Source organism: Arachis ipaensis, chromosome B9 (assembly GCF_059453495.1).
Source record: "Arachis ipaensis isolate K30076 ecotype BB chromosome B9, ASM5945349v1, whole genome shotgun sequence".
Taxonomy (NCBI): Eukaryota; Viridiplantae; Streptophyta; class Magnoliopsida; order Fabales; family Fabaceae; genus Arachis; species Arachis ipaensis.
Window position 1 is genome coordinate 13,294,666 of NC_142444.1, and position 72,089 is coordinate 13,366,754.

The following is a 72,089-nucleotide window of genomic DNA, read 5'->3' on the forward strand; positions in this document are numbered from 1 at the left end:
TTCCCACCTCTAAACATATACGGCTTCCTCGGCATCTCCACTGTTCTTTCCTTCACTACTTCACCGACATACGCATAAGGTACGTACTGTAACGACCCACATTTTTTAAAATATAAATATAAATAAGTTATAATTTATTTTATAATTTGGAGTTCCTTATTTTTAGATATTATTTTATTATAAATAATTAAATTGATTTTATAACTATTTGAATTCAATCAAATTCATATTCCTATATATATATTTTTTATGATAAAATATTTTACATAACTAAAACTATAATTCTAGTAATTTATAAGTGATGAAAATTATATGTATATTTTAATTTGATTAAATGATATTTTTAATTTAAAAATAGAGTTTAGTTAATAATATTATTATCAAGCTCGATATCCGTTGATATGAGTAAATATCGGTACTCTTAGATGAACTTAGCTTTGCTAATGCTTCATCGTATATCTTTTATCATTATGTTACTAATATCATTTATATTAGTAATTCACTTATATTATTACTTGTGTTTTAATATATCCAACTTTCATAATTATCCGTTTAAGATATTTATAACTTGAACTGCTGACCCAGCAGCTTATATATTTGAGACCCAACCCCGTACGTTTCACAAAACCATTCAAAATCATCATTCTCCCATTAAACATCATCAAACACGCATGGCTGGTTCATTTTTAAGAAAGAAAAAGAAAGAAAGGCCGTGAGAGAGAAAGAAAGAAAACCATGCAACCTCAACCCTTTTGGAGCTTGATTTCTTGAGATCCGTAACTCCAATAAAAAATCTAATTCGATAAAAGTATTCGTATCTCCCTCCTCTACACATTGGCATCATTTTTGTTCGGTAGAATTTAATGGTGACGTAACTCTCCTTCTTCTTGAGTTTGATCAAAAAGCTTTTCCGGAATTTTCATTATTTTAATTTCGCAGCGAGATAGGATTTGGTAATTTTATAATAATTAAATATGAATTTGATAAGTGAATGTTGGTTTGATTGATTATTATTTGAAGTTGATTAAGTTTATGTTGAACTCTTGTTGAAGTATTGTTATTGCTTGTGATTTGTTGGTTCGACTATGAGGAACAGCTAAACTGGGATTATTTTGATGATTTTGGGATTATTATGATGTGGTATTTTGAGAAAATTAATGAAATTTGGTGGTTGGAAGATTGAATGAAAAATTGTAAAAAATCGATAACTGTAAAACTCAAAAACGGACTTAAAAATCAAGTAGAAAACTTGAAGAATTTTAGGAATGGGTTCAGTCCTTTAATAAAGGTATAATCATGGAAACAAAATTTATATTTGAGATTGAAATAGTAATTTAATAAAAACTTAAAGTTAGCTTTATAATTATATACGTTTTAGGATATTTTAGGTAATAATTAAGAAATTTAGGAGTAAAATAGATATTTTATAAAAGATGCAATGTTATTTTGGTAATTATATTATATGTAAGAATATTTTAATAAATTATACAATTTGTTGAGATAAAAATATAAATATTTTAGAAAGCTCAAAGATACAGAATAATTTATAAAAAATTAATAATAAAGTTCAAGTTAATAAGTTTTGGGTAATAAAAAATTATTATTATTGTTATTAATTTATTAAAATTATTATCAATGTATTTTGAAATATATTATATATTATCATTTTACTTAAAAGATATTATTTTATTTATGATATACTAAAAAGATAAGCAGAGAACTGTCCTAAAAGTTTTAGAAAGACAAATCTAAATTAAGAATCTTTAATTCTCTTTCCATAAGATAATTAGGAAAAGACGAGGGAATAATACAAAGATAATTTATATTGTGGAATGATAAGAAAGAGAAGAAAGAAAGAACAAAAAGAAAATGAGATAAGCAGAGATATGGTGGTGAGTCCACCAAGATTATTTTCTTTCCAGAGATACATCGGCCAATTCAGGAGATGATCGCACCTGTAAGACAGAGGTTACTTACAGAGGTTATCAATACATATATTGGCTAGAGAGAGAGAGAGAGAGCGCTTCACTTGTAAGACCGAGGTTTCTTACCGAAGTTATGTTTGCATACATTGGCTCAAGAGAGTCGCATCTGTAAGATAGAGGTCACATACAGAGGTTATGACACTGGAAGTCAAACTTAGACAAAGGTTGCTGAGTTAGTCGGAATATAATTATGTTATTTATTAGATAAAAGATAGCAGATTGATAAAAAAAATTCATTACAACGGGTATATTCATTTTAATAAATATTTTTCTATCAAATATTATAAAAAATACACTGACTATTCTAAATTACTACAGATCCAACTTCTATTGGCAGTAGTGAAAGGCCTGAATTGAGACATTTCTGGACAATAATATTTATCAATCAAATAATCAATCAAACACTTATCTATGCCTTCTCATCTTGAGTATATTTATACATAAAAGAAACTACACATAAAAAAAATTAAAATAGTAAAAGCGATAAAAATTATGATTCTTATAATTTTGTTTTGCCATCTATACATGAAAGATCAGAAGACCATGATTATCTAATCAAATTAATTTGTATTTATTACATTTAATTTGAATAAATAAGAAATTATCTTATTTTAGTTTAGTCCTTAATTCACATTATTAGATTAGATTTGGTTCAATATATTTAATTTGATTTGATTTGATTATTAGTTAAAAAAATCTTAGTTGTCTATTTTATTTGTAGATTTATTATTTTAATATCTAATGAATTAATCAAATCAATTAATTAATACACATAATTAGTATAATTGATTTAATTTAATAAATTTAAAAAAATAAATTAAAAAATACTACCAAAATATTAAAAAAATAAATAAAAAATACTATCAAAATAAATTGATATAAATTAGACGATATTTGAATATCTATTCAAAATAATTAATTGATATTATTAATTAGTTCTTATTGATTTAATTTAATGAGTTAAAAGAAATAAATTAAAAAATACTTTTAGAAATATGTCACGTCTACTCTATCATTAAATGTAGAAATTTAATATTTATATAATAAAATAGATTTCTAAAACTAAGATATATTTTAGTATATTTACTAACTATAAATGAAAAAAAATACATACCTGTATGAATCCTTGTCCATATTTAGTGATATGAATTCTTTATTTGTAATTTTGTATTATTCCTACTCGACTCCTTTGTGGTCGTCCTCAAAGTTAAAAAAGGGAAAAAAGATTAACATTTTTTTTTTCTCATATCTGATTTCTTTTTGTTATTTGTTTTAAATTATTTAAAATTTAAAATCTAAAATTAAAGTTAATTTGAGTTTAACATTTGTTAAATCTAAATTGGTAGTGTTTGTCAAAATAAAAGAATAAGGATGTTTAAGTATTTTTTTTAGGGCAATTCACCTAAATAAATTGTTTCACCTTTAAAATTACGCAAATACATTGTTTCCAAAACAAAGACGCAAATGCATTATTTTACATATCTAGCGGTTTACACAAACACAGAATCCGCTGCTGCCAGCCGCGGATTACGTTGAGTTGTGGCAGCATAGAAACCGTTGTTGTCTATCGCGGTTTCTGCATGATTATGGTTGGTCATAAATCGTTACTACCAGTAGCGATTTATGTGCATTAGGACACGTGTATAAACCGCCAGAGACAGCAGCGGTTTACGTTGAGTATGAAAACAAATAGTAAAACTAATCTTTATCTAAAAATATAATTACGAAACAAATAATTAATGGTATATACTATTTAAATAATATCATAAATAAAAAAATTTAATTTATCATTTCACAATATAATTTAAAAAATATAAATATGCATGTAATAAATTTTTTATTTGTATTTATTATTAAAAGTGAGACCAAATTACAAATAAAATAAGACCAAATAAATTTTTTATTTGTAAATCGCTACTACCAATAGCGATTTTCATAGATATATAAAATAATACCTTTGCGTCTTCGTTTTAAAAACAATGCATTTACGTAATTTTAAAGGTGAAACAATTTATTTAGGTAAATTACCCCTTTTTTTATAAATAATTAAATCATTATTTTTTTCTTTCTCTTTTTAATTAATTACAAGGAAATTTTAGTATAAAAATAATAAACATATATATTTTTTAAAAAGTTAAATACTGATGTAGATAATATAGTTTACATATATATAAATAAATACCAATATAAATACCGATCATCATCTTAATTATTCATACATTTATTATTATTTTACATTTTTAATAATATAAAAGTACTTAATTCACTAGTAACAATAACAAACTTGTTTTAATTATTTAATATTACGATAAGATGATAAATATATAACATTTAAATTTGTACATGTGAATAATTTATCGCCAATTGAAGCTAATTGTCACGGTCTTGGACACACTCCAACGCTACCGTGCCGACACTCGGATTTACTCAACCTCTTGAGTTAAGACCAAGTCAGCCTAACCCTCAATACTTAGCAAGAAAGCTAAGAACACAAGAGAACACAAGAGAAAGAAAGCTTTGGTGAAAGAACACTTTATTGCTCAAGTGTGGTTACAAATGATTCACACACTCACACTAACTCTCATCTCCTATTTATAGCCATCCACCTCCTCAATGGATGGTTAGGATTAAATTTAATCAATGGCCTAGATTAATCATCTAGAACCTTCTTTAAAAATATCTATCTTACCACAACTTTCTAAATGTTTCTAGATTATTCCATACCACTCTTTATACTTCTATATACATCTACACTCTTCTAGAATACTCTATGACCTTCAAGGACATTCTAGAACGTTCCGGAACCATCTAGAGCATTCTCAAACACTCCAGAAAACTATACAAACGCTGTTAAATTTAACCTTCTAAAATTTACCGTGACATTCTCCCCCACCTAATGCGCAGACGTCCTCGTCGCGTTCTGTTCATGATAGCGCTCTAGGTGTTCTTGGAATTGCCACAGATCTTCGCGAGTTTCCCAGCTAGCTTCGGTTATCGGGAGCCCTTTCCACTTGATCAAGTATTGGATACTTGGTGGCACCCCTCTTCGTCGCACGATGCGATTAGCTAAGATCTCTTCGATTTCTTTGTCAAAGGATCTAATCACCACAGGTGGAGCACGACTCGAGTTACCTCTACTCGGTTCGTCTTGGTCCTCATGATATGGTTTAAGCATACTCACATGGAAGACCGGGTGGATCTTCATAGAGGGAGGGAGTTGTACTTTGTAAGCAACCTCCCCAACACGTCCAATGATCTCAAATGGTCCTTCGTATTTGCGGATTAAACCCTTATGAACCTTGCGAAAGACTTTGAATTGTTGTGGCAGAAGTTTAATCATTACCTTATCTCCCACTTGATAGCTTGCATGCCTCCTCTTCTTATCTGCCCATTTCTTCATCCTCTTTGCAGCTTTGTCGAGGTAAGAACGAGTAACATCTGCTTGTTCTTCCCAAGACTTAATCATATGATAGGCTCCAGGGCTCTTTCCTGAGTAAGAGGAAGAAAGAGAGTGAGGCGTAAGCGGCTGTTGTCCAGTCACAATCTCGAACGGACTCTTCCCTGTAGACTCACTCCTTTGCAAATTGTATGAGAATTGAGCAATGTCGAGGAGTTTTGTCTAATCCTTCTGATTAGCACTTACAAAATGCCTTAAGTAACACTCAAGTAAGGCATTCACTCTCTCAGTCTGCCCATCGGTTTGAGGATGGAAGCTTGTTGAAAAATGAAGCTCCGACCCAAGGAGTTTGAACAACTCTGTCCATAGTCGTCCTGTGAAGCGTGGATCTCGATCACTAATGATGCTCTTAGGCAATCCCCAATATTTCACCACATTCTTGAAGAATAGTCGTGCTGCCTCCTCTGTAGTGCAGTCAATAGGGGCGGGTATAAAGGTAGCATATTTCGAAAATCGATCCACTACCACGAGAATAGATCCAAACCCCTCGGATTTCGGTAAGGCAGAGATGAAATCTAGAGAGACACTTTCCCACGGTCGCTCTGATAGAGGCAGAGGTTTGACAAACCCCATTTGTAGGGTTTATCTTGTATTGATTTTTGGGGATTTTATCAACTTTTACCCACATTTATTCAATGAAATAGCATGGTTTTATAACTTCTCCCTTAATTGTGCTTAAGAGTGAAAACATGCTTTTTAGGACTTAAAATAGCTAAATTTAATTCACCTTGATTCTATTAGATGCCTTGATATGTTTGTTAAGTGATTTCAGATTTAGGAGGCAAAGATTGGATTAAGGGAATGAAGAAAAGCATGTAAAGTTTGAGAACTCATGAAGAAATGATGGAACCAAAAAGCTGTCAAGCCTGACCTCTCCGCACTTAATTGACCATAACTTGAGCTACAGAGGTCCAAATGATGCGGTTCCAGTTGGGTTGGAAAGCTAACATCCGCGGCTTCAAAACGATATAAGATTTGCCATAGTTGCATCGCGCATAGGGGCGCGCACGTGCACGGTACGCGGGCGCGCCGTTGGTGGCACATGACTCACTTAATGCAACACGTGGCCAGCAATTTTAGAAGCCTTGTGGGCCCAATCCAACTCATTTCTGATGCTATTTAAGCCAAGGATTGAAGAGGAATGGAGATACTTTAATCATTAGTCATAGTTTAGTTTTAGAAGTAGTTAGAGTTAGAGAGAGAAGCTCTCTCTTCTCTCTAGAATTAGGATTAGGAATTAGGGTTAGATTAGGATCTCATAGTTCTAGGTTTAATTCAAGTCTCCTTCTACTTCTACCTTCAATTGATGATTGCTACACTTTGGTTCTTCTCTCTATCCCTATTCTCTTGTTGTAATTTCTCTTATTTTGTTTCTAGGTTTTGTAATTGAGATACTCTTGTTCTCTTTATTTTCTTTCAATAATGCAATTTGAGGTAATTCATGATAATTGTGATTTCCTTGATTGTTGTTGTTAATTCTTTACATTCAATTGTAGTTAGAATTCATTCTTGTTGTGATTGACTATACTTTTCTTTTGTGCCTTCCAAGTGTTTGATTAAATGCTTGGAAGAATGTTAGACTAGAATTTTATGTTCTTGGCTTGAGAAGGTAACTTAGGATTTATTGAGTCACTAGTGTCCAATTGATTGATAGTTGATAGCCATTAACTCTAGCCTTCATTAATCCAATTAGTGGAAAGCTAGGACTTATGGACTAGGATTGATATAACTCACTTGACTTTCCTTTGTTAATCGATTTAAGGATGACTAAGTGGGATTAATCCTTGCAACTACCATACTTGTGGCTAGTGATAATGATGAAGACCCTTGACAACCAAACCTTGCCAAGACCATTTTGTGAATAAAGTTTTCCTACCATTTACTATTCACATTCCTCATCCAAAACCCCAAAATAAACAAGTCCATAACCAATAACAAGAACACTACCCTGCAAGTCCTTTGAGAGACGACCCGAGGTTTAAATACTTCGGTTTATAGATTTTAGGGGTTTGTACTTGTGACAAACAAATTTTTGCATGAAAGGATTATTGTTGGTTTAGAGACTATACTTCAACGAGATTTTATTTGTGAAATTCTAAACCGTCAAAAATTCATTCGTCAAAATGGCGCCGTTGCCGGGGATTTGCAATGGTGTTGTGTTATTGGTTATTGTACATATGTGAATATTGTGAATAGGTTTATCTTTTGTTGTTTCTTAATTTTTGTTAGTTTTATTTTGTTCTCTCATTATGAATTCTCACCACTTTGGCTTTGAGTTTGGTTCTAAGTGTGTTGTAGGAAATGTGGACTTTAATGGCAACATGTACCATGGATGGAACCAACAAAGATGGGAAGAGCCTCAAGGAATTGATCACTCCTATTGGCAACAACCTCCGGATACTTATAGGTATAATTTCCATCCTAATGCATGCCAACTTAGCGGCTATGATGATTCTTTTTGTGACACTCAACAACCACCATCATATGCCTATGAATCTCATCCTCAACATGAACCTCAACCATTCTCACAAGCCTTTCATCACCAAGCACCACCCTATGATCCATATCCATCATATAACCAATCATCCATACCATATTTTTATGGCCATTATGAGCAAGAACCTCTAGAATCACCACAACCATATCAAGATTACTCCCAAGAACCACCTCAATACTCATCATCTCCATACCTTTACCAAGAAGAACCACCTTCCTACCATGAACCCTCCCTCCAAAATAATGAACCTTCCTATTCACCCCAAGCCCCAATAGACGATCCTCTCACTTTGTTACTCCAAGGACAAGAAGCCATGAAGCGGGATACACTTGAGTTTGTGACCAATTTGACCAAGGTGGTGCACACTTTAGCCCACCAATGCTTGAATACTCAAGGTACTTCCGTGACCACATGTGAAAAGTCAAAAGAAGAGCAAAGTATGAAGGTGAAATTGGAAAATTCGGTGGAGAAAGAGGAGTCAAATTTTGTATTGGAGCAACTAGAGGAACCTATAATCATTGAAGAAAAGGAAGAAGTGGTTGAAGATTTAGGAGATGTTGAAAGTCCAAGGGAATGTAGTCTCATGGAGCACTCTTCCAAGGAGCTTGATATTGAAGTTGAAGAAGGTGCGCAACCCCCAAGGCATATCATCGTTGGAGACTTGGAAGAGGCTTATCAAGAGATGGATTCAATCATGGATGAATTTCTCTCTACAATGGAATCCTCTCCCATTGGACATGGAGTTGAAAGTATAAAAGAGTGTGCACAACCTCCCATACCCTTGGTGAGCAATGAGAAAGAGAGCTACCAAGAGAAAAACATTGACATGGTGTATATCGAAATTGAAGAATATGAAGAGGTTGACCAAGAAATGGATTTATTCATCAATGAATTTCTATCCAAAATTGAACCACCTCCCATTAGGCAAGAAATCAAAGTTCTTGAAGACAACACCAAGCTATGTGATAAAAGGGGAAAGGTTGAAATCAAGGAAGCTCGCAAAGAGGTGGAAATACACAAAGAAGAGCACAAGGAAGTAGACCTTGCATTGTCTAAGTGTGGGGAGGTCTCCCTTCCCGAGTCACCATCCAACACAACATTCAAGTGGGTAAAATTCTTATCCATAAGCTTTACTTTCTCGCTTGAATATGGTTTGATTGAAATAGATGGACAACTTAGAGCTCTTTGTGGAATTAAAAGCAAGAATGAGTTGTGTAGTGGTTGCGAGTTGGGAATTAGGCTCATTAAGGTCAAAGCTTCAAGGTATAGGAACGATGATTGGAAGAATACCACTTTGCATGGGTCTCGACGGAAGGCTAGGTGTGCTAAAGAGAATTCTATATGTCAACCACCCGGAAAGAAAAAGTATGAAGATCAAATTGAAGAGGGGTGCGAAGATAAGATATGGGACCCCGGCTCGCTGAATGAAGACCAACTATGGGGACTCATATCTTGGGTTGAACTTTGCCCAAGCTTGGTGAAGACGGTTGGATATTCTGTCAACCAATTGAGAGGCAAAGATCCTTGGAGATTCAAGGATGAGTACAAACATAAGCCACCATGACAATGAGCCCCTCAAAATGTCCAACTTAAGGACTTAAACTAAAAGTGCTAGGTGGGAGACACCCCACCATGGTAACCTCTTTCCATTCTCTTTTGGTTTTGTATAATAAGTGATTTGAGTTGCCATTGTAGGTAGATTTTCATTTCATATTGATTTGTTTGTAAAGATTGGTTGTTAGTATGTTGTATTCATTAGTAGTAGATGAATAAATCCTAAAATCAATTTGCATTTTTGTGAATTGTTTGATATTTGATTGAATAAAGAAGAGTTTTGGACATTATAGGGAGCTCTGGGGCATTTTTTCTGCTTTTTGGGCAAAAAAAAAAAAAAAAGGGCCATCGGCGCGCTAGCACGCTGTGCGCGCGCGCGCACATTGCACTTCCGCAACTTCTGGTACAAAAACCAGAGAGTTGTGCGCACGTTGTGCCAGCATTGTGCTGGGAGCACAAGCTCATCCACGCGTAAGCGCGCTGTGCGCGCGCGTGCGGATCGTCCCTGCTGCATCCACGCGTGAGCGCGCTGTGCGCGCGCGCGGATTTGCACCCTGCTTTTCTCCTTCCTCATTTCTCCTTCTTTCCTCTTCTCTTCTTCTTTCTTTCTCATTTTTTTCCTCTCTTGAAAGATTTTTTTTTCTTTTCTCTTTTAATATAAATAAAAAAAATTTTTTTTAATAATAATAAAAAAAATATAATAATAAATAAATAAATAAATAAATAAAATACTAAAAAAATTAAAAATATGAAAAAAAATTTTTTTTTCTCTTCTTCCATTTCCTTTTGTCTATTACATTTGTACACTTTTATTCTTTGCATTTTAATTCTATTTGTTCTCATTTTATTTTCTAAATTTCTCATTTTAATAATGGTGTTGAATTCTCTCACTCAATTGTTGAGAATTTCTTGCATTTGTTTTGGTGCTTCATGACTTGTTACATTAATTGTAATATTTGTCAACACACAAGATTAGTGCTTTAGCCCTTCCTAATTCATTACCCTTTGTTTTTTTTCTTGTACCGCTTCATCATTGAGTTAGGATAGAATCACATGCTTTCATGCGTATCACTAATCTTGTTTGTGTCAATTCTTATTTGATCTTGATGCTCAATATACTTTCCATGCCTTAACTTTACTCTTGCATCAAGTATCAGTTGATATGCTTTTTGCTTATATTGATTTCTCACTCACATGTTGTAGCTACCATGTAGTAGAGAATCATACTCTTATCTGGCATTAGCCCCCGCCTCTGTTCTATTTACTTTGATATCTTTGTTGTAGGCTTAATTTTCTTTCTTTTTCTCTCCTTTTAGGCTGGCCACCAAGAAAGGAGAAAACGAAAAAGCTTTTAAATGGGGCAACGAACAAGTCATCCGCACAACCTTTCGAAGAAGCTCATCAATTGTAGCAACCCATCCACCTTGCTCTCCTTTGCATGCACCGAGGGCGGTGCAATCTTCAAGTGTGGGGAGGTCATTCGACCGATCTCCATGGGTAACAATTTCCTTTTCAACACCAAATTTTTTTATTTTTCTTTGTTGGAGTAGCTATTGCATTGCATGATAGGTTGCATGTCAGTTAGAATTTGTACATATTCTTACCACTTCTTTCATATTAGGACTACTTGGTTATGGTGATGATTTCTTTTCCAAAAAAAAAAAAAAAAAAAAAACTATGTTTTTAGGGCACCCCACCAATTTGAAAATTTTTGTTGAACTTGCTTGAAAGAATTTATTTTGGAACATGGTTTTGAGCTAAGAACACAAGCTTGTGAGATTTGAGCCTAATGGTGTGGTTACATCTTATAACCACTTATTTTCCTTCTTGCGTGTAATTGTTCTCTTTCTATGATTGTGATCTTTGATTTGTTTGAATCTATATGTCCCATTATTCCTTGTATTCATGCATTTATATGATTGAGGCCATCATTTCATTAGCTCACTTATCCAAATAGCCTTACCTTTTACTCTCCTTTGTTAGCCGATTTTGAGCCTACGCTTAACCCACTTGTTCTTATTTTAGCACATTACAAGCCTTAAAGCGGAAAACAATGAATGTCCTTTATTTGGATCTTCGATTAGCTTAGGCTAGTGAGTGTGAGTGTCATCCAAGAGTGGGAAAACTTTGGGACATTGGTTCGGATAAAAGGGTGCTTGTGTTTTGTATTTTTATATTGGGGAATTGGTACATACTCATGTATTGATTAAATGTATAGACCTTATGCATTGATGTTCTTGTGTATAGTTTGAAAGAAAAAGAAAAAAATGAAAAGAAAAAGAAATAAAAGTGAAAAAGAAAAAAAGAAAAGAAAAGAAAAAAATGTATATAGAAAAAGAAAGAAAAAAAAGAAGAGCAATAAAGGGGACAAAATGCCCCAAAATGGAGCTCAATAAGAATCAATGCATAAGTGTTGTGAAATGAAAAGAAAATGCATGAGTATGTGAAAAAGTGAGGAATGGGTAGTTAGATTAGTACTTAATTGTATAGGTCATTATATAGGTTATGTGGGAAAGTTTAAGTTAATCAAAGATTCAAATCCTAAGTCCATTAGCCATATATGATCCTACCTTGACCCTAACCCCATTACAACCTAAAGAAAAGACCTCATGATACATGTATGCATGCATTGAATAATTGTTGATTGTTAGAAGAAAAACAAATCTTGGAAAGCATGGTTAGGGGAGAACTGAGAGAATCAACCCCAAACACCGAGCGACTAGAGTGCAAACACTTCCGGTGAGGGTTCGATGCTCAATTCCTTGATTTCCGGCTTTCATGAGCGTTCTTCTCGCAAGTCTACTTGAACTTCATTTTGATATTCGAATTGGTAGGATTCATGAATCGTTATATGATCTTGGCCCTACTTGTGCACGTATGACTTGGATGATTGATTTATTTTTAACCAAGTAGGTAAAACCATTTTGCATTTAGTTGCATATAGTTTAGGTTTCATGTAGTTCATTTACATGGAATAAATGTTGATACCCTTTGTTTCTCTCTTGGCTTAAGCATGAGGACATGCTTGGATTAAGTGTGGGGAGGTTGACAAACCCCATTTGTAGGGTTTATCTTGTATTGATTTTTGGGGATTTTATCAACTTTTACCCACATTTATTCAATGAAATAGCATGGTTTTATAACTTCTCCCTTAATTGTGCTTAAGAGTGAAAACATGCTTTTTAGGACTTAAAATAGCTAAATTTAATTCACCTTGATTCTATTAGATACCTTGATATGTTTGTTAAGTGATTTCAGATTTAGGAGGCAAAGATTGGATTAAGGGAATGAAGAAAAGCATGTAAAGTTTGAGAACTCATGAAGAAATGATGGAACCAAAAAGCTGTCAAGCCTGACCTCTTCGCACTTAATTGACCATAACTTGAGCTACAGAGGTCCAAATGATGCGGTTCTAGTTGGGTTGGAAAGCTAACATCTGCGGCTTCGAAACGATATAAGATTTGCCATAGTTACATCGCGCATAGGGGTGCGCACGCGCACGGTACGCGGGTGCGCCGTTGGTGGCACATGACTCACTTAATGCAACACGTGGCCAGCAATTTTAGAAGCCTTGTGGGCCCAATCCAACTCATTTCTGATGCTATTTAAGCCAAGGATTGAAGAGGAATGGAGATACTTTAATCATTAGTCATAGTTTAGTTTTAGAAGTAGTTAGAGTTAGAGAGAGAAGCTCTCTCTTCTCTCTAGAATTAGGATTAGGAATTAGGGTTGGATTAGGATCTCATAGTTCTAGGTTTAATTCAAGTCTCCTTCTACTTCTACCTTCAATTGATGATTGCTACACTTTGGTTCTTCTCTCTATCCCTATTCTCTTGTTGTAATTTCTCTTATTTTGTTTCTAGGTTTTGTAATTGAGATACTCTTGTTCTCTTTATTTTCTTTCAATAATGCAATTTGAGGTAATTCATGATAATTGTGATTTCCTTGATTGTTGTTGTTAATTCTTTACATTCAATTGTAGTTAGAATTCATTCTTGTTGTGATTGACTATACTTTTCTTTTGTGCCTTCCAAGTGTTTGATTAAATGCTTGGAAGAATGTTAGACTAGAATTTTATGTTCTTGGCTTGAGAAGGTAACTTAGGATTTATTGAGTCACTAGTGTCCAATTGATTGATAGTTGATAGCCATTAACTCTAGCCTTCATTAATCCAATTAGTGGAAAGCTAGGACTTATGGACTAGGATTGATATAACTCACTTGACTTTCCTTTGTTAATCGATTTAAGGATGACTAAGTGGGATTAATCCTTGCAACTACCATACTTGTGGCTAGTGATAATGATGAAGACCCTTGACAACCAAACCTTGCCAAGACCATTTTGTGAATAAAGTTTTCCTACCATTTACTATTCACATTCCTCATCCAAAACCCCAAAATAAACAAGTCCATAACCAATAACAAGAACACTACCCTGCAAGTCCTTTGAGAGACGACCCGAGGTTTAAATACTTCGGTTTATAGATTTTAGGGGTTTGTACTTGTGACAAACAAATTTTTGCATGAAAGGATTATTGTTGGTTTAGAGACTATACTTCAACGAGATTTTATTTGTGAAATTCTAAACCGTCAAAAATTCATTCGTCAAGGTTCCAACAACCCACTTGGTGTCTTGTTTTCAATCTTATCTTGTTGGCACACAAGACAAGTATTCACATAGCTCTCCACTTCATCTCTCATTTGAGGCCAATAATAAGAAGATTCAATAGGTGCTAAGGTCCTTCGCTGACCTTGGTGACCAGCCCACTTGGTGTCGTGGCATTCTCTTACCAACTTCCTTCTCAGATTGTCCCATTTAGGAACGTATAGTCTTCTCCCTCTTGTGTAGAGAAGGTCGTTTTCTAACCAAAATCTTTTGCTCTTACCTTCTCTAGCCAACTCCACCAACTTCTTGGCTAATGGATCGTGATGCAACCCTTCCTTGATGATATGCATAATATCTCCTTCCACCATAGAAATAGCCGCTAACTCAGCCTTGCGACTCAGCGCATCTGCTACCACATTAGTCTTGCCTGACTTGTATTCGAATTCGAAATCAAACTCAGCCAAGAAGTCTTGCCACCTAGCTTGTTTGGGGCTTAACTTCTTTTGAGTTTGGAAGTAGCTTGTAGCCACATTGTCTGTCTTGACGATGAAGTGTGAACCAAGCAAGTAGTGACACCAAGTTCTCAGACAATGCACCACCGCGGTCATCTCCTTCTCTTGGACAGTGTATCGCCTCTCTGTATCATTCAACTTGCGACTCTCAAAGGCAATATGATGTCCTTCTTGCATTAGAACTCCTCCAATAGCGTAGTCAGAAGCATCAGTGTGGACTTCAAATACCTTTGAGTAGTCGGGTAGTGCTAGTACTGGTCCTTCTGTGATAGCAGCCTTCAACTCATCAAAGGCCTTTTGACACTCCTTTGACCATTCCCAAGAGTGATTCTTCTTGAGAAGATCAGTTAATGGTGCATCCTTAGCGGAGTATCCCTTGATAAACCTCCGATAGTAATTAGCCAACCCAAGGAATGACCTCAATTCAGATACCTTGTTTGGAGGTTCCCACTCTTTGATAGCCTTCACTTTTCCTTGATCCATGCAGAGAGTTCCATCTTTAATGATGTGTCCCAAGAAGTGGACTTCGTCCCTTGCAAAGGAACACTTTTCCTTCTTCACATATAGGTTATTCTCTCGCAAGATCTTGAACACGGTTCGTAAGTGTTCTACATGTTCCTCCAAAGTATTGCTATAGACAACAATGTCATCCAAGTAGACCACTACAAACCGATCAAGGTAAGGTAAAAAAATCTCGTTCATCAAGGTACAGAAGGTCGCAGGAGCATTGGTCAAGCCAAAAGGCATCATCAACCACTCATACGATCCATACCTTGTGACACACGTGGTCTTAGGTTCATCACCATCGGCAATTCTCACTTGGTGATATCCTGACCTCAAATCTAGCTTTGAGAACCACTTGGCTCTACCAAGTTGATGAAACAAATCGGCTATCAAAGGAATGGGGTATTTGTTCTTGATGGTTACCTTGTTAAGTGCTCGATAGTCGATGCATAGTCTCAATGAACCATCATGCTTCTTTTGGAACAAGACTGGTGCGCCATAAGGTGCCTTCGACGGACGGATGAACCCAGCATCTAGCAAATCCTTGAGTTGCTTCTTCAACTCATCGAGTTCTGGCGGTGCCATCCTATAAGGTGTTGAGGCAGGCGGCTTTGCTCCTAACTCCAATTCAATCTTGTGGTCCACTTTCCTCCTAGGTGGTAGTTGTTTTGGCAACTCGGGAGGCATCACATCCTTATTTTCTTCAAGGACTTCCTTGATTTTGGGAGGAACGTCTTTTCTTTTGGATGTTGACTCCTCTTGTAATAGAGCCAAATATGTAGTCTCTCCCTTCTTGAACCCTTTCTTGAGTTGCATGGCAGACAGTATCGATTGTCTGCCAACTTTAGAGACTGTAGGGACCATGCATGGAGACCCTTTCTCCATGACGCATACTACGTTGTAGTATGACATAGGTATTATATTTGCCTTCCTTTGCAAATCGAGCCCGATGACTATTTTAAAATCGTCCATGGGTGCTACTGAGAAATCCACAAGGCCCTTCCAAGAACCAAGAGTCATCTCAACCCCTTTTGCTACTCTCTTAAGGGGTTCACCCTTGGTATTCATGGATTTGAACCAACCATTCTTTTCGGTGATCTTCAACCCAAGCCTCCTTGCTTCATCAGGCGTGATGAAGTTGTGTGTAGCACCAGTGTCGATCATAGCCATGACGGGTTTTTCATTGATAAAGGCTTTGACATACATCAAGCCTTTCTTTTCTGTAGTGCTTGCCTCTTTGCCCTTCACAGCATTCATGTGTTGGATAGATCCAACACACTCAGTTACTTGAGTTTGAGCTTCTCGTTCCTCGGCGATAGATGCCAAAGTCCCTAGCTTGGGACAATCCTTTATTTGGTGTGGTCCCTTGCACATGAAGCATCCTCCTTTGGGCATGAAAGCCTTTTTCTTTTCTTTGTACTCTTTCTTTGAAGAGTATTTTCCTTCCTTCTTGGTTGAGAAACTCTTTCCCTTGTCTCCCCCCCCTTTAGTAGAACTAGGCTTGGAGGATGACTTGGGTTTAGAGTCTCCCCTATGATACTCAATGAGTGATTCGGCCACCACGATGGCCTCATCGACATCCTTAACATTCCTTCTTTGTAGTTCTTGCTTTGCCCAAGGTTGGAGTCCATCAATGAAGAAGAACAATGCATCCTCTGATGCTAAGTTGGGGATTTGAAGCGTGAGAGTAGTGAACTCCTTTACGTAGTCGCTAATCGTACTCTTGTGCTTCAACTCCCTCAACTTCTTCCTTGCTTCATAAACCACATTCTCAGGGAAGAATTGTCTTTTCAATTCCCTTTTGAAATCTTCCCATGTGGCTATGTTGCAAGTACCCTTTTTCCATATCTACGCACTTTCTCCTCCACCACAAAGTAGCATTATCAGAAAGGTAGAGAGCTGCAGTGCGTACCTTTATTGCTTCTTCGACCACCCCTTGGCCTTCGAAGTACCTCTCCATTTGCCATAGGAAGTTCTCCACCTCGCGAGCGTCCCTTACGCCCTTGAACTCCTTTAGCTTGGGGAGATCAATCTTTGTCGTCTCCCTTATAATGGTTGGTCGAGATTTTGCCTCCTCGAACCAAACTCGAACTTCCTCAAATATCTTTAAGGAATTCTCAAGCTTCTCTTTGATTTGGAGCATGCTTTCTTTGAAAGCATCTAGTTCTCCTAACACGTGAGCCTCGAGGGTCTCCTTGTCATGTTCTATCCTTTGGAAGCGCTCATCCATAGAGGATAGAACATTTTCCAACATAGAAACTCTTTCTTCTAAGAAGTTAGAGTCCTTACCTCTAGGCTCACTTGAAGAACGGACCTTCTTGCCTCCCCATTGAGAAAGAATAGTATCACTTCCCCTTTGAGACTCAACATGCTCCATGGTGATACTAGAAGCCATTCCCACAAGCGACTTGTGCTCCCTCTCGAACCTTGCTCGGATACCAAATTGTCACGGCCTTGGACACACTCCAACGCTACCGTGATGGCACTCGGTCTTAGCTCAAGAGGTTGAGTAAGTCCGAGTACCATCACGGTAGCGTTGGAGTGTGTCCAAGGCCGTGACATAATGGACTCAAAATAAACATTGTGGGCAGAATTCAAAGCACAAATTTTGGCTACTTGATGGCTCATGATTCTTGGCCCACAAACATCACTGAAAATCTTTTCCTTTGCAGTCATACCGAATTTATCCAACATTATCATGAACAACCAAACAGTACTCCTAATAAGAATAAATTATTATTTTTATTTTTAACATTTTGGATAAATTTTAAAATTATTTTTAATATTTTAATTATCTTATTTAAATTTTTAATATTATAAAATAATTTTAATATTGTCATGTCATTAATGATCTTGTTCTTGTGTGAATAACCTGGACGTAACCTCGGCTACAGGAGTCGACGTCGAGCTTTAGCCTTTAGTGCCGAGCTGTAAGCTGGGATTATGCAAGCTCTTCATCCAGAGGGGTGTCACGTCACGGAGAGGATGAACAAAGGGGGGAGTGTACCTGCAAAAGGCACTCCGATGATTAAGTTAGTACTGTGAATTCAGTGTGTCTGTTAAGGATAAGATATAATACCTTTATAGGTGGAGTATAAAAGGTCGGTTATATTACTGTTGATCATCTGAATTGAATGGTAGTTATTAGGTTTTAATAAGTGATAACGTCTGGTCGGACATTTTTATTCCAGGATGTAACGTATAACGCCGAGTTATAGCGTAAAGTGCCGAGTTATGGTGCATAAATCCGAGTTATGACATCGGATTTGTAACAGCCATATCATAGCCCTCTAAGCTTAGCCTGGAAATACGTTTTAATGAAGCAGGTTGAGCTTTTAATGAATCATTCGGCCGTTAAGTGAGTTTATAACTCGGCCGTTGAGTGTGCCCTTGGAGCCCCTATTTCAAGGTGCTTTATTAAAAAGTTAATTTATTTAGAAAATAATTGTATTAGTAGGAGAGAGAAGGAGTTAAACACGCATTAAAGAAGGTGCGTGTTCCTAATGGATATTATTGCTTGTGAGATAACTGATGTGATTGCTTAGTGGAGCCCAAAACAATTTTAGTAGTGGGAAGTTAAAGGTTTTGGAATCCAAAACGTTTTGTTGATTGCTCAAGGTTTTGTTATCAGAGTCATTTCTGAAGAGTGATGAGTAAAAGAGGTATGCTGTCTTTCTTCTCTAGTTTCTTTAATTTTTTCCCCTTTTTCGTCTTCTACTTAGTCGTTGTAATGGGTTTCGAAAGAGATAGTAAGGGAAAAATTGATTGGTCATACGACTGGGTTAACGGTGACGTTAGGAGGTGCTCGTCTCTGTTTTTGGATGAGGAAGATGTTAAGGAAATAGATAAGAGGAAGATTGTGGTGGTTCTGGGTTTGGTTGGAGTTGCTACCATGTTCTGATAGTGACCGGATGTTTCACAAGGAGAAGGGCTTTGATTTTTTTTACATGTACAGTTGTGTGTTGGAATAGTTGAGGGTGAAACTGCCTTTTACGATTTTTCAATGTCAGGTGCTTAAGCAGTTGAACTGTGCACCATCTCAACTTCACCCTAATGGCTGGGCGTTTCTTCATGGTTTTGAGATTCTGATGGAGTTCTTGGAAGAGACATCTTCAGTGGAGTTGTTTTTCTCTCTGTTTCAAGCTAAAGGTGTTTGGAAGGGTGGTTGGGTGAACTTGAATAGTTTGCCCAAGTTTGCTATTTTTAAACTGTATAAGTCATTGTTTAAAAACTTTAAGGAGATGTATTTGAAGGTTATTAATGCTGAGGGAGACTTCCCATTTTATATGGACGAGCACTTAGGTGAAAAGTTTCCGATTTGGTGGTTTTCGGAACCTCAGAATATTCTGGGGGCAGAAACAATTGGTGCAAGGAATGAATGCATCATTGAGTATTTGGTGGAAGTCGTTGATTGGAAAGAGTTGATTTCGGTATTTGACCTGCTTCAATGGGAGGATAATAGGTAGGCTGTTATAGAATATCTAGGTGAGGATTCGGAGTATTGAGATAATTGTGTTTTAACTAACGTTTTAAGTGACTTGTCTTTGTTTTGTTTTTTGCAAGAGGGAAGTATCCTAGGGTGTCTGCTGCAACTCTCAGAGCTCGGTAAAAAGTAAAAATCTGGATAAGGAGGGCTCTTCTTTAAAAGCAGAGAAGGTTATTGGTGCTGGTGAGGTGGACCAGCGTAAGCCGAGGAGGAGAAATATGATTATGAAGAAGAGGAAACAAGATATGGTTGATTTATCAGAGGAATCCGAGGATGTTAGGGATGAGGTACCAATGGAAGAAATTCAAGGGTTTTTTGAAAACCAAAAGAAATTGCATGATGTTGCCGATCATAATGTTGGCTCGTCACTGTGGGGGAAGGATTTTTCCTACATGGCTGTTGCCGACGAGGTATGTCAGACGTCGGCGGATGTGACTCTGGCGGGTGAGGTTGGTGACGTCGCCATTGATCAGTATATGCAGGTATTGGTGTGTGTTATTGTGTGATTATATTTTTTGTTGATATACATATGTATATGTCTGTTATGGTTTGTGTTTTGAAGGTGGTTGGTCTTCGGCTGGCGAGCTTAGGGCGCAGCCAAGAGAAAAAATATCGGAAGGTGGTTAAGGAAAAACAAGACCCAACATTGAAAGAAGTGTTGGAGGTAAAAAATGGTAAGGTTACTGAACTAGAAACCAGGCTGTCTGAGATTGAAAAAGAATTGAAGCTGACTAAGGAAAATTATGCAAAGGAGGTAGAGGACTTGAAGAAGAAAGAAGCCGACCTCTCCAGTATGAGTGCTCGGATGATTGAGGCTACGACAAAATTAAAAGAGATGAAAAAGAGCAAAGAGACAATTATTCTTGACTCGTTTGTTGAAGGATTTGAACGAGCTTCTCTTCAGGCTAAGTTCCTGGCTCTTGAGGTGGATTTTTCCCAGATGGATCCAGGGAAGATCATTCGAGATGGAGTTATGTTGGACGATGATGGAGCGGCCAAGGAAGAGGATGAGAATGTTGAACAGTAATGTTTGGTTGAGTTTATATATTTGATTTGACCATACTAAGTTTTTTTTAGGACATTTAATAGTAGTTGTTGGTAAACTGATTTGCTCCTTGGTAAGCTTTTGACTGTTTTTTTTTTCTATGCTTCACCGAAAAAGAAAAAGCAATCTATTTGATGATAGTTAGATAAAATTGCGTTTGAGCTTGTATGGATTGTTTTTGGTAGTTATTTCGTACGACGGTGATGTTTGTGTAGTTAGTCATCTCTACAGAGATGCTTTTGAAACTGTAGGTGTGGAATCTAAGTTGAACCTTTAGGATGGATTGATAATTCACAGATTGTGAATTATGGTGCAGAAAGATAAGTGATGGTTTTGTTGTTTTGCAAAAATTGGAAGTAATGCAGATAGGAGATGTATTTGTATACTATTGATTGACTTGAGTCATTAGTTGTTTGATGGTTGTATATGATAAAGATATAATTGGAAGGATAGGATTGTCTGATATAGATAGGCAATTTGTTTGTTTGATCGGTGATGTCCGATTTGTTTGATTCCGGATATAGATCGGCAACTTGTTTATCCGATTTGTTTGATAGATCAGTAAATTGTTATTTGATCGGTAAGGACCAATTTGTTTGATAGATCGGTAATTTGGTATTTGATAAGTGGAATCGGATGAGTTCAACTCTGAATAGAGGTCAGCAGAATGACAGCTTAACCTCAAAAAGAGATTAAAATGCTCAATGAAAGATAGAGTAAAGTAGATCATATAGGATGTTAGATGTATTGATGGACCTTTGATTACAAAGGTGCAGGTAGGCAAGCCTCGTTAAACCTCTACAAGCAAAACCCTTTTTGGAAAAAATCTTGGCAGTAGGAAAAAGAGAGTACTCGCCTGGCCCTGGCTTTTAAATGTAATACAACTTTAAAGATGAAACATTCCAAGTGTTAGGCACAGTATTACCATCTAAGGTTTGTAATCGATATGCACCGTTCCTGACGACTTTGATAACTCAGAAAGGGCCTTCCCAGTTAGCTGCTAGTTTGCCATGGTTAGGTGGTTTTCTAGCTTGTTCGGTTCATCTCAGCAACAAGTCATTTACATTGAAGGACCTTGGGTGGAGCTTCTGGTTGTACCACCGAGCTATATGCTGCTGCATAGCTCGGTGTGTGATTGCTGTTGAGGACTGGTGCACGAATTCTCACACTTCATACAACTGTACCAGCAACTGCACTGGGTCGTCCAAGTAATACCTGAGCGAGTCAGGATCGATCCCACAAGGATTGTGGTTTGAATCAAGCTATGGTTATCTTGTAGATCTTAGTCAGGCGGATAGAAAAGTTGTTGGATTTGAATGCATAAAAATGTATAAAATACTTTGTGAATTTAAATGGAACCAATGATAAGAAGATGGTTAAGGCTTGGAGATGCTTTGTCTTTCGGGATTAACTCTGGTCTTACTGTCTTCTTCAATTGTGAATGATTTTCTCTATGGCAGGCTGTATGTGATTGACGTTGGTTTGAGCAGCCGCCAATACTCCTCCAGATCTGAACCCCAGGATTAGTGCAGATCCATTCTGATTGAGGGTGAAGCTCCTGCAGTCCATTCTCTTTAGTGATCCTACTCAAAACACCACAGACAAGGTCGGATCTTCCGGATCAGAGGATGCTGCGTCTTTGGTTCTAGCATCTATCACAGAGACCCTAATCTCCCCATACTTCGGCTAAAACTGGTGTCTCGAGAAGTCCCCAACGAAGTCGTGGATTAGCCGTCTAAGAGATGTATAATCAAGCTGGTGGTTCATCATTATCCGATGAAAGACTCACTCTAAACCCATGTAGAATGTGATAACCTTATGCTAGTTCAACGCATTTATATTGATGAAGAACCAAGATACATCTTAGAATAGAAAATCAAACACGGATTAAAGAGAAACAGTAATACTTTTATTAATCCATAAAACTCAGCAGGGCTCCTCCCCTTAACCTAGGAGGTTTAGAAACTCATACTGATAGAAAATATAATGTGAAAAACGAAATATGGCAGATCCCCCTTATGAGAGATGTAAAAAGTCTTTAAATACTAAACTAATAACTAAGGATTACATTAAGGAGGGTAAAATAGTCTTTTAGTGCTAAAATCCACTTCTGGGACCCACTTAGTGAGTGTTTGGGCTGAGCTTTGATGAGATCCACGTGCTAGGAGTCCTCTAGGGTGTTGAATGCTGGCTAGGAGGTCCTCTTTGGGCGTTTGGACACTGGTCTCCTTCTTTGGGCGCTGGACGCATGGAATAGGGCAGGAGGCTGGCGTTGGATGCCAGTTTTTGGCCTTCTAATCTGAAGCAAAGTATGGACTATTATATATTGCTGGAAATCTCTGGAAGTCAGCTTTCCGTTTCCATTAAGAACACTGCATTTAGACTTTTGTAGCTCCAGAAAAGCTCTTCCGAGTACAAGGAGGTCAGATCCGGACAACATCTGCAGTGCTTTCTCTGTCTCTGAATCAGACTTTTGCTCCAGCTCCTCAATTTTAGCCAGAAAATACCTGAAATTGCACAGAAACACAAAAACTCATAGTAGAATCCAAAAATGTGAAGTTAATACTAAAACCTATAAAAATTAATAGAAATTAAACAAAACATGCTAAAAACTATATGAAAAAGATGCCAAAAAGCGTATAAAATATCCACTCATCAAGGACCGGATTTTCTCAATGGTGTCCAGGTCATTTTGCCAAGCTGTATCTGCCGTACTATAGTCGGCTAATTGAGTTCGCAGGGAGACTTGGGAGATCTCCACAGGTATCATTGCGTCCGACCCATATATCAGGCGGAAAGGCGTTTCCTTTGTGGTTGAGTAGATGGTGGTGTTGTATCCCCATATGACTTCAGGTATTAATTTGGCCCAGAGACCTTTGGAAACATCAAGTTTCTTTCTTAACGCATGTAAGATAACTTTGTTTGCAGCATCAGCCAAGCCATTGGTCTGCGGGTGTTTTACTGATGAAAAATATTGTCTGATCTGTAAATCCTACAAAAAGGAGGTGAATTTATGATCGGAAAACTAGCGACAATTATCAGTGATAATGTGCTGAGGTATGCCGACTCTACAGATAATATATTTCCATACAAAGGAAACCATTTTTTGTGAGGTGATTTTTTCTAGAGGTTGTGCCTCTATCCATTTGGAAAAGTAATCAATTGCTTCTATTAAAAAATTTACCTACCTTGCCGCTAAAGGGAAGGGATCGAGGATGTCGAGCCCCATTGATTGAAGGGCCAACTTACCTCGGAACTGTGAAGGAGTTCGGCTGGAAGGTGTGTAATTGGACTGTGCTTCTAGCAATTGTCATAGCTTTTCACTTTTGTTTCACAGTCTTGTTACAGTGTTGGCCAAAAGAAGCCAGCTCGGAGTATCTTCAAAGATAAACTTCGAGCTTCGAGGTGTGTGCCACAGATTCCCTCGTGTGCTTCGGCTAGCGCAAGTTCAACTTCTGACCTGGAGAGACATTTAAGCAGAGGACGAGAAAATCCTCGTCTGTATAGGCAATTGTTATATATCGTAAAAAATGAAGCTTGTCGGCAAAAGTGCCGAGTATTTTCGATATCCTCTGGTAGTATCTCTGTCCTGAGATAGTTTATATAGGGTGCTCTCCAATCTGTATCATGTTCCAGACTTAAAATTGCTGTTAGATCTATACTTGGGTTAAGTAGTGTGGATTGGTAAAGAGATGATGTGGTTGTTTGAGTATTGGCGAGTTTAGATAGGATATCAGCTCGGTTGTTGTTCTCCCGAGGTATATGTTGAATTTCACATTTAGAGAATTTTGAAATTAAGTTTTGAACGACAGTAAGGCATTGGATAATAAAGGATCTTTTACTTGGTACAAGTTGTTTACCTGTTATACAATGAGCAAGGAATCACAGTATACCTTAAGTTCGGTGATATTTAGATCGACGACGAGTTTGAGGCCAGCGATGAGAGCTTCGTATTCAACTTGATTGTTACTTGCTTTGAAGGAAAGGTGTAGAGATTTCTCTATGATGTTACCGTTTTTGTCTTCAAGTAAAAATCCAGCTCCATACCCTTGTGGATTAGAGGAACCATCGATGTACAAAGACCATTGGGTTGAGTCTTCGGTGGAGATTGGGACTGTGAATTCGGCGATGAAATTGGCTAGATATTGAGATTTTACAGGACCTCGTCCCTGATATCTAATGTCGAACTCAGAGAGCTCAACCGACCATTTGACTAGTCGGCCAGCTAATTATGGTTTTTGTAGAACTTGTCTTAAGGATTGATCTGTGTGAACATGGATGATATGGCTTTAAAAATATGGCCGAAGTCTTCAGGCCAAGAGCACCAAGGCTAAAGCAAGCTTCTCGATCTTCAGATATCGAAGTTCGGCATGTTGTAGCGTCTTGCTAGTAAAATAGATCGGCAGTTGCTGCTTTTGTCTTTCAGCAATAAGAACAGAGCTTATAGCCCAGTCGGTGATAGATAAATACAAATAGAGTTGTTCCCTTTGAAGGGGTGTTTGTAAAATAGGTGATTTTGAAAGAATTTCTTTTATAGTCGTGAAAACTTGTTCACATTCATCAGTCCAATGAAAAGTTTTTTTTTTCTTTTTTAATGTTTGAAAAAAACATAAAGATTTTGAAGCTAGGCAAGGTAGGAATCTAGAGAGTGCAGCAAGTCTCCCTGTTAATTGTTGGACTTCTTTGATAGTTTGTGGGCTCGTCATATCCAACACAGCTCAGCATTTTTTTGGATTGGCCTCAATTCCTCGGTTTGTGAGCATGAAGCCGAGAAATTTGCCCCCTTGTACACCAAAGGCACACTTCCTGAGGTTTAGCCACATGTTATATTTTCGGATTTGATTGAATATTTCTGCAAGATCGTCAAGATGGTTGTGATCGAGCTTTGTTTTAGCTACCATATCGTCGATATAAACTTCGAAGTTTTTGCCAATCTGTGCGGCAAATACCTTGTCCATAAGTTGTTGATATATTGCACCTGCATTCTTGAGACCAAATGGCATAACTTTATAACAGTAATTTCTGTATTCAGTAATAAAAGCAATCTTACTTTGATCGGATGGATGCATTAAAATCTGGTTATAACCAGAATATGCATCCATGAAACTCAGTGTTTTATAACCTGAAGCATTATCTACTAAGCAATCAATAGATGGTAAGGGATAAGAGTCTTTTGGGCATGCTTTGTTGAGATCGGTGAAATCAACATACATGCGCCATTTACCGTTATGTTTCTTAACCATGACAACATTTGCCAACCATGTCGTGAATCTGATCTCTTGTATGAAGCCGGCGTTGATTGGATTCTTGGTTTCCTCCAAAGAGGCTTGCTTTCGTTCAAGGCCGAGGTTTCTCTTCTTCTGAGCTATAGGTCGGACCGACGGGTTCAGTGCCAACTTATGAGAAATTACAGATGGGTCAATGCCTGGCATATCTGTAGGGGTCCAAGTAAATAAATCGGCATTCTGTTGTAGAAATGTTTGAAAGGAGGTTTTCTCTTTCGAGCTTAATGTGGACCCGACGTAAGTGAATATTTTTGGGTTATCTGCAAAATAGATTTTGTGTAAGTCCTCCGTAGGGGTTGGTCGGTCAAGAATGTCTACCCTTGGAACAAGGTCGGCCAAGAATGGGAGTTCATCTTGATTGTTGATGGTGTGTACATGTGCATGCATATTTCGGTTAGGTCTTTTGAAGCTATTGTTGTAACATTGTCTGGCTTCATGAGTATCACTGTGAATGGTTGCAATAGTATCATCCTGTAAAGGAAACTTAACACAAAGATGAACTGTAGAAATAATAGCACCGAACTTATTCAAAAAAGGTCGGCCAAGTATCATATTGTAAGGGCTAAAATGGTCAACTACTAAATATTGAACATCTGAAGTTTTTGATAAGGGAACCTCACCTAGTGTGGTTTGTAACCACACGGATCCCGATACGGGACTATTTCACCTGAAAAGCCGACCAGGTCTCCAGTGGAAGGTTGGAGCGTGTTGTTGCTTAATTTCATCTTCTGAAAAGTGGAATAGAAGAGAACATCGGTGCTGCTCCCCGGGTCAAGTAGTACCTTTTTTACCAGGAGATCTCCAAGTTGGATGGAGATTACCACAGGATCATCTAGATTTGTTGTAGCTGTATTGAAGTCGGAAGCTTGAAATGTCATCTGAGGGAAGTGTGAAGGCGTCTGAGGATTGTGTGGACTGGCTTCTATTGATAACATAGCTCGGTAAGAGCGTTTCCTTGCCCAGCTTGTAGCGCCTCCACCTGCAAAACCTCCAGAAATATAGTTAATAACTCCTCTTGGTTGTTCAGGGTGACTTATGCTCGTCCTTTCTTTGTCTCGGCCATGCTGTCCTGCCGAGTTATAGTCGACAGTAGAAGGGTACGACGTTGAATAAAGCCACCGATGTATTTATCGAGATGGCCTTGTCGAGCTAGTCGCTCTAGGAGGTCTTTCGCGATGACACACTCATCAGTGGTATGGTCGTGCTTCTGGTGAAAAGTGCAATACTTCGATTTGTCTGCACCTTTCGAATCTGGATAGTTGCCGGCCTTCCGTGGAGGTTTGATCAATTTGGAATTTAGGATCTCCTTAATGATGTCGCCGCGTTTTGTATTGAACTGAGTATAGGATTCATAACGGGGGGATGGCTTGAAGCTTTTTTTGTTATCCCGCGGTTTATATTCTTCTTTGTACTGGGGCCTTTCTATTTTCCGAGCTTGTCGGAGTTCTTCAATGTCAATCTGGCCTTTCACTTTTTCACGGAACTCGGCCATAGTTTTAGGTTTGGCGATAGCAATAGCTTCCTGGAATTTTCCTGGTCGGAGTTTGCTTTTGATGGCGTGCAATTGCACTTCAGGGTGGAGATCTGGTATACTCATAGCCACCTTTGTGAAACGTGTCATGTAATCTTTGAGGCTTTCATTCTGACCTTGTTTGATTGTGTTCAGATAGTCAGAATCGTGTAGGTAGATAGCTGATCCAGCAAAATGCTCCTTGAACAGCTTTGACAGGTATCAAAAATGAGAAATAGAATCTGCAGGCAAAGAACAAAACCAATCAAGTGCAGGATTGTCTAAATAAGATGGAAAACAACGGCATAAAACTTTATTAGATGCACCGTTTACTATCATTATGGATGTAAACTTTTTTATGTATTTTTTTGGGATCGCCTAACCCGTCATATGGGGTTAAGGTGGTTGGTAGGGTAAACCTTCTGGGCAGCACGAAGTTCATCACCTCGGCCGTTAATGCCCCAAGAGAGTCATCTGGCTTGCCATCCTAGTTTTTTGGCCGAGCTTTTTCGTTATGCACGGGTTGGGCTCCTTCGTTCCAAACTTCTTCGTTTCGACCTTCTTCATTCCAAGCAATTTCTGAGACATGCGTTGGATCAGACTAATGCTCAGCTTCTTCAGTTCGTTCTTGACGTCCGTCATTATTTTCGATCCGAGCATTAGTTAATCCGGCTATCTGGTTCGCTATTTTTTGATTTTCTTCCGCCATACGCTGGTTGGCTTGTTGCAACTCAGTCGCCATTCGGAGAATCTCGGATGGTATGGGTGGGGGAAGATCAGCCATGGGCAAACGCAAAAATACTGAGGCTGATAAAAAGGAAAAGATCTATATTTTCGGCCCACGGTGGGCGCCAATTGTTCTTGTGTGAATAACCTAGACGTAACCTCGGCTACGGGAGTCGATGCCGAGCTTTAACCTTTAACGCCAAGCTTTAGCCTTCAGCGTCGAGCTGTAAGCTTGGATTATGCAAGCTCTTCGTCCAGAGGGGTGTCATGTCATGGAGAGTATGAACAAAAGGGGAGTGTACCTGCAAAAGGCACTCCAATGCTTAAGTTAGTACTGTGAATTCAGTGTGTCTGTTAAGGATAAGATATCATACCTTTATAGGTGGAGTATAAAAGGTCGGTTATATTACTGTTGATCATCTGAATTGAAGGGTAGTTATTAGGTTTTAATAAGTGATAACGTCTGGTCAGACATTTTTATTCCAGGATGTAATGTATAACGCCGAGTTATAGCGTAAAGTGCCGAGTTATGGTGCATAAATCCGAGTTATGACATCGGATTTGTAACAACCATATCAGATCTGTTAATAGAATTGACAGTAGAACAATATTGATACAATTTTAAAAGATTAGAGACTTAAATATGATGAAAAAATAAATAATATATTATTACTCTTAAAATAATTACTAAATCAAGTAAAATAAAAGTGAATTTCAACAGAATAAAATGCATTACGAATTCAATATTTTTACTCATCATAAAATACTTATAGAATGATTAATAAATAAACTTATAAAAACGAAAAAATAAGACATAATACATATACAATAAAGTATAAATTATATCTTTTTATCACCAATGTACCGAACTTTTTAAATATTTAATTTAAATAAAAATTTATTTTTAAATTTAAAATAAATTTTAATTTTATTCTTCAATAATATCAATATTTTTTTCGTAAATTATTCAATTATTTTTTAATTACATCTAAATAAACTATTTTTAATCACATTACTTTTATTTTAAATAAATTTATTTTTTAAATTTTACTCTTAATCACATTATTTTCATTCTAAATAAATTTATTTTTGACTAAGAGTAAAGTTTAAAAATAAATAAATAATTATCTATCATAAAAAAATTAATATTATTAAAAAATAAAAATAAAATTTATTTTAAAGTTAAAGATAAGATTAATTAAATTAAAAATGAAAGAAGTTTGGCATGTTAGAAACAAAAAAAAATATAATTTATATTTCATTGTGTATATAGTATATACCCTGCTCATTTTTCTCTTTATATGGAAGTTTATCTATTAGCCATTCTATAAACATGAGTAAAAATTTTGAATTCGTATAGCATTCATTCCATTAAAATTCACTTTTATTTTACTTGATTATTAATTCTTCTAAGAGTAATGTATCATTTTTATCTCTAATATTTTTATCCTATTTAAGTCCCCAAAATGATTTCAATGTTATCGTACCATTAGTGATCTGTTAACAGAATTGACGATAAAATAATATTGGGACAATTTTAAAATATTAAGAATTTAAATATGATGATTTAAACGTTAATAACAACTTTAAAATTTACCTTTTTCTCATATTATAACAAATAGACTTCAATAGTTAGAAATTATAATTAGTAGTAGAATAAGTATCTAAATAGTCATATCAATTATATTATGTTTTTATAATTATTTACGTAATAAGTATATTTTTTTACATGGTAATACATAATTGAATGGATTCATAAAAATCTTTAACGAGTAAAATATATTTATTATTCTTAAAATTTGTTAAAAATTTTAAAAATATTTTTAAATTTTATTTTTTAAATTTTTAATTTGTATCAAATATATTCTTGAGAGTTAAAATTTTAAAAAAATTTAAAACCAATTCAGTAATAATGCAAAATAATTATTTCTGATATACTTATTTTAAAAGTTATTCTTATGAAATTGTTTTAATCATAATTTTTTTTAAAAATTAATCGTAAAAAATATATTTAATGTAAATAAAAAATTTTTAAAACAAAATTAATTTTTTTTATTTTTAATAAACTTTAAAAATATATTTTATCCCATCAAAATAAGAAGAGAAAAATTATAAAAAGATGGAGACGATGTTACGAGGTGGATCGACGAGCTAACTAGAAGGTAGAAACTACTAGATTCGACACAAACACCAGAAAGAGAAGGATATTATAGTTTCACTGTGTCCCTAATACGTATGAGGAGGGGTCCGATTCATGATGATGATGATGATCATCATGATGCTGCTGTTGCGAGGAAGGGGAGGGTGGTCACAGCCACCGGGGGTTGGCCGGAACTGATCCGCTGTACCACGACAACACCACCGCCTTCACGGCTTCCGCCTATCCTTCTGGACGAGCTTATAGAGGAAATACTGCTGAGGATTCCGGCGAGGTCTCTTGTTCGATTGAGGGACAGAATCTGCAGTTCATGGAGAACCCTAATTTCCAGTTCCCAATTCGCCAAGCAGCACCTTCGACGTTCAACGACGGTGGATCCAACCTTGACCCCCCCACTTATTGCCTACTATTGCATTGGCTACGCATGCCCGACAATAGGAGTTTTCTCCGTGCCATCTCCGGTGGAGAACCCTCCCCATGAACCCACTAAAGTAGTTCCCTATAAGGGACGACGCCCCCGCTCCATCATTGACTCTTGCAATGGATTACTTTGCTTGTATAATGTAGAGCGTGACGACGGAGGATTGCGCCATGGTGCCATGCTGTGGAACCCCTGCATCGGATCCACATCTCAGCCGGTTGAAATCGGAGGTCCCTTATCCGTTAGCGGATTTGGTTATGATCATGTGAATGACAAGTACAAGCTTTTCGGGAGAGTATATAAGAAATCAGGCGAATATGTCAGCAGAATTATCACATTCGGCCCAAATATTACCTGGAGAACAATTGAGGATTTCTCATGTAGCATGCCTAGCCCACACGGGACGTTTTCTCTGGTATCGTCTGTTGGGATTTTTGTGAATGGCACTGGCACTCTTAATTGGATTTTTCACGATTGTTTTAGGTATGTCGTGGTTCGTTCCCTTGACTTGGTGAAAGAGACTTATAATCAGTTTCCCCTTCCCGATAGGGATTTAGATGATGATTGCTTTATGAGTCCCCATTTGTGTATCTTGAGGGGCTGCCTTGCTGCTTGTTATGAGAATAAGAGAACTCATTGGACTGTCTGGCTGATGAAGGAGTATGGAGTCCCTCAATCTTGGACTAAATTGGTCGTAATCCCCCACCACCCGCTACTCGTTAATCCACTGGCAGGCTCTCCATTACAGCCAATCTACATATTCAAAAATAATGTTCTTCTGGCAAAAGCTCCCAATCACAAGTTTGTTTTGTTGAACTTGAATGATGGCAGCATAGATTTTCCTAATATTGACAGCTCAAATGATGGCATGCCCAAACTTCGTCCTTTGTCGAAGGGTTTAAGTTCAAGGAACTTTCAACTATGTCATGAAAGCTTAGTTTCACCCTCACACCTTGGTCTTCAAAGTTGCTCATCTGAAATGCGCTTGGTTAAGCCAAGCCTATAATCTCTTTAACAAGGTTTGCTTTTCGGCTACTCTTTTAACATCCTTTTGGTGAAGGATTTCCTACACTTAACTGTTGAATCCATAACTTGATTATCATTATTGTATTGCCCTGTTTTTTGTGAAATGGGCCTATTTTATAGGCTCTGTCCTCTTTAGGATTAGCAAGTTGGCATCACAGTATTTAATAATGTTTTGTGATCAGGTGCATTGTGAATCTGGTTACACGATGTATTTTGCTTTATTAGAATATGTATTTATCATGAGATGCCTGTCTAGTTAAGGTTTGTATCAGTTTGTTTTCACAAACTGGGAATCTGCAGAGGTTCACGAGCAAGTGCTATGTAATGCCATATTTAACATGGTAATATCCCATCTTTGCTGAAATTAATTTATTAGAGAACTAATTCGAATGTAAGAATGGTTTTACAAGCGTTTTTGGTGATAACTCAACTAAGTTGGCTCAAATCCTGCAACAATCACTCACATAACATGTATCTTTTTCGCGTTTTCTCCTTGTATTGTTGATACTTGATACGTTTTTCTTTTAGGCAAATTCTACAGGTGTAGATTTGTGGTGGCAAATGGAGATGAAGACGGTGTAAAATATTTAGGGGCTCATTGGTTTGTGTCGATTTCTGTTTTTATTTGTTGAAAATAATTTTTATTTTCAATTTTTTATATTTTAGAAAACGCAATTGGTTTGTGAAAAGAGAAAAGAGAAGTCAGTCCCAAACGTTGAAAAGAATGAAAATATGTTTGGTTAGTCTATTTTTAAAATGTATTTTTAATATTTTATATTTTAAGATTATAATTTTTATTCAATTATAATTTTAGTTATTTAATTTTTATTAAGTTAACACTAATTTTTATACAATATTAAATATGAAATAAGTTGTTATTTTAAATTAATTAATTGTATTCATAATAAAAAGAGATTATTTATTAAAAATAACGATAACAAGTCTAGATTATATTATTTTTTAATATATAGACAAAGTAAAATCACTACTAAAACTAAAAAATAACGTATAAAAGAACAAGATATAATCATGGCATTTGAAAATATAATGTGAAAGGAATATTTTAAAATGAAAATATTTAAAATTAATATTTTTAAATACAAAAATAAATTATATTAATATTAAAAATAAATATAAGGTATAAGTATAAAATAAATAAAGCATACAAAATAAAAATACGTTTGAATTTGATCTTGAAAGGGGAGCGTAGATAAATTTACATTGACATCTTTACTCCTGTTGTCAATTTCACTTGGTGTTTTTTTCTTTTTCGTGATCAATGTATAAAAATTTTAGAAAAATACTAAAGTAAAATTTAAAAGACATTGAAGATTGAAAGAAGTTTGACATAAATAAAATAGTTGAATGTAACAAACAAAAAATAGAAATCAAATTTCATATGATTTTGTATTCTAATTTAATTTATAAAAATGGTAAAAATTTGTAAGTCAAACAAAATTGTATGGTATGGACCTCTTCTACCTTTGTAATACTCTTAATTTAGTTCCAAATACTTTCTTACTTTTCTCTGCATCAATTCTATTTTTGCATTCTCTAAAGAACATATTTCTTGTTCTTCAATCAATCAGATTTTCACTTTTCCTTTATATCCAAAGCCAAGGTTCTTGTTGATCCATAGCATCTCCATCTTTAGCAAGCATGGCTGCCAATTCGAACAACAGCATTAACAATTTGTTTCAACACAATTTCTCACTCAAATAAAGGTCACTCAACCCGATTCAAATAAACTCGGAGAGAACAATCACAAAGACATGGGAGCAACAAGCTCTTGCTACCATAAGAGGATAATGTCTACAAGATCATTTGCACAAAGAAAAGATTCCACAGCAGTTTGAAAATTAAAAAAAAAAAAAAAACAAAGAGCAGGTACTGAATCTGATCAATATACTCAATAGATTTAGGATGATTAGAATCTTATATCATGGTTATTGGCTTGGATGGATTTTGTCTTCAAATAAAAAATGGTAGGGTGCACTTATAGTTATCAGATCTGGGAAAAGATACAAGCTTATTTTTAAGAATCAACAAAATTGAACAATTGAAGAATCAGCTGAAAGGATCAAGGAATAAGGACTCAGCATCAGATTATATTTCCAAGATCAAAACTATTGCAGATTCTCTAGCAGGTCTTGGAAAACCTCTCAAAGATAAAAAGCAGATACAAGCTAGCTTAGAAGGATGAAATGAAAATTATCAAATGCTTTTTACAACAATCAACTCAAAACCAGAAACATATACTCCTTGTGAGGTTGAAACTCTCTTGTTAACACATGAAGATATATGCTGGAGAAGTTTAGAAAACAGAAACTACAATGAGTTTAAGCCAGTCTTGCTTAGTCATCATATCCTATCATTCCAAATTTCAATTGTGGCAATGGAGGGCGTATAGGAGGAAGAAATGGTGGTAGATCATTCTACCAATCTCCAAAACTATAGTGTCAAGTGTGCAAAAGAATTGGCCATATTGCTTGACACTACTCTCACATATTCAACCAAGAAATACCACCACCTTCTCAGCCTCAACAATCAAGATTTGACACCTTTGACACTAACTCATCATCCTCTTCATTATCACAAGGCAGTGCTACACCATCTATTCCACCACCACTAGCACCATCCTTTCACAATCCATCAGCATATGTTGTTGTGCTTTCTTCTATCACTGACCCTTCATGATATCTCGATTGATTTAGGAGCTTCAAATCACATAACATCTAATCCTTTAAATTTGCTATCTGGATCAGAATACAATAGTCTTGATCAGGTGCAAATTGGCAATAGAACAGATATCCCTATTGCACATGTTAGTCATGCATTGTTATAGCTGATGTGGCTGAAAAAAGGTAGCTATATTGGTAGTGTTCTAAATCATGTACACGCCATCTTACAGGGTCATCGTAGAACCTATGTTGGTTCTATGTTAGGAAAGATATGGTACAATGCCTTAGGAATGTGGGGACACCCAACCCTCTTGTTTTGATTGATGAGATTGACAAAGTAATACATTGGTAGTTGGTTCAATTTATTTAAATTGAGTATTCTATTCTCCCTTAGTATGAAATAAATATGCTGCATGATTTTTGTTTTATGGAGCTTTCTTCCATGAGAAAAGTATAATATGGTCCTTTATGATTCAAGATTCTTTATAAATCATAGCCATTGGATTTTTGAATGGATGACTAAGATTTAAAGCTTTTATTAATAATATAATAATTATATTTATATTTAAATATTTTTATAAATAACTCTATTTTAAAATTTTATTTTTGTCCTTTATCCTCTCTTTTCATTTTTTTCTCCGTCACTTCCTTCGCCGTGGCTGCTGTAGTCGCTGAAAGGAGGAGCGCGACTGCCACGAGAAGCCGCCGCCGTCGTCATCTTCGCGGGTTGCCTCTGCGTGCGCTGTTTTTGCCGACATTCATCCGCGTCTTGCCGTCGCCATCTGTGGAATCGCTAGGCCGTCGCCGTTCGCCACTTCCAGTGTCACCACCAAGTCAAGAATGAGCTAGAGGGAGAGAAATCCGTTGCAGTCGATGCTATTCAGTGGGGGAGGAAGAGCTGCGACAACGAAGGGGAGCAGGAGCCGTTGCGGTGGTCACCATCACCGCTGTTGGGTAACAGTGGTCAGAGCTGCCGCTAATAAAATCCGTCGGAATTTCTGTCTGAAAAAATAATAATTAGTTCTAATATATGTTGGTGGTGCGGTGGTAAGTGTAATGATAGTAATAATAGTTGTTGGAAGAAGATGTGAAAAAAGAAAGATGGTTGTTAAAAAAAAATGTGAGAAGAGGAAGACGAAGATATTTACATAATTTATTATTTTATTTTATAATTTTTTTTATTTAGACCACCAAAAAACTAAATATACTTTTCTCATCTAAGACAACTTCTTATTTTATTTCCTAAATGTTCTTTTAGAATTTAGAAGGATAATTTTGGTATTTATATTTGTTTTATTCAATTGACAGTTAAGCAAAGGACATGCTGGTGATCTAGCAAGTGTCTTGCTAGAGCTCTTGGATCCGGAGAAGAATGCTAATTTTCTGGACCATTTTCTTGATGTTCCATTGATTTATCAAAGGTAAAATATTTGGTAGCTCGAATGGCCCCTTTGTATTATTATTTTATTCAAATTTTGTTAATACTTAAAAGAAAATAGGCATTTTAATGTCGCATCGTCAATAAAAATTAAAAAGAATTGAAAGTAACAAATAAATAAAGAAATGTAAGATACTGGAGGCAAAATAAATTGTAAAAATTAAAATAAATAAAAAATTAAAGAGAAGATGAAGAAAAAAATGTAAAAGAGAAAAATAAGTAAAAACAGAGAAATTTTATTAATAAAAACAGGAAAGAAACAAATTACAAATGTTTGAGTTCAGAGGAATTACTTAAGATTTCCAATTTTACTCTGTGATGCCAATGGACTGAGAGCGTTTTGAGTTTTTAAGTGTTTTCGAGAAAAATTGAACTCCCTACAAAATGTGCCTAAAGCTTTATTTATAGACTAACGTGAAAATTTGAATGACATCCGTAACTGTCCCCACTCCTCGTTTGATGCCAATTCAAAAAATTAAAATAAATAACCAAACTGTTAAATGACCTAATTTAATTAAAATAAACATAAATATTATATACAGAAACATCATTATAGGACTAATTTTTTTTCATAATTTTTTATAAAAATAATATTTTTTGTTTAACATAATGCCCCAAGATTTTTCACTTGAAGTCATATAGTGATTGAAAGTGAAAAAACCTTGTTATTTATAGCAATAAAAGTATATATAAGCATGTATTTATTTATTCTTTTAAATTTATTACTATTTTTTATTTTATATATATATATATATTATTTATTCTTGTTAGTTCCATTTTTATCTATCTCTTTTCTATTGTTGATTTAGAGAAACCCTAACCCCTCCAAAAATGGTGTGAATAATATCTCTTGTATTATCTATGAGTACTAGAATCTTACTCTTATTCTGAAGAGCATTCTCTTTTTTTCTTTTATATTTCTTGACTCAAATTAAGATTTGACTTTCAAACCCTTATTCTTCAATTCTACTATTTTTTTTTTATGTTTGTTTTCTTAATTTGATTATGAGCTAATTATATTATTTGATATATTGCTGATATTTATAATTATAGATGGATATTTTTTTTTTAATTATGATCTTGTTCAATATGTTCTCTGTTCTTTAAATTACATATATGCTCTACTGTATTAAATTTTATGAAGCAAAAATTACAGATTACTTTTTTGGGTATGTTCATGTGGGCTGGAATTCAAATACTTTTTATCTTAGTCTTTTTGAATTGAAAAAATGGTAGAATATTCTATTTTCAAAGAGGCATCTCTTCTTTTTTATCCTATTGTAAATTTGTGATAAAATCCCAAATAGATAGGCTACTAATATATATATATATATATATATATATATATATATATATATATATATATATATATATTATTCATGAGTATTGGCAAGCAGTATTAAGTCTTGTTCCATGTTAAGTCCTTATTTACTGATTAAACCAAATTAAACCCATATAAGCTCAACTTTTATTAATTTCTTATGTATTGCTTTCTACCTTTACAGCTTGTTTGTTGATTGTTGACAACCTCGACACCCAATACTTGGATTTTTTTAATCTATACTCTTATGGCAACCTCAAGCCACCATCTATCAACAAGTCCTCCTTCTTCATCTAAAGTGGTCATTTGTGATAAGTCTGTTGTCAAAAATGGCAAAGATTTTGCTCCTGAACCAGAGGCCTCAAAATAAAAAATATGGGATCTCAGGTGCTACTCCCTTTCACCATTGACGGTGAAGACTCAGCTTTTATCGGCCCTATTATCTCTCCCAAAGTCGCAAACAAGATAAAAAATTCTTTTCCTGGTTATTCTCAAAGAAAATTCGTCGCTTTTCAAGACTCTATTCCCATTGGATATTTCGGCTCAAACAACAGGCTATTCAGAAATTCCCAAAGACCAACATTGAAGGTTACCGTACTTGGTTAGATAGGGTTGAAACTGAGAAGATGACCCTGTAGAAAGAGATTGAAATATATGATCTAATTCAACTTAGTAAAAACTCTTACAATGTCAATTCAGGACTAATGGGAGATGCATTGTATTTTTAGGATGAGACTTCTCATACTTTTTCATACCTCATACGGTATGATTACGCCTACTTCTGGATGTAACCGCTATAACTGGCCTACCTCCCTTGTGAGAGGAAATTTTAACTACTACCAAGTCGACCACAGGAGTTAAGTATGCCATTGATATCTCTTCCACCACCTACCAGAGCTTCATTCTCAATAACAAAGGTCAAGATGAAGAACCTGTTTCTGATAATGAGCACATAGCATTTCGTCTCTATTGGTTGAGCGGCGTTGTTTTCTGTACCCGGAGTATTCAAGTCGAAGTCTCTTATCTCCCGTTAGCCATTATGTTAGCTAAAGATAGGAAGTTGTGTTTAGCCAAATTATTTCTAACTGGACTGTATCTCACTCTAGATTGGATCACAGACCTTATGAGGGAGAAGAAGAGAATCACTAATGTTGACGATCCCATTTCGTTCTTTCAATTGTGGCTGTCTGTCATTTTTAGTCTGAGCTACAACCGTGTTTGATCCAAAAAGGTCCTACAGATTCTGTGGTTGCAGGACACCATCTGCTCAACTTAGTTTTTCCTGACAAGTTGATGGCCTCACATGATAAAATGAAACACTTCTTCCATGCTTTCTATTACTTATCAGAGAAGGACCACAACATCAATTTAACTCCTTTTGCTAATTGTCAAACTGGTCCAGAATGGTTGACGCGATCTCTTACCCCAGTTAAGATTTCACAAAAGGAAAGTATCACTATCTGGTCACAATTCTTGATTCCCCAACAACTTTTTGCTGGATTCCCAGGTAAAGATGACCTAAGAACAACAGACTACATGCCAAATGCCATTTCTAGACAGTTTGGGTTAGCTCAAGCCATTTCGTCCTCTTACCATCTTTAAGAGTCTCAATCTTTGCATATCAAAGCTGTAACATCCCAACTTTTTGAATCAAGTCATTTTTGTTAATAACTAATTAATTAATTAAAATGGTAATGATTTAAGATTTGAATTTAAAATTTAAACATATGAAAGCACTAGTGGTAGTAAATCTCTAACCGACAGTAAACAACCTTTTAAAACATAGTCATAACTAATTCTATATTTATTAGATTTGAATGATATTTTGTTATATGAAAAGATAAGAATACTAGCTCTATTCCTTAAGTTGAGTATAAAATCAAATTCAAATTAAATTAGGTAGATAAATCGGTTACAAGTTCATAGTAGAAAATCGCGCTCTTATCAGCCAACCTGATATACTAACAGTATTTTGAAAATATCTCAAGTTGTGGTTATCCGATTGACTTCGTTTAAGATTAGTTTTAAAGATAATTCAATTCTATATAAATTTGTTTCTAATAGCTAATTCCAAATTCCAAACTTAGAAAAAGTTATAGGGCTCACAAAGTGACGATTCAGATTGAAGATTTCACCTAAATGCCTCCTAACATAATCTGCACATACCTGAGAGCTATTTGATCCTTCCTTTCTCATTCTATTCCTTTTTTCTATACAAAACATTCTAGTATACATAAATTCTAGTCATGAAACAAGTCTCTCTTCATTAACAAACCGCATCTATTTGCATCGGAATACCTAGCGGAACTTCACTCGAGGTAGGGGGTTTTGTGATAATTTTATATGTCATATCTTAAATATTTTTTTTATATAGATGTTAGCATTGCATGTCATGATATAATGTCTCTTTCCTTCATATCTTATGTGCATTAAAGAACTGAGGGAATGATCCTTCAGTAAGAGAAGGTGACCCCTAAAGAAAAGATAATCGAGATGATCCTTCGGTAAGGGAAGGTGATCGGCAAACCTTTGGGATAAGAACCTTCGGTAAAGGAAGCGAACTATCCCATCAATTTTATATAATAAGATATCTTTGTTGATATAACTCTTTTCTTGTGTATGTCTAAATAACCTTGACTGTAAATTGAACTGAGGGAATGATCCTTCGGTAAGGGAAGGTGACCTCCAAAGACAAGATATCGATATGATCCTTCGGTAAGGGAAGGTGATCGATCGAGATGATCCTTCGATAAGGGAATGTGATCGCCAAAACGTTTGGGATAAGAACCTTCGGTAAGGGAAGGGGACTCCCACCTTTTATACCGGTTTGAGCTCAATACCTTCCATAAAAGCTACGAGAAAAAGTAATGAAAAGTGCAATAAAAAGTGTGATCATGATTGTTCTTCTTTTATCCTTTTTAATTTATGATTATGTTTATTATTTCATTCAAAGATCCTTCTTTTATCCAAAGTTCGTTTTTGTTCGATTGGTGATATTGTTTAAGATCTTTATTTTATTCAGATCTATTCTATTTGACTTATCTATGCCAAAGTTACTATTCTTCTCTTGTTTATTATTTATTTTGCCTTGTTTTATGGCCTATGAAGACATCATACCAAAGTTTATGAGTTTATATTATATGTTTTAACGCTATAGGCATTTTGTATGCATTACACATGTCATAACATAAGTAAATGAGAAGCATCTAAAAGTCACACAACTCCGACTAATCAAGACTTTTGAAAATAATAATTGAACAACATTGCATCATCATTGTTTTTATTTTAAAACTCGGAGTGGCTGGAGATGGATACGATGATACCATATAGATAAACTACTGAGAAACTTTTGTTTCTCACCCCTCTCTCCGTACCATCTTCAGGAACGATACAGTACGAAGCAATACAGTTGAGGTGAAAAGACAAGTGCACTAGTGGGAGCAAGCTATCGAGGACGTAGATACAAAATATTAAACGTTTACCTTAAGAAGGAAGAATATGCGATTGTTTTAGCCATAGTTAAACAAATTAAGAGAATTAAGATTTTTTATGTGTCTTGTTTTATCCTTATTGACTGATTGCAATTGTAACTATTATATTTCTTTTTTTATTTGGTATGAGTAAAGCTTGTCATTGTTGTACCTTCATAATTTAGCACACTGGTTTTTTATGTTAGTATTTGTAAATCCACTTATATTTTTTAACTAGTAACTTTTCTAATAAAAACTAATTATTCAATATTTTTATCTATAAATTATTTTATATAAATATTTCACATTTGTTTTAAGAGAAAAATTTCGCAAGATTTTGAATATCATCTACTAAATATAATCCAAATAAAGCTTAACTCAGTTTAAAAGTATTAGGGTGTTACATTTTGGTATCAGAGCAATTTGATCCCATAGGGCCATATTCTATGTTTGCCAGATTAAATTATTATCATTTAGTTATAATTAGGGTTATACAATGAAATCTTTTCTATGTGATATGTAATCATCTAATAGTCAAGGTTAGTGTGCCCCCTAAAATTTTTTGTTTGAGCCTTATTGTCATAACTATTTGATCAAAATGTGCATGTGTTAAAGGTCAAAATATGGATTGTCTAAGAACACCCTACTCATATTTAAAGACATAGAAAAATGCACATGAGACATTCTCAATATATATATATATTTAAAAAATAGTAGAAAATTATGTTTTATTACCTTTTTATATATGTTTGGCATGCGTCATGTTCTATTCTATTATTTATCATCTATATTGTTGTCGTATGATGCCCTATTATCTTTATAGCATTATTCCTTTCTTTCCTTCTTTTACATGCATACAATATGTTTATCATCCAAGTTTTCATATGCAAATTCATTTTTTTAAGGTCTTTTTACCGAGAGTACATGCATGTCTTTGTGTTTTCTTGATTGAACTTACTTATGTTGGAACTATCATATATGATATATCCCTATAGAAAGAAAATGTAGATAAAATCTACTAGGATAAGTTAGGTTGAATTAGTATCTTCTTAGGAGACACGAATTTTGAGGACAAAATTTTTTTTTAAAGGGGTGAGAATGTAACATCCCAATTTTTTGAATCAAGTCATTTTTTTAATAACTAATTAATTAATTAAAATGATAATGATTTAAGATTTGAATTTAAAATTTAAACATATAAAAGAACTAGTGGTAGTAAATCTCTAACCGACAGTAAACAACCTTTTAAAACATAGTCATAACTAATTCTACATTTATTAGATTTGAATGATATTTTGTTATATGAAAAGATAATAATACTAGCTCTATTCCTTAAGTTGAGTATAAAATCAAATTCAAATTAAATTAGGTAGATAAATCGGTTACAAGTTCAGAGTAGAAAATCGCGCTCTTATCAGCCAGCCTGATATACTAACAGTATTTCAAAAATATCTCAAGTTGTTATTATCCGATTGACTTCGTTTAAGTTTCATTTTAAAGATAATTAAATTTTCTATAAATTTGTTTCTAATAGCTAATTCCAAATTCCAAACTTAGAAAAAGTTATAGGGCTCACAAAGTGACGATTCAGATTGAAGATTTCACATAAATGCCTCCTAACATAATCTGCACATACCTGAGAGCTATTTGATCCTTCCTTTCTCATTCTATTCCCTTTTTTATACAAAACATTCTAGTATACACAAAGTCTAGTCATGAAACAAGTCTCTCTTCACTAACAAACCACATCTATTTGCATCGGAATACCTAGCGGAACTTCACTCGAGGTAGGGGTTTTGTGATAATTTTATATGTCATATCTTAAATGTTTTTTTATATAGATGTTAGCATTGCATGTCATGATATAATATCTCTTTCCTTCATATCTTATGTGCATTAAAGAACTGAGGGAATGATCCTTCGGTAAGAGAAGGTGACCCCTAAAGAAAAGATAATCGAGATGATCCTTCGGTAAGGGAAGGTGATCGGCAAACCTTTGGGATAAGAACCTTCGGTAAGGGAAGGGGACTATCCCATCAATTTTATATAATAAGATATCTTTGTTGATATAACTCTTTTCTTGTGTATGTCTAAATAACCTTGATTGTAAATTGAACTGAGGGAATGATCCTTCGGTAAGGGAAGGTGACCCCAAAGACAAGATATCGATATGATCCTTCGGTAAGGGAAGGTGATCGATCGAGATGATCCTTCGATAAGGGAATGTGATCGCCAAAACGTTTGGGATAAGAACCTTCGGTAAGGGAAGGGGACTCCCACTTTTTATACCGGTTTGAGCTCAATACCTTCCATAAAAGTTATGAGAAAAAGTAATGAAAAGTGCAATAAAAAGTGTGATCATGATTGTTATTCTTTTATCCTTTTTAATTTATGATTATGTTTATTATTTCATTCAAAGATCCTTCTTTTATCCAAAGTTCATTTTTGTTCGATTGGTGATATTGTTTAAGATCTTTATTTTATTCAGATCTATTCTATTTGACTTATCTATGCCAATGTTACTATTCTTCTCTTGTTTATTATTTATTTTGCCTTGTTTTATGGCTTATGAGGACATCATACCAAATTTTATGAGTTTATATTATATGTTTTAACGCTATAGGCATTTTGTATGCATTACACATGTCATAACATAAGTAAATGAGAAGCATCTAAAAGTCACACCACTCCGACTAATCAAGACTTTTGAAAATAATAATTGAACAACATTGCATCATCACTGTTTTTATTTTAAAACTCGGAGTGGCTGGAGATGGATACGATGACACTATATAGATAAACTACTGAGAAACTTTTATTTCTCACCCCTCTCTCCGTACCATCTTCAGGAACGATACAGTACGAAGCAATACAGTTGAGGTGAAAAGACAGGTGCACTAGTGGGAGCAAGCTATCGAGGACGTAGATACAAAACATTAAACGTTTACCTTAAGAAGGAAGAATATGCGATTGTTTTAGCCATAGTTAAACAAATTAAGAGAATTAGGATTTTTTATGTGTCTTGTTTTATCCTTATTGACTGATTGCAATTGTAACTATTATATTTCTTTTTTTATTTGGTATGAGTAAAGCTTGTCATTGTTGTACCTTCATAATTTAGCACACCGATTTTTCATGTTAGTATTTTCAAATCCACTTATTTTTTCAACTAGTAACTATTCTAATAAAAACTAATTATTCAATATTTTTATCTATAAATTATTTTATATAAATATTTCCCATTTGTTTTAAGAGAAAAATTTCGCAAGATTTTGAATATCATCTACTAAATATAATCCAAATAAAGCTTAACTCAGTTTAAAAGTATTAGGGTGTTACAAAAGCTACTTCACCAGAAGATCTGTTGAACTTTCAGAAGGACAATGCTTCGCGGAGAAATAAATTCCACTTATTCGCTTTTAAACCTTGTCTGTTAACTACATAATCATTCTTCTCTTGGTGAAAAACCTATTACTCTTCCATGACGGTCACTTTTAGTACCTGTTGTCAAAGAATGACTACTACTCTTGTAATGCAACAAGTGAGGAGAGCATCAACTGTCAAAAAAGGTAATTATAACTAAATTATGTTGCCCATTTGAATTCAAAAAATTATGCTCTTCTCTGTACTGTTGTTATTAATGTTATTTCTTTCATGCATAATGTCTTCTAAGAATGGCACCTATTTTAATTATTTTATTATTATTATACATATCTTTTTTGTTACAGAAGAAAAAACTACCTCACTTGCTGCCAATTCTCCTTTGAGAAAGACTTCTGGTAGGCTTGTAGGAAAAAAGAAACTCAACTTTAATTGTTCAAGCCGCCGGATAAAGAGAAGACTTGAACCAATTATAGTGTCAATATCTTCAAATAGTGATGACAAGGACGACACATCAAATACATCCGATGCAACCTTGACGGACCGGTAGTTTCTCAGAAAAATAAAGAGGAAAATAAGAGCAACTCATCTAGTGATAAAGCAGTGAGTAACTCCTCTTCGGAAGATAATGATATCGATGCCCTTAGCCTCAGTGGTCAACTTGCTTTTCAGGTATTTTTATATATTCTCACATCCTCCATATTAAAAATAACATTATCTTGAAGAACTTAAATGATGATGATGTCTCTCATGCTGATTTTAAATCTCATTAATTACATTCATCCTCATTTCACTTCTTGCTTTAGGTCACCGCGGCTCCTACAACTTCACTGATTGTGTCTAGCACTGAAAATTTGATGGCTGCCACATCTGATAAGCCTACACCTAACCCTAAAGCTAATAAGGTATGACATGTCAATTAGCCTGATCATTAGTATCTCTTCCTTATATCCCTTTTTTTTATGTTGACATCTTCTTTTGCATTTTTTGTTTAGTTTCAAAATTCTGAAATCCCCCGAGTGAACGGTCAGAAAAATAAATACCAATCACTTCCATTCATGCTCAGACCCCTAATGTGGTGAATAATTTGTTGTCTGACTTGGAAAGTTTGAATGAAGCCTATGCATGTAGTATGTTACACAGAATGCCATAGTTAGATCTTGCTCTACCATTCAAAGTCATCTTCCAATAGAGCAGCTCCATACTACACCTTTCACAACCAAGACTGTTGACAAATTCATCCTGCTTCCGTTGGCCCAACAACTCGGTGCCATTCTATCCAAACCTGTTTTAACACTTGCCACCGATCTGGACTCTCAAGTAGCTATCTCATCATATCAACAATCAACTGAAGCTTTTTCTAAGATGAAACAAGATACCTCATCTTTTGAGATTGCTAAAACTACTCTGGTTGTCCATATTGCAAAAGTTGAAGATCGTGCTCATGAGTTATCTGAGGAGATTCGAGACTTAGAACAACAGCTGACTGTCAAGATAGAAATAAAAAATAGGCTGGATGCTGCTTTGATAAATAATGAGGGTCAATTTGCTAAAGCAAGCAGCGTGCTTGATAGTAGCAATGCATCCTTATAGTCCCTTGAAGAGAAGATGCTTCTTCACATGAAGCTGCAAAAGAAGTTAGGAACTTCCAAACCGCTCTCCAAACTGAAGTTACTCGTTTGAAAGAGATCTTTGAAGCTTAGTCTTGTATTTCTTATGTGAACTTCTGTCATTTTAATATGTCCCTGCAATCTTCACTTTTTGAACTTTTAGAGTTTTTTTTATTATTTGCTTTTGTATGCACCCTACCTTTATTTTGTAGACTGGTTGACACTTGCTATCTTTGGGAAGTTATTACATTACTTCACACCAAACCAATTATTAATATCGCAGTGACCTCTTTTGTATTTCATTTGAGATGACCTTCATATCTATCTATATCAGGTTGCACTGGTACATGCCATCTCGTGTGCATTCGCCTCAAGTGTTGTCAAAGTAAATCAAATGTGCGTTTGTTGACATGCTTCTAACTTTACATAGGTTTATTCACTAAACCTTTCAGTTCTATATGTTGGCATGTACTATACTGCACTTACAAAATGATAAGTTATTTATTGACTCTTATTTTAAATGAATAAATTACCATTTGTACCCATGAAAGATACAGACGCTGACAAATGTACTCATATAAGAATAAAACGACAACTGTAACCACGGAAGATGACCTCCGTGTGCCAAGAGTACCTGGACGTTGGTTACATAATTGGTCCGTTAGGGTACTCTTGGTACATGGAAACCATCTTCCGTGGTTACAATTGTCGTTTTATTCTTATATGGATATATTTGTCAGCGTCTGTATCTTTCATGGGTACAAATGGTCATTTATTCATTTTAAATTAATGCCTTGGACACATATCTGCCTCATAATCTTAATGATTTACATTGTCAATAGAACTTGCAATTCATAGAAATCACATGGATATGTTAGCTCTTACAAACTAAATTGCAAATATTAGTTTGCTCTTTATTTTAGCCCTTGACACTTCAACTAGGCATCTTTGTATCCTTAAACATGTGGAATGTTTATCTCATGAATGTCTAGCCTATATATTTTTAAATACTTGCCATTTATTGAAGGAATTCTTCTTCTTGATCCGACTTCAATAATCTTATAGGCATTTCCAGAATAAATCTTGGCAAACACATAAGGTCCTTCCCAAGTTGGAGACCACTTACCATAAGCTTTTTATTTTTTTTCTATAGGCAAAATTATTTTTCACACTAAATCTCTAATTGGAAATGTCTTTGCTTTAACACGGTGGTTGCATGATTTTGACATAATCTCTTTTTGTCGAATCACCCGCTCTAAAGCTCTCAACCTTTCGTCATCTAGTTCATTGAGCTCATCATACAAAGAATTCCAATAATCTACTACTGGTATGTCATCTTGTCTAGCCACCCTTATACTTTGCAAATTAATATCAATTGGCAACACCACATCATGACCGTAAACTAACTTATATGGGGTGGTTCCACTAGAAGCTTTTAAAGAATTTCGGTAATCCCAAAGAATTTGACTGAGAGTTTGGTGTCAATTTCTTGGCTACCTTCCAATTTATTTTTTAATTAATGCAATCAAAATTGTATTCGCTGCCTCCACTTGTCCATTGGCTTGGGCATAATACGGTGTAGAAGAAAGTATTTTGATATCCCTAGACTTGGCATATTCCATGACCTTTTTTCCAATGAACATGGTTCCTTGATCAGTGGTAATAGACTGAGGAATTTCAAACCTATGCGCAATATGCTTCTCAATGAAATCAATTATTTCATTATGAGTCACCTTCCTTAAAGGATAGCCTCTACCCATTTAGAAAAATAATCAACACCAACCAAAATGAACTTATGACCTTTAGAAGAAGGTGGGTGAATCTGTCCGACCAAATCTAAAGCCCAACCTCTAAACGACCATGGCTTAATTATAACATGCAATTTTGACGCTGGAATATGTTGAAGGCTTCCGTGTTTTTGGCATTCCTCACAGGACCTAGCATAATTTATACAATCTTTTTGAATAGTTGGCCAATACAATCTTCTCCTATTTATCACCCATTTCATTTTTTCCCTGACTGATGGGCACCATAGATTCCCTCGTGCACTTCGGTAAGAGCCAAATACGCTTCTTTTTCTCCCAAACATGTCAAGAGATTTTCATCAACAGATTTCTTAAACAACTCATTATTCATTAGAACATAACTTTGAGCCATATATTTAAGTTTTCTATCAACACTAAGACTTGAATTTTCTAAATATTTCACAATTGGTACTCTCCAATCTTCTAGGTCTAGTTTTTCTAATAACAACACTTCTCTTTCCCTCAAAGGCATAAATATTTCCTTTATCTTTACCAATTTTTCTAGTGTCGAAGACTTGATCTTATATCTTGAGGCAATTTGAGCTAATTCATTTGCTTCTTGATTTAACGCCCATAGAACATGCCTTACAATGACATTGTCAAACTCCTCAACAACTTTGTAGCCACATTAAAATACTTTCTTAAATTTTCACTAACACACCTATACTCAAGTGATACTTGACGGATTACAAGCTGTGAATCTCCAAAAATGTCTACATTTTTCACTCCTCTTTCTAATAATAATTTCAGTTCTATTATTAACGCTTCATATTCTGCCTCATTGTTGGAACATGAATAATTCAATTCAAAGAGGAATTTACTTGGCTCGCCACTTGGAGAAATAATTAGAATACCTATACCAATAACACCGTTATGACATGAACCGTCAAAATATAATTTTCAAGGCACCAAACCAACAAAACTGAGAAAACTCTCATCAATGTCAACGCAAGGATGGTCAACCAGAAAATCAGCTAGAACCTGACCCTTAACGGCTCTCAACAGGAACAAAATGTAAAGAAAATTCTATTAAGGCCAACATCTATTTTCCTAGTCTACCATGCAATATTGGAGAAGACAATAGATATTTAAGAACATCAAACTTAGAAATTACATAAACATTCCTAGGAATTAAATAGTACTTAAGTTTTAAACAAGAAAAATATAAAGCTAAACAAAGTTTCTCAATTGGAGAATAATGGCTCTTAACATCATTTAGCACATGACTTAGGTAATAAATTACTCTTTCGTTGTCGTCCTCATCTTATTGAGCCAACATTCTGCCAAATTTTACTTCAGAAGCTGACACATAAAGTTTTAAAGGTGCTCCATGCTTTGGAGGTGTTATAATAGGAGGATTAGTCAAATACTACTTGCTGTTGTCAAAAGCTTCTTGATGCTCTGCTTTCCACTGGAACTCTTCCTCTTTTTTCAACTTGATCAGAGGCGCAAAAATCTTAGTTTTCCCTGACAGAATGAAAATGAACCTTCTGAGGTAATTGAGCTTCCTTAAAAATGCTTGCAGTTGTTTTTTATTAGCTGAAGGAAGAGCCTCTAAGATAGCTTTTGTCTTATTTTTGTCAATTTCAATCCCTTTTTTCTGCACCAAAAAATCAAAAAAATTCTCTGCACTCACACCAAAAGCACATTTTAAGGGATTCATTTTTAATTTATGCTTTCTCATTCTTTCAAATACTTTTTTTAAATGTTGTAGATGCTCTTTTTTAGCATTTGAATTGACAACCACATCATCAACATAAACTTTCATAAAATTTTCAATAAAGTCGTGAAAATTTTTATTCATCACCCTTTGGTAAGTTGCATCAGCATTTTTGAGCCCAAATGGCATCATAATCCATTCAAAAGTTCCTAAAGCACCTGGACACCTAAATGCAGTTTTTGACATATCTTCCTCAACGATGTATATTTGATTATAACCTGAATATCCATCCATAAAATTTAAAATTTCATGACTAGCAGTAGAATCTATTAACATATCAGCTATAGACATTGGATATTTATCTTTTGGTTTGCAGAATTTAAATTTTTAAAATCAATGCAAACCCTTAATTTTCTATTCTTTTTCTTGATAGGAACAACATTAGAAATCCAGTTGACATACCTTGCTGTTCTTATAAACTTAGCTTTAAGAAGTCTTTTAATCTCCTCTTTAATCTTCTGCACGACTCTAGGAGCAAATCTCCTTGGTGGCTGCTTGACAGGTTTGACATTGGCCTTTAGTAGCAATTGATGCTCTACTAATTCACGACTCAAACATGGCATTTCTTCATACTCCCATGCAAAACAGTCACAATATTCCTTTAATATCTCCACCATTTTTTTTTTGAAATCATCAGGCAACATCTTGCTCACATATGTTGGTCTAGAATGATCACCGTTACCAATATCTACCTCCTCCAAAGGATCCTACACCTCAACTTTTTTCACATTGTCAGTATTATTTTTTCAAAACCTAAAGAACTATCATCATATATACAATCATTAGGTACACTATCAATGCACCCTTCTCTGTCTGCCATATAGGTTGACAGCCGAGCCAGTTGGCTCGTCAACCTCATCATCTAAGTCTCTCTTGAGGCTATATCCTCCCCGACCTTAGGGACCAAAATAAAACCATTCATATCTATTTTGCACATCTCAATATTTTCAGGATTAAATGTCTTGTTGTCAATTGTCAGCGGCTTGACTCCAGGATTATACATCCTGAACTCCACATGCATCTCATCATAGTAACAGGTACTATTCTCAGCAAGAACTTCTTCCACTCCTCCATCTTCATTCCAGAAAATTAATTTTTGATGTAAAGTGGATGGAATAGCACCCATTCTATGAATCCAATCACATCCCAAAAGCAAGTTAAAACTAGCTTTAGATGGAACAACAACAAACAGAGTTGGCCTATTGACAGAACCAATCTCAATTGACAGTAGAACCACACCTCTAACAGAAGAAGTCCTTCCACTAAAATTTGTGACCCCAATGCCACTTTTGATCAAATCCTTTTCAGTCTTCCCAAGCCTTCCCATCATTCTTTCAGGCATGAGATTGACAGCAGCTCCTCCGTCAACCAAAATCTTATTAACTATCCTTCCATCAACACGAGCCTTGATATGCAGTGGACGCAAATGTTCCTTGTCATTTTCAGTAGGTTTCTCAAACAATCCTCCACCACACATATTGTTATCTAGCAATAAGTATTCGCTTCCAGGAAAGACATCATAACAATCATCCTCTAATGATTTCACTTCCCGGACTTGACTATACTCCTTAGGCAGTATTGACACCACAGCTATAGGTTGCTTAACACCAAATATCGCTTCTAAGCTGTCATCAAAACCAGTGTCAAAATTGTCAGTAATTAAATCTTCATCTTTTTCTCCCTTGTTTTCAACCATTACCTTCTTTCCAGTCAGATTTTTCTTTACATTTTTATTGCATTTAGGGTGATTGAAAAAATTGCCTGTTTCTGCAAACTTAGTCATGATTGGCAAAGGAGAAAAATCTGCACTATGCCCCTTGTATGGATCTAAAGGAACATACTCAGGTATATTCTCTTTTCCTTAAAAGTTGTAAAAAAGAGAATACTTTAGAATATTTTGACAATTTGGCCAAGGAGAATAACTAGGAACCTACTGCATGTTAGGATTATAACAAGAATAAATTGGCTTTGACGGAATATGTATATTTTTTGGAATACATACACTACCTCCATCTTGTGCATGATTCATGTTCCATAACTAGGACTCATAATACATGGGCTTAAAAAGTCAAGGCCTCACACACTTGTTTTTTCCTCTAGAGAAAGCAGTAGGTTGATTCTGCACATTTTTCACATTCTGAACCCATTTATTGTTTGAAATTTTGGTGGGAGGAACCCTTGTCTTTTGAGAAAATTCATCGAGTTTTCCATCAATCATGACTATAGTCTTCATCTTCTGGTTGACAGGTTGTATTCCAGCGTTGTCGACACACTTGTTCAAAGAAGTATGACTGCCCAACTTTTGTTTTTCCTCAGCTATCTTTCGTTTTAGCTCATTAGTTTCATTCTCTTTTTCAGCAATCTTCTTTTTCAACTCAGCCTTTTCTTTCTCTTCAAATTTATACTTTTTAAACTCTTTTGAAGCTTGCTTGTCAAAAATAGCACTGCACTTTGGGCACATAGCGATGATGCTGTCAGATTCTTTAATTCTCAACAAAAAATCTAACAAATCCTCACCAGGACGAGGGTAAACTGGCTTCTTGTCTTGCTAAAAAATTCTCAGGTCTTTATTTTCATCTTGAGCACTAGTCATTGTAGCATCAATTCCTACCATATTGACTGACAAATTGAATGGCTCAAACATAATTTGAAGCAGCAGCAAACAGTTCAGTGTCCATCTTCGTAGCATTTTTATCCTCAAACTTCAACATTTCCTCCTCAATGGCTTTTTGTATCAAATCCCTGAAACGGACACAATTATTAGTGGTGTGTGAGAATACCTGATGAAACTTACAAAATTTTTTATTCTTTATTTCATCAACTGAAGGCATCTTTTTTCCTTCTAGTAAAATAAGCTACTTATCTTTTAATAAAACTTCAAATATTTGATCTGTTTTAGAAATATCAAAAGAATAATAAGTCTTATTTTCAACTTTGGAATATGAAAAAACTTTTTTTTCCTTTAACAGGATTCAAAGACTTGCATATATAAGGAGGACCTCCACGTAATTCAGCAATATAAATCTCTTTCTCATCTGAATCACTACTATCAGAAAAATAATCAACATATGCAATCTTTTTAGAACCTTTTTTGAAATTCTCCTTTTCCTTCTTAATTTGCTCTATCTATCTTACTCTCTCAGCTAATTGAAAAAGATCTAAAGTATATTGATTAACAAGTTTTTTCCTAACTCCAAATTCTAACCCATTAGTGGCCATTTTGCAACTTCGATTTTCAGAATTGGAGTAAAACACTTATTTCTCATGTTTCTAAACCGTGCTAAATAAGTGTCAATGGACTCTCCCTCTGCACGTCTGATAGAGAATAAATCCATAAGGCTAACTTTCAATTCACCTCGAAAAAATTGATCATGAAATTTTCTTTCTAACTGAGCCCAAGAATGAATAAAATTTGGTCTCAAGTTGGAGAACCACATAAATGTATTTTTTCTTAAAGAAGAAGAAAAATATCTCATCTTGAGATATTCATTAGAAGTTGCTTTTCCAATTTCAACAGTATATTGAGCAATATGCTCTATTGTAGATTCATTTTCTTCTCCAAAAAATTTTGTAAGGGATTTTGGAATTTTCCAACCCCTTGGAAGCTCTGCTTGTTGGACACATTCAGGAAAAACAGACACAAAATATGGCCTATTTAATCAACCAACATTAAATTTCAAACGGTTTAAAACTTGTTCAACATTCCTAGCTAGATTATAATGCCCCTTAAGTTATTTTGCCTAAGTCTTTCCAACATATCATCAGTATTTTGACCATGTCTAGGCATATGAATGTCATAATTAGGAATTGCTCCACCATTTTGGTTGACATTATCAAGTCCTAAACCATGGTTATTATTTTCTTCTAAATTTACCACAGTAGCAATTCTATTAACTTGCCTATTTAATTGTTCAATTCTAGTATTTGTATTTTCTAAAAGAGGATTTAAAACTGTCATCATTTAATGAGCTAATATATTTATTAGATCATGGTGGCTTTCATCCATCTGTTGTCTAATATTTGTTAAAGATCTAACGATTTGACTAGGTTGATTAACAAACATTGCTCTTGATATGTCAGGAAACACAGGCCTCGAGTTTTCTACCCTAGTAATAGTGGGTGTAGTAAAATTAGATGCGCTGTTATTTTCTGTGTTAATAGCATGTGAAAAATTTTGTTGTGATATATGTGAACCTAACACCTCAGAAATAGGTACATTTGACATGCCATATGGATTATAATAAAGAGAATTTTGAAAAATTGAGTAGAGAGGCACAGGCAATCCTTGTGTCACCATGGGCCCGGTGGCAAGCCATAAGACGGTCACCCCGCAGTATTTATGTGAGTTGCACTTAACCTTGGATGGGCATAGCCAATGCCATCATGCCTCACTGACAGCAAGGTAGGCTCTGCGTTTGAAATCACGGGAGAATTTTCAAACTCATTTTCTCTAGTCTCATTGTTGGAAGTAGAAGAAGATGCTGCATATGTATTTGACATGTCAACTGACGCTGATTTCTTGGTCTCTGGAAACACAATCTTCCCACTACGTAACCACATGCAAATTCAAAACTCCTGATTTTTCTTTTGACAAACTACAATCTATTAATAATGTCCCACTGAGCGTGCCAATTTGTTTTACTCAAATTTTGTTGATGTTTAAAAGAAAATGTGGGTATCTCAATGTCGCAATTGTATCGTCAATAAAAATTAAAAAGGATTGAAAGTAACAAATAAACAAAGAATTGTAAGGTGCCGGAGGCAAAGTAAATTGCAGAAATTAAAACAAACAAGAAACTAAAGAGAAGATGAAGAAAGAAACGTAAAAGGAAAAACAAGTAAAAGCAGAGAAATTTTATTAATAAAAACTGGAAAGAAACAAATTACAAGTGTTTGAGTTCAGAAGAATTACTTAAGATTCTCAATTTTACTCTATGATGCGAAGGGGCTGACAGCGTTTTAGCTTTCTAAGTGTTTTTCAAAAGAACTGGACTCCCTACAAAATGTGTCTAAAGCTTTATTTATAGACTAATCTAATGTCAACTAACAGTTATCAAGTGAAAATTTGAATAGTATTCGTAACTGTTCTCGCACTTTTCGTTTGATGCCAATTCAAAAAATCAAAATAAATAATCAAGCTGTCAAATGACCTAATTTAATTAAAATAAACATAAATATTATATATAGAAACATCACTGTATAACTAATTATTTTTTTTCATAATTTTTTATAAAAATAATATTTTTTGTCTAATAATTATACAGGTGTAATATACTAATATGTTCATGTCCATGTTCAAGTGGGTTGCGTGCGTAGTTATCAAACTCATATCGGACCAGTTGGTTCGACCAAAAACCAAATTCTACCAGGTCTAGTTTAGTATTTAGAATTTTAGATTGTACCTACAATTAGACTGGTCAAACTTGGGTTAAACGAACCAAGTGAACCGGCAGGTCATAGAAGCGATGCCATCAGCCCATCAGCATGGCATTAGCACATGTTTTATATAATAGATGGTTCTACTCAGGAATCGATCCCAAGTATGCCTAACAAGCTTACCACTGGGTTAAGTTGTTATTTGTTATATGTTTTTTTAAAAAATATTACATAAATGAAATTGAATTACATTCTTATATATTGAATTAATTAATTTTTATTTAAACAGTTCGACAGTAATCTATTGGTTTAACCACTAATCCAATGTCTTGACTGGTTCAATTATTGGATCGGTTTTGATAAATATGGTTGCATGGCCAGTGATAGTATTTTGGGAAAAATTGATTATTTAACATGTTAACCACGTGACTTACCATTGAAATCATCTCCACAGGTTCTCTTTGTTTGCACTGCAAATGTATTGGAAATGATGCCAAACCCTCTATTGGATAGGATGGAGTTTGTTGCTATTGCTGAATACATCGAAGATGAGAAAATGCATATCGCCAGAGATTATCTGGAGAAGATACACGAGAAGCATGTGGAATCAAGTCTGAACAAGTACTTATCTTTTTCACCTATGTTGTAGTCCCTTTTTACACAAAGAATGTCATACTTGAAATCTGTCCAGTTACTCGCGTCCTGAACGAGTTGGAGGTGATGAAGGTTGATGGATGGTGGGTCACTGGCAGCCGGACCTAGACGGATTCCAATGCAAGGATGGGATTCCTTCGAGCTGACGTGGCAAGAGGAGGGGTAAGGCCACCTGCAAAGACTCCAACGCTCAAGTCAGAATCCATAGAAAGGCGGCATTTAGAGTTAAGATAAGTGACTACTTCTGGAAAGGGGGTAGGATCCTCTCCTTATATACTCTCTGTTCGAATGAGTCCCACATGAGCAGACCCTCTTTCAGCAACTCGGATATTTTGGCAACTCGGTATTCGTACCCGGCTCACTTATGGGCTGGGCCAGAACAAAACCCTTGGTTACTGCAAACATGATGATGCCATCTTTTGTAATAATTTTCATTTTTATCAACTAAATATTAACTACAAAAATAAACTTAGCTTCAGGTGGAAGTGACTGATGCTGCTCTTCTTGCCTTGATAGAAAATTACTGCCGAGAAGCAGGTGTCAGGAATCTCCAAAAGCACATAGAGAAAATATACCGAAAGATACTGCCTTTAAATCTGCATGTATATAGTTCAATTGTATTGAATATCTTTGTATAGCAAGTTCTAAGTTTGGATAAAAGACAGGACAGTGTTAGGCTATCATTGGACAAAGTAAAAGTTCAATGAAATGGTGAATTGTTATGTTGGCACAATTAAAGATGTGGTATATAAACAGTAGGTTGTTGCCCATAACCATTAGCAGTGTTCTAAGTATGGTGTCAAATGAGCAACACCACTATATTCATATTTAGTTACACTTGTCTATCTCCTGTTGGTTGTTTCTAAATATTGACTTAGCTGTTTGATTACCTTAAAATCTGTTTTATTTCATTTTTGGAGATTGCTATGTTTCAGTATATTTGAATTTTAGTAAATGCTTTGGTTACCTGGGCCCAAAATATTCTATTTGTGGTATGGCAGATAATGTTACAACTAGTAAGAAAAGGGGAGACAAATGCCACTGTTGCTAGTGTTCAATCTGTTGAGGCTATAATAGAGGTGAAGAAGATAATGTTGAATCACATCCAGATCTCAATCAGAAAGAAAGCTCCATGGTAGCTGATAGTAGTAACCCTGAACAAACGAGTGAGCCTTAGAAAAAAGTTGACAAGGAACAAACAGATCTACTAGTTGATCAACCTGAATCTCCTGAAAACCAATTGAGAGATATGAAGGTATGTAATGTTAACGTTTCTGGGAGAACATATTACAATTCTTTCTTACAAATTATTTTGTAGCAATTGATTCAGTTACCAAATAAAACCGAGTATTAGTGAATGAAAACTTAGTACGTAACTCCCACTTCAATACATTACTTGATGTTAAGGTTGTGCCATGAGCATGCACTTGTGTTAGCCAATTTCTTTACAACACATGTTTTTGCCTTGGTAAGTTGGTATGACAGTTCTATATTGGCTAAAAAAAGTAAAAAATAATGTGATGAAAAAAGATGCATTTATTCTCATAGAACTGTCTCTATACCAGTATCAGCCAACACATTTTGCAGTTTATGTGTTTTTCTTTCTGTAAACCTAAATTTTTGTCGAACAGCTTACTTGTTTGCTCATATATATGTTTGGATCTTGATTTTGGCAGGAAGGAAGTGAGGAAGATAAGGAAATTGAAACGATGATAATTGAGAAAGTGTTTAGATAGCTCACAGTTGCCAGAAGAATACTACTGGAAAAGGAATATCTCTATGTTCCTGTTGACTACACCAAAGGACGGACTTAGTGCTGGCTGCACGATGATTAATTCATTGTTGTCCCTTGCTATGAAGAAGCATGTAAAGAAGGATTTGGCCATGACTGGGAAGTTACATTTACCGGGAAGATTCTTCCCATTGGCGGGGTAGGTTGACAAATGTCATTTATTCCGATCTTATTGCTTATAATTTTTAGCTGCAGTCACGCTTACAGATTTATTTTTCCTCTCTTTAATATTTTCTTTATGGAAGGAAAAGGTATTGTCCATGAGATGGTTATTTGCTTTCTCTATCTGCTTTGAAATTAAAGGCCTACCTGGTTTTGAAAACGTATTTTTAAAGTTGATTACAAAAATTTGGATCGTATTAGTATATTTTTATTTTTTTATCAAATCTAATACATAAGTTAAAATTTAATATTTTAAATTTTAAATTAAAATTTTAAAATTTTTAGTATAAAAAATATTTAAGTTGACTGAATATTTTTTTGTAAATTGAAGATATCTAGAATTAAGAATTTAATTAAATTTCTGATCACATATTTTTTGGGAGAAATATTTTGTTAATAGTTGAAAAACGAAAGAAAAACCTCTTTGCTGTTACTCTCTAAATCTGAGATAGGAGGAACCAAAAGATGGGAGAACCAAAAGATCTTTGCTGTTACCATTTCTGATTTCTGAGTGAGGCGAGGAAGTTTCTAAGCCTTCTACTATGAACACGTATCTTATTATCCTTTATCCTTTAAATGTTAAAGTTAATTCATACAGTGATATACCATTTTTTTGTTGTCCTATTTGGACCAAACCTTTACATTTTATTCCAATAAATAAAATTCTTGACCTATATATATATAATTTTAATACACATGGAGTTTTGATGTCTAAATTTAAATTTTAATACAGGGATACTACACATTCATGTAACTATGTAACTAAGTTGGCCCAACACCAAAAAAATCCAATACCATTAAATGAAACGTGAAATATACGCGCCCAACACACACGAAATCGCTCTTGTCCAACGCTTCTTCTCCTCCATGATTCTTCTTCTTCTTCTTCTTCTTCTTCTTCTTCTTCTTTTCACGCTCGTTTACGCACAGAGCATCTTCTTCTTCTTCGACTTCTTCCGCGTTCCTCCTTCTCTTCATTCTCCTCCTTTTTCGCATTTCTTCTTCTTCACGTGTTTTCTCCTTATCGTCATTCTTTTGTTGTTGTTGCTGCTGTATTTTTTGTCTTTTCCTCCTTCTCTCTTTGGTGAAGAAGAGTTTTGAATAGTGCAAAATGAACCGAACACAGTACTCATGGTGAACTGAAGACAGTACTCATGGTAAACCGAACATATTTCTCATGGTGAACCGAACACAATACAATTGTATAGTATTGAATGAACAAAACATAATCCATTATATAAAATCAAATTCAAACAGCTTTCTGCAGAATGAACCGAACACAGTACTCATTGTGAAACAATTGTATAGTACTGAGTGAACGAAACATAATCCATTATATAAAATCAAATTCAAATAACTCTACCTACAATTTACATATTATCAATTCAATTCAAAATTGAATAATCCAAACTTTGTCAGTTTGATTCGTTTTAGAAGAGTAATCCAAATCGCTCTCCTGTTTACCAAAAAATTATGAACCCCTAAACATTGAACCCTAAACCCTAAACACTAAAACCAGAACCCTGAACACTAAACCCTGAACCCATAAACCCTAAATCCCTAAAACCCTAAAACCTAAAACCTAAACCCTAAACCCTAAATCCTAAACCCGAACTCTGAACTCTGAACCCTGAACGCTAAACGCTAAACCCTAAACCCTAAACCTTGAACCTGAACCCTGAACACTGAACTCTGAACCCTGAATGCTAAACCCTAAACCCTAAACCTCCTAAAACCCTGAACCCTGAACCCTAAACCCTAGACCCCTAAATCTTAAACCCTCAACCATGAACACGGTAAACCGAAATTAATACACGGGGCGAACCGGAAGTTTGAAACACACTGAACCCTTGTACACTGAACCCTGAACCCATAAACCCTAAACCCTGAAACCCTATCATCATTCTTTTGTTGTTGTTGTTGCTATATTTTTTTGTCTTTTTCTCCTTCTCTCTCTGGTGAAGAAGCAGTAGAAGGTGAGGAAGAAGAGTTTTGAATAGTGCAAAATGAACCGAACATAGTACTCATGGTGAACCAAACACAATACAATTGTATAGTAATGAGTGAACGAAACATAATCCATTATATAAAATCAAATTCAAACAGCTTTCTGTAGAATGAACTGAACACAGTACTCATGGTGAAACAATTGTATAGTACTGAGTGAACGAAACATAATCCATTATATAAAATCAAATTCAAATAACTCTACCTATAATTTACATATTATCAATTCAATTCAGTACACCTCCGTCCATTTAATTCAATTCAAATTAGCAATTGCATTCCATTCAATTCGATTCAAAATTGAATAACCCGAACTTTGTCAGTTAGATTCGTTTCAGAAGAGTAATCCAAATCACTCTTCTAATTTGAAGTTGAGTCATTTATTGTTTCGATTCAGAAGTGCAGATCGAAGAAGAAAACGAAGAAGAATTGGAAGAAGATAAATGCAACCAGATCGAAATAAGAAAACGAGAAGATGAACGCGACCAGAGGAGAACGACGAAGGCAATGCAGATCAATAAGGAAGAACGCGAGCAGAGAAGAAGGATGTTTACGTTGCAGCAGAAAATTTACATTGAGCAAAACTTTAGGTTGCATCACGTTATATGTAGCGCGTGTATGACAAACGAGTGAGGGGTGGGGACGCGCGTGTAGAGAAAATTACTTGGTTAACAACTATATAAAAAATACATGGATGCAGAGTTTTTCTGATTTTAATATTATCCTTAACAACATAGATTATTATTACCAAAACTTCTCATTAACATGAAATAAAAAAATTTTCACCCATTTAAATAGGAACTGATATTTTCGTATCTCATTAACTAAAAATATATTCTCCTATTATTCCCTTTCATATGTATTTCACAGGTCACTTCAAATAAAAAACTTCTATTCACTACAAGAAAATAGAGTTATTTTAATACTTTATTTTTTAACACCATAATTAAATGTCAAAATTAATATATATTTTTGACAAATATCACAAATGTCAAATTTTTTATGTTTTCTTGATGAATAATTTGACCGTAGAAAATTACTCCTCAATTTCGATACTCATTTGTTTTCAATTTACTCCACTATTTTTCTTCTTTTTTGGGCTCTGTTAATTTTGACATCACACTGCTCTCAGTTTAGGATTATACTACTCATTCTTTATCTTCAAAATCTCAATTTATTCTTTAGTTTCAAGATCTCATTTCATTCTTTGTTAAAATTTTTTGTTGAGAATATTTTATACTCAATAAGTATAAAAATAAATAGTATTTTTGACAATTAATAAGTATCACAGAAAATATGTTCTCAAAATTTTCTAATAAATTATTTTTGACGGCCAATATTTATCAAAATAAGATTTAAATTTTTTTCACAATCACTTATATGTTAAAAATACTATTTTTGACAAAATTTTTATTAACATATTTTCATAGTTAAAATAATGTCAAAATTTATTTTTTTGACTAATTTTAATTTTCTTTTATACATTATAACCCTAAAAAATAATCTATATTGTTGTAGTAATTCTCACTGTCAGTCTCTATTAACTCCCTGCACCAAATAATAGAACAAATAGAACAATTCCATTTGAAGTCATTACAAATAGAGTAATTCAATTAACTACCATTAGAAATTTAATATGAATCACTCATCCTCTATAACTTACAATATTTGATAAAGTTATATCCATCTTTAGATATATTGAGTACTAAAATTTTTCATAATCAATAACACTAGAACTCATGATAATAGAATTGATTCAAGTAACAGCAGATAATATAACTGGAAATATTCAGTCTCGTATTGGATGTAAATTACTGTTGTGAATTTTTTTTATTTTTGATATGTTTTTAAAGAATAAAAATTAGATAAGCAACGAGAGACAATTATTTTAAAAAAATAAATTTACATAGAATAATTTTTTTATTTAAAGCATTATCAAATTATGTTTCAATAATTTAACTTAGGTACTTTCTACAAGCAATATATTACATCTCAAAATAGATGTAGTAAAGTTTGAGAATTAGCCAACGGATAGATAGATTATTTCTTCAGCATAGATTTGAGTAGAGACATAGAAAGATTTATTTTAAATGTTAAAATTTAAGTTCAAATTTAGTTCAATTTTTTAATTTTAATTACTTTTTTTAATAAAATATTTAAATAAGAGATAACTCCAATTTTTTTTAGTTATGAGCAACCGAAGAATGTATAACATTCTCATGTTTTTTTATAAATAAACAAAGAATGGAACACACATACATTTTATAAAAAACAAATAAAAATTTTTTTTTTAACAAAATTCTAAAGACTCATAAAAATTAATACAATGCATAATTATGGATCAAAATGATAGATAAGATTAAAAATTATGATAATGATACACGAATAGTAATCAGAGGTAAAGATAAGATAAAAGGAGAAGAAGATCAAAACGAGAAAAAAAAAAGAGAATAGTCTAATGAAAATTATTTATTATTTTTTATGTTTGTTTTTAAATAACTTAAATAATTTATTACTTTTTAGTGGTGCACGTTGATTTCTAGTTTTTTTACTACAAGAGAAAAGGGAAATTGTGGCGATTTATTTAGGGATTTGCGGCGGTTTTAAACCGCCGCAAAACGAAATTCCATTGGTTCCAGAAACGTCGCTTATTAGGGGGTTGTAATATGATTTTGTGGCGGTTCTAATGAACCACTGGCACAACCGTTGCAAATCATGTTGACAATTTTGTGGCGGTTGCAGAACCGCCGCTATTTCGGTATTGGATTTTAAAAAAAAATGCGGCGATTTTGAAATCGCCACAAATTTATGCGGATTTTTTTAAAAATCGTGACGGTTTCGAACCGCCGCAATTTCATATACAAGCTTAAAAAAAAAAACTAACTAACTACTTCATATGTAATCAACAGCACATTGAACTTAATAGGTTACGCTAAATTTGCAACATATGAACCTGCGCAACCAGACCTTTAGCAAGTTTTGCTATTTTGCAATGTTAGAATACTAAAATATCAAAAAAGAAAAGTAAGAGTGAAGCGATTAAATTCTGTATGCAAGAAAACTAACAATATAGTTCTTCATAATGACACTAAACTAACAATTATTAGTGAGCACTGCACTAATAATGACACTAAGACCAGGTTCAGTGAGGACAATATTAGAAGCACTTCTAGCAGCATCTGTAGCATCAGCAACAACTCCAATTTCTACTCTCTTTAATGCAGGGGGGTCATTGACACCATCACCTGTCACTCCACATATATGCTTCTTCTCTTGCAGCCTCTTAACAATTTCATATGATCATTCTGCAATGTCACAGGAAAAAAAAGAAAGGGTTAAAATGTTGGCTAGTGTCAATTTGCAACATAGTTATAGTATTGTTGGAAGTGTAGTAATTCGAACCAATGAAATCACATAATCCTCTTGCAAGCCTTGATTCATGTGAAGAGAATTTGATAATCTGCTTTTCACTAGAGACTTCATGATAACTGGATAATCTTCTCTTCTCAATGGATCTATAAACCTGCACTCTCATTCTTAGTTTGATTCACCTTTCTTCTTGCAATGAATTAAAATCACAAAAAAAAGTATCTAGATTCTTTGTATCCAAAATTCAAGACTTCAATAGCTCATTTACCTTAATATTCATTGATCATTCAAGAAAGCTGTTTTGAAGATAAAGAAAGAATGCAAACAACAATTGATAAGAAATTGTCAATCAACCATTGAATTGAATTTACTAACCAAATAGAATCAAGGATAGATAACCAAACATAATTATGTTAATTGCACTGATTGCGTACACAAATAGTTCTCACCTTTATGAATCCAAAATCACTTCTTTCTCTGTTGAACAAAGTACAAGAAAGGCAAGAAATACAAACAAAAAAAGGTACTAGTATACTAATGTTTCTCATTATATGCAGCAACAACATTATACATCTGATCTAGAGCCTACAACAATTCCAAAGATAGAAGATTACATGGGGCACATGTTGCAGAAAACATGATGAGAAATCTAGAATACTTATAAATGAAATTACAACTATAATAGAGGATGTAAATGGAGGAAAATGGCAGATGGAGAGGAGATGAACAAGGGCACGATGGCAGGGGTGTGGGTGGGTGGGAGGAATAAGGGTGATAGAGGATCAAGAAGGGTGCAATGAGGCGAATATAATGGCTTACTTCGCAGGTGAATAATGGCTTACTTTCTCATCCTCTACAAGAGTCGTGAGTATAGCATCAAATTCGCAGGTGAATATCTCACAAGCAATAAAAGGGAACCTGTTACAGAATAATAGGAAAAACATGTATCATTACAAAAATCTACCAACCAGGAACTTAAAGCAATATCCAATCCAAGCAACCTACTTGAAAATTCGCTTCTTTTCAGCATCCTCGGCAGCTTCTTCAACAATGTAACGTATCAATTGTTCAACCTGTGCTTTTCCAGACAAACTTAAGTTTAAGGCGACTATTAAGTAGTTCTTCCAAAGTAAAATTGTCCCTATTCAAAATGGTCTCCACCTGCAATATAATACAATACATATAACAAATAATAAAATCACTAACAAATTGAAGTTAAATCGATTTCAGACTCCCAAAGAAATAAGGAATAAATGCAATCCAAATTTTAACTAGGTTGTAAGATTTCCTACACCTTTGATAAAAAAAGATTTTATTTGGAATATCAAAGAAAACATTAGAAATGAATTACGTCGTTGTTAGTTGTGAAAATAAACCTTCTCACAAATTACAATGTAGCAGATTATGTACATACTATTACTATTACACTGATCATTTACGAACTCAAACATTTCTGAATTTATTCAAAGCATATTGAAGCCAACAACAATATATTATCTTCAATTTTCCCACACTACAATATTTTGGGTCTATGGCCACGGTTTTTTTTGTCACGGTAAAAAACCGTGACCATAGACCCTCTATGGTCATGGTTTTTTAGGGTGACCAAAAGAAAAAAAGCTATGGTCATGGTTTTTTTGGAAAGAGTGACCATAGAGTACCTATGGTCACGATTTTTTAAAAAAGGGTGGCCTAAAAGGGTCTATGGTCACGGTTTTGAGGGGTGACCTAAAGGGGTCTATGGTCATGGTTTTTTACAGTGACCAAAAAGGGTCTATGGTCACGGTTTTTTAAAAAAGGGTGACCTAAAAGGGTCTATGGTCACGATTTTGGGGGGGTGGCCTAAAGGGTCTATGGTCACGGTTTTGAGGGGTAGCCTAAAAGGGTCTATGGTCACGGTTTTGGAGGTGACCTAAAGGGGTCTATGGTCACGGTTTTTTACAGTGACCAAAAAGGGACTATGGTCACGGTTTTTCAAAAAAGGGTGACCTAAAAGGGTCTATAGTCACGGTTTTTGGGGGTGACCTAAAGGGGTCTATGGTCACGATTTTGGGGGTGGCCTAAAAGGGTCTATAGTCACGGTTTTGGGGGGTGGCCTAAAGGGATCTATGGTCACAGTTTTGGGGCTGGCCTAAAAGGGTCTATGGTCACGGTTTTAGGGGTGACCTAAAGGGGTCTATGGTCACGATTTTTTACAATGACCAAAAAAGGGCTGTGGTCACGGTTTTTCAAAAAAGGGTGACCTAAAAGTGTCTATGGTCACGATTTTGGGGGTTGACCTAAAGGGGTCTATAGTAACGGTTTTGGGGGTGGCCTAAAAAGGTCTATGGTCACGGTTTTGGGGGGTAGCCTAAAAAGGTCTATAGTCACGGTTTTGGAGGGTGGCCTAAAATGATTAAATTTTAAAAATAATATATATTATTTTATATTTTTTTTATAAAATTAGTATATAATTTTTATTAATAATTAAATCTTAAATGTTGACTAAAAATTAATTTTTTAAATTAAAAAAATTAATTGTTAAATATAAATAAAAATAGTTAAAATTTAAAAATAAAAATAAATGTAAAAAGTAAAAATCCTAATTCTAACCCTCACTTTCACTTTTTATTATGTTATTTGTCGCCATCGTCTACTCTTATTGTCTTTACAACTCCACCATCTCATTATAAAAATAGAACCCACTATAACTCAACACTCATCATTAAGCCTTAAAAACCCCGTTTGTTAGAAAATAAATAACAGATTATTTGTAATTTATTATAATTATTCATACTTTTATTTTCAAAAAATTATTTATCAAAAAGTAATTAAATCAAAATTATAAAATTTTAAATTTAAAATTAATTACAACTCATATAATTTTCATAAATATTTAGATATTTTTTATTTAAAATTTAAAATTTTAATAACTTAATTATTTCTAATTTTATTAAAAATATCTACTCTATACCTTAATTTTATTAAAATTTTCAAATAAAAACCTAATTTACCTACTCTCCAAACTCTAACCCTAAGCCAACCCTTTTTCCCCTAATTTACGCACACACTCAGCCCTCACCATATACACAGACAGAAAGAAAAGGAAAGGAAAGAGAAAGGGTGGAGCTCGAAGAGAGGGGGGAGAAGGACAAGGAAGGAGAGGGGGAAAAGGAGAGACGGCGCCGGTGGGTGTCACCGCCACCATCGCCGCCGTCGTATCGCCGTCGGGAGAGTCATAACGCGAGGAGAGAGAGAAAGAGCGCTGCAGCCACTGGAGAGGAGCCCTCCAGCCCTCGTCACTATCAGCTCCATCGCCGTCATCACCATTGGATCTGCGTGAAACCGTCGTCCTCATCATCACAGTCGATGCTTCTCCTCGTCGTTTGTGGGTTGTCACCTCTCCTGCTTCTGCTGTCGCGCCATCGTCTGCCCTTCTGGACTTTGCTGCTTTTGAATCACGCCCTGTCACGGGTTCTCTGCCTTCTTGTTGTGGCCCAACCTCTAATTAGGTAACTCAAGTGTCTCTTGTTATGTGATTTTAGTTGATTTGGTTTCTATTTTGATTTGAATATTAATTTGGTATAATGCTGCCTATTTTGGTCCCTAGTTCTCTGGCTGGAAGTGCATTTTCTATTTCGGTCACTGATTCTCTGGCTGGAAATTCATTTTCTGTTTTGATTACTGCTCTGTTTTGGTCATTGATTCAAATAGGAAAATATTGATTCTGTTTTGGCTGAAGCTATTCAATACAAATAAAATTAATTTTATTGTTAACTTTTAGATGTCATAGACTAAAATCTCTAAGATTGATTCTTTGCTTATTGCTCATACTTGCATCTCTGTTTCATACAAGAATCACATTAAATAAGAATGTTGTATTGCATGGATAACTCTTATGTAGACCTAATTAAATAAAAATGTTTCAATGTGACAGTAAGTTTGAACAATGTTAACTGTTTCTAAACCTCTAAATTTGACGATGGTTTAGTTTGATCATTCAAGTCTGTAAAAGTTCCAAGTCTTAAAATTTGCAATTAGCTAAGTTTTTTCAATTGTTTGTGATTGGGTGTCACTGATATTGGGTTGGCCAGGATCGCTGTTGGTTGTAGCAGATTAGAGCGCCTCAGCTTGAAGTGGTGCTTTGAGATTTCTGATCTTGGCGTTGACCTTCTTTGCAAGAAGTGCTTCTATTTGAAAGATAGTTAGTTAGTTATGGAAAGGTGTTTGGCCATGACATTATTGGTAGTACTTATTTGAGAGCCATTAATTGGATATGCTGATTAGATGATCCATTTTGGTTTTGACTTTTCAGTTTTCACACTTAGTCCTTTGTCTTTGTTGAAAACAGTTATCTCAGTTCCACATTACAGTACCATGTGCAGATTAGTGAATGAAAGGGACAGAGAGATTGAGAAACAAAGCTGGACACTGTGAGTTTTTGGCCTCTAATATCAGTTCAAACAACATAAAAAGTATAACTAGATCATTGTCAAGTTTTACATTCATACCTTGAGTTTTCAAGACTCAACAAAAACAAAGGGTATATAGTAATAAATTCTTTGTCATATTCATGCTGTTCAATTTTACTTACTTTTTACCGTAGAATGTTAGTTCATAGATTATATGAAATTAATTGCAAAACCTTTTTCTCTAATCCATGTGTCAATATGAATTTTATTTTTCAATTATGTGGTTTCAAATACAGGTGTAGAGAAAACATACATAGTTGTCTTTGGAATAGGACTATTAGCTTAGCTATTTTTTTCCTAGATTTTGTACAAAATGATCGGTTTCCAAGTTAAATGGCTTAAAATGATTTTCTAATAGAGATCTGAATTTGGTATTGTGATAGAAAAATTTGGTTGTTGTGATAGAGAAGTTTGGTTGTTGCTTTGGCTTTGGATAAGGGAAGCATTGGAAGCTGGGAAGAGTTACTATGGAAGGTTGCTGAATTACAAGAAGGATGGTGATGAGCGGATAATTTATACGCTTTTTGGCATTGTTTTTAGTATGTTTTTAGTAGGATCTAGTTACTTTTAGGGATGTTTTTATTAGTTTTTATGTTAAATTCACATTTCTGGACTTTACTATGAGTTTGTGTTTTTTTCTGTGATTTCAGGTATTTTCTGGCTGAAATTGAGGGACTTGAGCAAAAATCAGATTCAGAGGTTGAAGAAGGACTGCTGATGCTGTTGGATTCTGACCTCCCTGCACTCAAAGTAGATTTTCTGGAGCTACAGAACTCAAAATGGCACACTTCTAATTGCGTTGAAAAGTAGACATCCAGGGCTTTCCAGAAATATATAATAGTCTATACTTTGGCCGAGTTTAGACGACGCAAATGGGCGTTGAACGCTAGTTCTACGCTGCAGTCTGGAGTTAAACGCCAGAAACACGTCACAAGCCAGAGTTGAACGCCAGAAATACGTTACAAACTGGCGTTCAACTCCAAGAATGACCTCTGCACGTGTAACATTCAAGCTCAGCCCAAGCACACACCAAGTGGGCCCCGGAAGTGGATTTATGCATCAATTACTTACTTCTGTAAACCCTAGTAACTAGTTTAGTATAAATAGGACTTTTTACTATTGTATTTGACATCCTGGATTGTATTTTTGATCCTGTGATCACGTTTAGGGGCTGGCCATTCGGCCATGCCTGGACCTTCATCACTTATGTATTTTCAAACGGTAGAGTTTCTGCACTCCATAGATTAAGGTGTGGAGCTCTGCTGTTCCTCAAAGATTAATGCAAAGTACTACTATTTTTCTATTCAACTCAACTTATTCTGCTTCTAAGATATTTATTCGCACTTCAATATGAATGTGATAAACGTGACAATCATCATCATTCCCCCACGAACGCGTGCCTGACAACCACTTCCGTTCTACCTTAGATTGAATGAGTATCTATTGGATCTCTTAATCAGAATCTTCGTGGTATAAGCTAGATTGATGGCGTCATTCATGAGAGTCCGGAAAGTCTAAACCTTGTCTGTGGTATTCCGAGTAGGACTCTGGGATTGAATGACTGTGACGAACTTCAAACTCGCGAGTGCTGGGCGTAGTGACAGACGCAAAAGGAGGGTGAATCCTATTCCAGTATGATTGAGAACCTCAGATGATTAGCCGTGCTGTGACAGAGCATTTGGACCTTTTTCACAAGAGGATGGGATGTAGCCATTGACCACGGTGATGCCTCCAGATGATTAGCCATGCAGTGACAGCGCATCGGACCATTTTTACAGAGAGGATGAAAAGTAGCCATTGACAACGGTGATGTCCTTACATAAAGCCAGCCATAGAAAGGAGTAGGATTGATTGGATGAAGACAGCAGAAAAGCAGAGGTTCAGAGGAACGAAAGCATCTCTATACGCTTATCTGAAATTCTAACCAATGAATTACATAAGTATTTCTATCCTTATTTTCTATTTATTATTAATATTTGAAAACTCCATAACTATGTGATATCCGCCTGACTGAGATTTACAAGGTGACCATAGCTTGCTTCAAGCCGACAATCTCCGTGGGATCGACCCTGACTCACGTAAGGTTTTATTACTTGGACGACCCAGTGCACTTGTTGGTTAGTTATGCGAAGTTGTGAAGTTATGTTTGGACCATGGTTCTGTGCATCCGTTTTTGGTGCCATAGCCAGGGAAAGAACGAACAAATAATTTTACAACCTAATCTGAGTAGCAATTTCGCATACCAGATGGGATGCCCTTCTGGAACCTACTTACAATTTCACCCATCAAGGACGAAGACGGCAAAGTCATCAAATTCATCGGGTAAAGATAGTGTCCTTTTTTACCTCTGTTGAGTTTTGTCTTTCAAGTTAGTTTTTTACTTTTTTATTCATTTTATTGTTGACTTCTTTGTCATTCTTTTAATTAGAGGGCTGGTTGGGGACCAAACTGTGGCTGCATGGATTTTGATAATAATTTGATAATGACCATACTATGTATCATTTTCTTCCCATTTAGAAACTGCCAAGTGCCACGAGGGCTATGTTTACTTGTTTAGCTGTTTTTGTTAAATTATAGATTCCTTTTGACATTTATAACATTTATTGATTCCTTTTATAATTAAATGTGGAATGTTTGAAAATTTTGATAAATAAAAATAAGACCTGACTTCGCATATATAGGGCCTAGCTAAACATTTAAGTAAAAATCCAGGGGGATCATTATTAATTATAAAACAAAGTCATTGCTTTTTTAAGATTTTTAAAATTGGTTGTTGTGATTTTTTAAAATTGGCTTTGGTTTTCATATTTAAATTTTTATTCATTACTTCCTCTTCAAGCAGTTTTGACTTCATTTTTTTTTATTTTAGGTGATGTATTTAACCTTGATGGATCACAGAGTTGTTGAATGTTCAATTGGACTTTGTTGTTTATATAAAGAGGGACATGTATGTATAAGTTTTGGCTAAGATTTTCTTTTTATGTGGCTCATCAAAACCCTAGCAAATACTCCTTGCTGTTTAGTGGTTGAAATTTTAAAGTTAATTGACTTATTAAACTTTGCTGCATATGTATTGCATTATCAAAAGCATTTTTGCTCTATTTTAACATGTTTATTTCTTTTGCCAGCAGGAAGACATGATGTGAAGAAAATATGTTCCATACAAATATGACATGGAATGGGTCTTACACTTTAGTTATCTAAATGTAATTTTTTGATGTGTTCTGTACTTTTTGAAAAGAGACTTTACTCGGTATTACATGTAATTGGATATATTACACTCTATTTTGATTTCTGTTGTTTAGACTAAAATTAAACATATCTAGTTTATAATGAAACTTTTATGATTTACATTTCTTGTTCTTAGATTTATTTTGTGATTATCATTATTTTGAGATGTGATTATGCTTTAAAAAAAATTAAAGCTCATAAAACAAAACAGGTTATGGTCACCATTTTAAAATAAGGTGACCATAGATAACCTATGGTCACGGCCAAAACCGTGACCATAGATAAGGCTATGGTCACGGTTTTAAGGAGGGGTGACCATAGGCTCTATGGTCACAACCAAAACCGTGACCATAGATAAGGCTATGGTCACGGTTTTGAAGAGGGGTGACCATAGAGGCTATGGTCACAGCCAAAACTGTGACCATAGATAAGGCTATGGTCACGGTTTTAAGGAAGGGTGACCATAGAGGCTATGGTCACGGTTTTAAGGAGGGGTGACCATAGGCTCTATGGTCACGGCCAAAACCGTGACCATAGATAAAGCTATGGTCACGGTTTTGAGGAGGGGTGACCATAGAAACTATGGTCACGGCCAAAACCGTGACCATAGATAAGGCTATGGTCACGGTTTTAAGGAAGGGTGACCATAGAGGCTATGGTCACGGCCAAAACCGTGACCATAGATATGGCTATGGTCACGGTTTTTATGCGTGACCATAGATTGCCCTATGGTCACAGTTAAAAACCGTGGCCTAAAGTGTCAGAATTTGAAAATTGTAACCGTGACCATAGAAACCATGACCATAGGTAAAAAAACCGTGACCATAGACCTATGGCCACGAAGGAATAGGCCACGGTAAAAAATCGTGACCATAGATCCAAAACCGTGACTATAGATCTATGGTCACCCTTTTCACTAGCTTTACCGTGACCATAGGCCTTTTTTTTTTGTAGTGCCACTTTGTATCCATGGTGATTGAGCAACATATGCTTAGCTTTCTTACCACACACTTTTAGAGTTCGTAAACCTTGTGTGTCTCCAATAAAAATGGTCAAAAAATCTATTTGCTATTTACCTTCAATAGTAACAACAGAACGATTAGAAGACACAATTAAACTGAATCAATTCTTAACTCTAAGCAGCCAAATTAAATCAAAGACAAAATCTGAATCAAAATGCTTAACTCTAAACAGCCACAATCAAACTGAATTAATCAAATATATAGAAAAAAATCTAAATCAGAATAACCTAAAAGCATAATCTGAACCAAGAAGATATATATAAATCAAGGCTATCATAATCTTGACGCCCTTAAGCACCAAATAGTCGCAATTTAGAACAGTAATGCAGAGCTATCAACCTTCCACCATAGAAAATAGTATTTCAAGCTAAAAAGTAATACAGAAGCAATGCTTAGGAAGTCTACAAATATCTTTCTTTGACAAGCATTGGGTACACCGAACACAAATGCGAGCATGAACACAACTTTGTTACCCTGTTAAAAATAATCTATCTGCAATGAGTTTCTAATGTATACAAAACTTGAATTGTAAAACTCAACTAGTAAATTCGATTTGGAGGACATAGGAGTGAATAAGTTCAAGCAATTCTAAAAATTCATTTAGAAAGCTTCCCGAAATCAATGCTTCTTCTTCTCCTTCCGCAAGAGAAAAACACCAGTCTCCTCGTACGCATATTCAGGATGCAGGTGGTCACAAGGGGCCTTCTCGATATTGAAACATTAGACTTCTAATTTCATATGCTAGAAATCGAGTTGGAAAAAAAGAACAAAATAAAAATGCAAAAGAACTGAGCTTTATTCTTCTTCCACCCATAACAGATTGGACAA

At 34.9% G+C, this 72,089-nt stretch overlaps 1 protein-coding gene across 1 annotated transcript; it reads left to right on the forward strand.

Annotated features, from left to right (window-relative positions):
* The first annotated feature begins 30,317 nt into the window (after window positions 1–30,317).
* Window positions 30,318–32,166, forward strand: LOC107619283 (F-box/kelch-repeat protein At3g23880-like). The gene has a single exon (XM_016321537.3). It carries the CDS (start codon window positions 30,402–30,404, stop codon window positions 31,749–31,751), a length of 1,350 nt encoding a protein of 449 aa, XP_016177023.1. The 5' UTR covers window positions 30,318–30,401; the 3' UTR covers window positions 31,752–32,166.
* The last annotated feature ends 39,923 nt before the right edge of the window (window positions 32,167–72,089 follow it).

Bases quoted from the DNA above. Each gene is read 5' to 3' on its own strand.
- LOC107619283 (XM_016321537.3), top strand. From the start codon at position 30,402: ATGAGGAGGGGTCCGATTCATGATGATGATGATGATCATCATGATGCT.